The sequence below is a fragment of the Coptis chinensis genome, chromosome 4 (genome assembly GCF_015680905.1).
Source record: "Coptis chinensis isolate HL-2020 chromosome 4, ASM1568090v1, whole genome shotgun sequence".
Taxonomy (NCBI): Eukaryota; Viridiplantae; Streptophyta; class Magnoliopsida; order Ranunculales; family Ranunculaceae; genus Coptis; species Coptis chinensis.
The window spans coordinates 20046288-20117568 of NC_141459.1; the positions used below are offsets into that span (position 1 = coordinate 20046288).

Genomic DNA, 71281 nt, shown 5'->3' on the forward strand with positions numbered 1-71281 from the left:
GTCCATGGAATGACATTCCCATTAAAAGCTTTGATCACTGCATGTGAATCCGCCTCTATTATTATTACGCTATTCTTTCTCTATCTTCTTGTTGTAAACATCTTACTTCTCTTACAATCTCTTGTTCTTTACCTCTTTCTTTCTCTTGGCTTATTTCTTTCCCTTCTCTTAAAATACTCTGTTTTACTAAGTTTTCAAAACAGAGTTGAAACAGGGAATTTGACTTTGATGGAGAAGAGGAATTTGGATTGGAATTTGATGAAGAATATGAAGTGGGGTGTCTAGTGTTTCACATAAATCATCGGAGTTGCCTTTAGAGTGTCTTAGTGTATCAGGACTTGGGGTCGGGGATTGCAGTTTGGGCTGGTTGTGGAGAAGTTGCACTAAGCTCAAAAGGTTGGAATTGAGAAGCTGTGAAGGTATTGGAGATGGTAATTCATTTACATCCTTTATAAAGTGTTTAAAAGCTCTACAAGAATTGGAAATTAGAACTTGTAGGACTATTGTTGATAGAATTTTATTACTATTAGCTGAACATTGCAGTTCTCTTAATTCACTATTACTCTATGATGGTGATAGTAGAGAGGGTCTTCATTAGTTTATTAGTCGAAGCAGATCGAATATTCAAAAACTCGACCTTCGATTGCCTTTAGACCTTGAAAACAATCACTTATTAGCTGTTGCAGAGAATATCAGGGGACTTATAAATCTTAGACTTGTAAGAATTTGACTGATATTACCTAGTGAAGTCTTCTTAGTATCAAGTCTGTTATGAACATCAAGTTTGTTATGAACATCAAGTCTTCTTAGTCTGCCCTTCTGTTCTGAACATCAAGTCTTCTTAGTATCCTTAAGTCTGTCGTGGCGGTGTGCGTCCTACCCTTGGATAGCCAACTGGAAACTTTATTGCCCTTTAAGGCCTCTCTTTTCATGCTGCCCAGTGGAATTCAGTAATTCATGGTCCAGTGGAGTAGTGGACCTATAGACCTCCAGTAATTTGAATCACACTTACTCTCTGACGCTGTGGAAAATGGAGATGGTGCCTGAAAACTTTACATTTCAAACACTGCTTCCACCTTGCGATGAAATAAACAATATAGAAAGCAATCTGATTTCTTTCCGAGCACAATCCTCGAGATTATGTACTGGAAAAATTGTTATACACTTTAAACCTCTATGTAAACTGTTATACACCAGTCATAATTCCCAGTTGAAAATCCTCAAGAGATTATGTACTGGAAAAACTGTTATACACTTTAGACCTCTATGGAAATGAACTGGGAGAAGCCTAATGCTTGATGATTGTTTTTAACACAGGCGCTATTGTATGAAAATGTACCGACTGTAGTTGATTAGCAAGTCCTGGGTCTTGACAAGCTGGCATACACTTGGTTCACAAGTATGAACTCCAAAAAATAGACTTTCTTTTCTCATCTACATGCAAAGGTTAGAGATTTGGGTTATTGGATTACACCCCATTTTTGTGTGTGGTCCTCTTTATCACTTAACCATTAATCTTCCAAGGACTGTTTCTCAAAAAAGAAATAGAAAATTCTCCCCAGTAATTCATGCCTAGTGGAATTCAGTAATTCATGGTCTTGTTGTTAAATATAAGTTGTACAAAATATTTTCCAGAAAATTAGAACTTTAGTAGGTCTCATCTGTTTACAGCTGCTTCCAGTAATGTTTTTCCCTGAAGTCGCTCTTCCATTATATTCCAAGCTTTAATTAGCTACAGGGCCCCAAGCGTAAGCTCACTAAAATTTTGTTTACAACAGAGAACGAAACGAAACTATTATGACGAGTGAGAGTTGGAGCTAGGCAGAGGAGAGTTAGGAGCTATAGTTGCGTCAGTGAAGAGTGAGGAGCTATGGCTTATAGGGAATGGGTAGTGGCGCGGCGCGGAAAGCTTTGGCTTACCTTTGATTCTCCTTCCAGTTCGATGAAATCCGGGCATTGCCGCGGTTTGAGGAGGAAAGGACTTCACCTTCCTTCCCCTCGATTTATAACTTGTAGTCGACTTTTAGGAAATGTTTGAACAAGGATAACAGAGCTAAAAGCTGAGGTCTTGTCGAGCACGAGTGGACGAGCTAGAGTTGGAGCTATGGATAGTGATCGCTATCTTTATATATGCATTCCTTGTAGGGTAGCTACTACTGCCGCGGTAAATAGAACCTTCTGCTGCTAGTGCTAAGTAGTGACTTCCTGCCAACATTAAGTCATGAAAATCATTATGACGAGTGAGAGTTGGAGCTAGGCAGAGGAGAGTTAGGAGCTAAGTAGTGACTTCCTGCCAACATTAAGTCATGAAAATGCATATGCCGCCAACATTAAGTCATGAAAATCATGTGACTAAGCCTCGAAATGTCTCATTCACTCTTTTGTTCTCCAGTCAACACAATGAATGTTGTCAATATAGGCCCTAACAACATGGCAATCACTGTACGCACAAACCCACCACAGTAAGCACCTTTAAATAGTTGGTCCTCTAAAAATTCTTTACTTGTCTGTTAATAGGAATGTGACCTCCCCAAATTGCCTTTGACGTGTGCTGTGATAATTAATTCCTTGACTATTAAAGACATCCAATCACATTAAACCCATATATTGTTTTTTATTCCTAAAGGCGACTAATTCCATGTTTTCGGAAATTAGCAAACTTAATTCACAATGGGCGAAAGCAGCAAAAGTATATAACCACAGGACGGGCAAGACGGGATTTGCTGATATTGGAGAACAATTGGTGAGTACATCGTCTGTCTCAACATTTATACATGTAGGCACTTGTTAATTTGTTTGGGTATGATAAACCTTCAACCAAGAGTTTCGAAGACATGCATCGTATTAACCCTGTAGTTTGCGTGATTATTTTGTAACCATAGAAAAAAGAGTTGAGACCATCCTTTAATGGAAAAAATCGAAGGCCTTCAATATGGAAAAGAGCTTACTCAAAAAAAGAAAAATATATTGAAGTAGCTACGGAAAGAGTGGCTGAAAAGATTGTAAGTTTTCTAATCATTTATTATTATGTTTTAATGTTAAACATGAATGCTTGTTGTGATTTGGATTTGCTAAATCCTTGTTTACTTCAAAACTTAATTGAAGGATGTGCTGACTAAGGAAGTAGAGGAGGGAAAGGTAGTTATTGAAGGAAGTAAAGACATCTTAACTCTAGCATTGGGCACACCCGAAGCATCCCGGTCGCACTCGAAAGCGGTTGGAAAGGGATCACCCCCACCACATATTTCCATGTTAACAAACGTGGCTCAAAGGAACATGTTACAAAGTTGGAATCAACAATTCAAGAACAACGGGACCAAAACTACCGTCTTGGGGAAGGCGTTAGGTTCTTGTTGGATAGAGTCAGAGGTTGGAGGACAAAGATAACTCCTTACCATCTGAAAAAATCTCTTCAAACAAGCAATACGAGTGTCAATATTGATCGGGACGATACACTCATCATCGGCAAACATCAATCTGGTAGACTAGTAAAAATGCTCGACAAGTAAGTTACTCTGTGAATGTTTCTTTTATTTTTTTTTATTGGTAACCTGCCATCTATTTGTGCATCATTCATCGTTGCATCTAGTGTTTGTGCAACAACAGTTTGACCCAACCATTTTATGCATTCCGACCTTCTAACTACAAATTTTATTTTTCTGACTAATAGCTGAAAAAAAATGGGAAGGCAGCCCAACCTCCATCAAAGCCCAAAGCAGATCATGGTAACAAAGCAAATAAGAAAACACAAGAAGGTCAAACACCATTTTCGAGGCCAACATCTGGTCTAGGACAGGCAAGTAGCATTTTACACGTGATATATATAATTTTAATAATGTTGCATGGTTCTAAGATTTATACTTCAATTGTAGGGTCTAGAGTGTAATTGGCTCAATCTGATCGTGTGAACAAGGTAAATAAGAATAAAACACGGGGTCAAACATCATTTCAAGGTCCAACATCTGGTCCAGGAGAGGTAAGTAGTGTTTTACACATTATATATATAATTTTAAAATGGTTCTAAGATTTATACTTCAATTGTAGGGCCTAGAGTGTAATTTGGCTCAATTTGATCATGTGAACAAGGCAAATAAGAAAACACGGGGTCAAACATTTGGTCTAGGGGAGGTAAATTGTAGTTTACACGTAATATGTTATTAAAATATAATGTTGTGTGCTTATTATGATACTTAGACATTTATATAGGAAAAAGAATGTTATTTGGCTGCGGTTGGCCGAACAAATATTGTTGCTGAAGGCTTGGTATACGAGGGAAATAAACGAAAAGAAATTCACGCACTACTACAAAAAAGTCTTATGATAGCATGCGAAAAACACTATGGTTGGTGTACCATAGCGTTTTCCAAAACGCTATTAATGACAGTGCTATGCTTTTATTGATAGCGTTTTCTGAAAAAACGCTATTGAATTAATAGCATTTTTATTTATCGTTATCCCTATTTCAATAGCGTTTTTTTTCTAAAATGTTATACTTATTTTATGACGTTTTAGAGATCTATGCACATTTTCAGATTCCATTTTTAATTGATTTCAAACTTATAAATATTCATTAAAAAGAAATTCAATTGAATCCAGATAGATTTGAACCATCAACCTCTCACTATCATTGAGTGAGCGCTCTTCTCATTTTGAGCTTATAGATCCACCGAAAAGAAAATATTCTCAATGGATTTAAACGAAAAAGATAATCACTACACTATTTACAAGCTTAAATATTACTTATCTATACATTATTATGAAGTGTTGCTACATGTGATTATCAATATCAATCGAGATAACAAAATATAAGTTACATAAGGAACTAGTACACATGACGAAAACTCATCACATGCTGTAAGACGGTCTAGTCAATATGATCTTATATGCAAACGGTAGACTAGTTACATCTCAGAATTTACATAAGAAATAGTAAAAGAATCACTTTTCCAATCACGAGCTCTTTTCCATCAATCTAAAGTAACCATTAAAACTAAACTTGACAACTGATACATTCAACCTTTCTTATGGTTATTATGGTAATTCCACACTAGTAGACATAATAACTCTGCACTAGGAGAACCATATGTACCCATGAAAATATCTAAGTACTAACCACAGTGACTTTTGAGGTTAACTAAGTACAAATTAAAACATTGTATACCTGGGTCCTTGTTAAACACCAAGGCAAAATTTAATTGAGCAACCGACCACTTGAGAGCGCTTATCTTTTGTTAGTGAACCCTTTCAAACTTCCGCACAAATCTCGTACTAAAAGTAGATATCTCACAATATATTCCTCCCTGGAAATAAACATGCACAAGAAAATACTACTCTTGATATTGTTTACTTACAAAAGTCACTTTTAAAGCAACAAGCAGGCACATCATTCCCATAGACCTGGCATGGTCTTCATATTTCTCAGAGTACGGGCACCGTGTGTAGCAAAACGAACACTGCCCATATCAATTAAAGCAAGTTAGATATACAAGAAAGCAGAAGAAGAGAGACAAAGAGATATGTAGGGAAAACTAGGGCATATTTACAACCTTCACATTCCCTGATAAGTTAGCATGACCACCAAACATATGGAAGCCAATAAGCTTCTTTTAGTCTGTCTCTTCAATTAAAATATCTACAATACTAACATAACCTGATATATAACCCTCTGCATAACTCTAACCAACTCAGTTAACCAAACTGTTAAGAATAAGATAAATTAAGACCCCCAGCATAAATATGTTACAGAAGATAGATACAGACCTAGGGAAGGAAACATGCTGACATTTGTTAGTATGGACAACCAAGATGCAATGGTTGTCTCTCAAAAGGTCAATTGCATATTGTATTCAGTTGCTTTGCAGCCTGCACAAAACCTACAATGACCTGCAACTCATCCAATTGCTTCAAGACAAAAAGCAATTGTGTTTAAGACACAAATCAGCAGTGTTCTAAAAAATGGCCTAGGCGGCCGTCTAGGCGGTGCCTAGCCGTACTGATTTTCACCCTAAACGGTTGATAAAACGGTGGACCGATTAATCGGGACTAGGCGGCGGATTAATCGGCCTAGGCGGGCTGGACGGTTTATAAGGTCTAGTTTGTTTTTTGGGCCCAATGTGTTACAAGCCCAATTAAAAAAACAAACAAACAATAGGGCTTAAGGTCTCTCTGGGCTTAAGTTAAAAAAAAGCCCGATAGGGCTTAGAAACAATCGGTCTTCTCTCTTCTTCAGTTCTTCAACAAACAAACAATCATCAACAAACAAACAATCGGTTTCTCTCTTCTTCAACAAACAATCGGTCTCTTTTCAACAAACATCAGCTGCAATTCTCGGTATGTATTTTCTTCTCTCCAATTCTGCTCTCTTTTTTTCTTCTCTTTTTTTTTTCTTCTCTCCAGCAAGGCAGCAACCAAAATAAATTAAGTTGTAATGGGAATTTCATCATTCCATCTTTAAGACTAAACTGAGAGACCGATTATGTATATATGTCATCAAAAAGTTGGAAATCATCAAGTCTTTTTTTGTTGCAGAGAAAATGAGAAATTTTTTAAGACTCTTCTTGGCTGTCAATTCACTAATTCGTTTTGACTGGTCTAATTCGTTTTGACTGAGTCAATTTACTAAGTTTGGTAGGAAAAAAACTGAGTTCGGCTAATATGAAAAACTGAGTTCGGCTAATATGAAAAAAAACTCAGTAAAAATCTTCTTTAGTTTAAGATAGCTGCTCAGCTGCTGTTTGCTAAAAATTGACCTCAGACCCTCAGTCTATGGATCGTGTGAATTGATGGAATGGCTGTAGGCCTATAGTGACGGATAAATGCCATTGATCAATTGATGTCAGCTCGTAGACTTCATTTATTTTATACATACCTATTTGATTCATTTATTTTATACATACCTATTTTATACAGTTCAATGGCGGGAAATACGGGAAATGTGGCTTCTTCCGCGGTGTCCAATGCCACCGTGTCCGATCCCGATAATCTTTTGAAACGGGATTCCAATGATGTTGGTTGGGAGTATGGAAAGTTATTCAAGAAAGATAACCTAGATAAATGGAAGTGTAAGTTGTGTGGAAAAGAGTTCAGTGGAGGTGTTTATAGAATAAAGCTACACATAGCGAACATTAGAGGACAAATAACTCCATGCTCAAAGTCTACTGATGAAGATAAAGCTAAGTGTAAAGCCGCATTGGATGAAGTGAAAAAGAAGAAAAGTAATAAAGAGAAGCAACAACAAGAAATGAGAGAAAAAGTTCACATTAATGATGAAGCAAATGAAGAGGTAGTGTCAAGGAAAAGGCCACACTCTCTCGGGCCTATGGATAAGTTTGCTTCTACTATCAGTCCCGGATCTTCAATTGATGCAAATAAGAAGATGCGACAACAAAATATCAATGATGCACTTTGGAAAGAAAGGACACATGATGTGCATCGATATTTAGCTCGATGGGTGTATGAAAATGGTGTTGCATTTCATGCTACGGATAATGATAGCTTCAGAAGGTTTGTTGAAGCAGTTGGTCAATTTGGTCTGGGATATCAGCCTCCAAGCCAATACCAATTGAGGGAGCCATTGTTGAAAGAAGAATATGAGCAAACTACAGAAACACTCAAGAAGCAAAAGGAGGAGTGGGCTAAGAATGGTTGTTCTGTTATGACCGACGCTTGGACTGATCGGAAAAGAAGAAGCATCATGAACTTATGTGTCAATTGCAAGGAAGGTACGGCTTTTCTTTCTTCATATGAAGCTTCGGATGATGCACACACCGAAGATTTCATCTTTAAATATGTTGACAAGTGTATTGAAAATATTGGGCCACAATGTGTAGTACAAGTTGTGACGGACAATGCCTCAAACAATATGGCTGCGGCAAATTTGATTTTGATAAAGAGACCTCACATATTTTGGAGTTCATGTGCCACTCACACGTTGAACCTTATGCTTGAAGGAATCGGTAAGCTGCCTAGGTTCAAAGGAGTGATTGATAAAGCAAAGGCCTTCACTATATTTATTTATTCACATCATAACACTTTGTCAATGATGAGGGAGAGCTACTGAAGAAAAGAGACATAGTGAGGCCAGGAGTCACTAGATTTGCAACTGCATTCCTAACTTTGCAAAGTTTGATGGACAAAAAGAAAAGTTGAGGAAAATGTTTACTAGTGATGATTGGGAGAAGTCCAAATGGTTCAAGACTGTGAAGGGAAAACGCGCAGTATTCCAATCGTTCTAAGTATGGCATTTTGGAATGGAGTAACACTTTGCTTGAAAGTGTTTGCTCCTTTAGTGAAGGTACCAGCTTTGTTGATGGGGATCGAAAGCCATCAATGCCCTTTTTACATGGTGAATTGTTGCAAGCAAAGGAGGAGATTAAAGAGGCATTCAAGAATGTGGAGGATAACTACAGACCCATTTTTAATATTATTAAGGACAAAGGCGATGGTCGGCTTGATGGTCCGTTACATTTGGCGGCCTACTTTTTAAATCCTTACTTCTTCTTTAAAAATCCAGACATTAAAGATGATCCATTTGTCAATGATGCCTTTTTCACATGTGTTGAGAAGTTCTTCGCCGATGACTTTGATATGCAAGATCGTGTCTCCAATGTCAAGTTGATGAAGTATAAGAAGAAAGAGGGTGGGTTTGGAAGAGCTTTAGCTGCAGCGGGATGTGCCAAGAATGATGCTAATTATGATCCGAGTAAGACTGTAAGAGTGTAAGACTATATGTTATTAGATAAATAGTATTGCCTAGTTATTCATTTGCATTATGTGTTATTAAATTATTAATTAATACTAACTTGTGCTATATATATATTGTGACATTGTGTGTGCTTATCTACTGACTAGTTGGATGGTGGTCTAACTATGACACTCTTACACCCAACTTGCAAAAAATGGCTTCAAAGATACTCTCATTGACTACTAGTTCATCGGGATGCGAGAGAAATTGGAGCACTTTTGAGGGGTATGTAATTGAATCGACTATGACATATATAGTGTGGACGTGTGGTTAACTAATTGGATCACTTAAAAGTGTACTAACATTTTTTCAAACTTCTCTTTTATGTAGATACATACAAAGAAAAGGAATAGACTAGATACAGAGAGATTGAACAATCTAGTCTATGTCCAATTCAATGCTAGGATCATCGACAAGAATAGAAGGCAAAAGGAAAAAGAGGTAGATGTACTACTAGCTAGTGAAGCTAGTACCGCACAAGGATGGATTGTTAATGGTGGGGATGATGATGATGAAGAAATTGCACCCGGTTCGGGAGTTACTTGGGGAATGGTTGGAGAAGCATCCGGAGCTGATGATGTCTTACAGCCTCGAAGAAGTGCTATAAATGTTGAAGTTAGAGAGCTCCATGAAGAGGATTTTGTATCAGATGAGGACACCGAGGATGAAAGAGAACATGACTATGAGTTTGAATCCGATGAAGAGATCGTGTTAGAGAGATATGGAGAGGAAGAGTAGTTAGACAAATAGTGGAATATTTCCACCTTTTTGTTAGAGCACTACTTGCTGCATTTGTTTTGCACTTTTGCTAAGTGTATTTTTGTTAATTTGGTTTGTTACTCTATTTTGCCAAGTTTATTTAACTATTTGAATATTTCAGATGGTAGACTCTATTAGTCTGTACAATTTGAATGAAGTATTCAATTTATGATGTTTGTTAGTTTCAGGTGATAGACTCTATCTATGTATTTCAGGGGAATTTGTGTGTTTTGCGAATATAGACGAGGCATTCATGTCGAATTCAACCGGCAAAAGGAAAATATTGATTTCATTAAAAGTAGTTCACCCCATTGCAATAAATTCATGCAGTTTACCATACAATACAATTACATAAAAAACAATCACTTCAACCAAGAGAAACAGATGAAAGAAAGAAGAAAAACGATGACCCATTTTTCCATTTCGTTTCGCCTTTTCAATTCCAACAACTTTGATATCAAGCTAAGTCTTGAGGTCTTGCCACGTATCAAATAACCTGTTCTATCCAGAGAAAAAAAAAATAATTATACATATATATTTAAAAAATTAATTAATTAATTAATTAATTAAATAAATAAAACCGCCTAGCGCCTAGCCGTCTAGAAGGCCTAGGCTAAGGCCTAAAGCCCCCCCATCTACCGATCCGACTACCTAGCGTTTTTTAGAACATTGCGAATCAGACAATTATCACATATCTCAAAAGTTTAAGAAATACTAGGGGTATTTATGCAGTGATGCACCCGATTATATCAATCAATCCCATGTCCAAAGAGGCAAGGAGATAATGATGTTTCATATTTTGAAGCTACAGAACCCTCACTTTATATAGTATGATGTTCTCATCAAGATCTGTTCAGTGTAAATGGTTCTATCACAACATCAGATAATTATGGGAAAACGCAAGCGCTTTGGGACTTCAATTGAAAGGATATGATATAATAAGGTTAGTGATAAGTACCTGTGACATGAAATGCCTCTGAACAATGTCAATCAGCTATTCTTTAGATGGATTGGGGATGTCATCCACCTAAATGAAAATTCGATACGGTAATTGTTAATGACAGAAAAGATTATGCAAATGAGCACACACAATTACAAAAGGATGTACTCATGTAACTGATTCTCCTGGATTTAAAACAAATAAGGATGTCAAATTTGCAGCCACATGGCTAAACTGGATGAACATACTCACAAGTTTAAAGTGTCGCCAATATCTCCGCAATACTGTTGTTTCTAGTTTGCGGAGATCAACCTTCTGTATAATCATTTAAAGTTTAGAGAATTGAACATTTCAAATGAAAAGATCAAAAAGATGCACTTGAAAGAAAAAAGATATACAAGATTCATTAAATTTAATTTAGCAGCCACATACCATAGCATTTCGAGTTGAAATGGAACTTTTAGACTGTGAATGACAGGAAAGAGACCGATTAATTGTCTTGTGAGCTGACCCAACAGCTTTATGAGGACGATTTCTTGGCCTCTGGGACTTCTGAGTGTCATCAGATGCTGAAAAAAAGTTGCATAAGCCAAGCTTGTACAAATGAAAATAGGAAAGCAGAATTGCAGAAATAAAGGTCACACAATGCATCTATGTTGTGGATGACGACTTTAAGTCTGGATACCAAATGTAAAAAGAACTTCTATATATCTACAAAACAAATTTTATACTCACCCGTATCTAAGACACTCAACTGCATACTCTCACATTCAAGGTCATCATCATCCTCAAGACCAGTTGGAGCTTCAATCACACTAAGGGCATTTCTTTGTAGTTTCACTTCTATACCATTTGTAAGTACCTAGAGTGTAGTGAGGTTAAAATCATAACTAATCTATCACACAATAAAAGGATGTAAGGTAGTCAGCAACTCCAAGTGACGAAATAAGAAAAATTGCATAAGTAGAAACAAGAAATATATAGAACCAATTAATCTCTTACACCAAGACACTTAAAGACACATTTGATTTATATGAAAAACAATCCCTAATAACAGACAATATGAGAACTCACAAATAGCTCCAGCATGCATCTGCATCCCTAATTTCAACTCACTAATACTAGCACAACCCGTTAATACAGTAGCAAAAGCGAACTCATCAGACACAAAAATTTCAACATATTTCATCTTATAAATGTTTGCAAACAAAAAAAATTAAAAACATCATATTGAATTGAAGAAAAAAAAAGTTACCTCAAATCCCAAAGATACCTCATTTAAGCTAAGGCTGCTCCTGTAACTCCCAAATTGAAAACCCCAAAACGAAAAACAATTGGAATTTGTGGTCAAACAAATTAGAAAAGAGATAAATCAGACCCATCTTACCTAGTTCGTCTTCCTCCTTCAAGCTCTCCTCCTCGACCTGGTTCGTCTGACACTAGATTGTTGTGTATTACGATGTGAGGTACCGTCATTTCGGAGAAGAGGTTAGGTTTTACAGTGTGAGATGGGTGGGAATGATAATTGCTAAGTGTTTAACCAAATAATCCCAACTTTTACAAATTTTTTATTTCCTTTTTAATACGGCCGGGTTTGGAGGTGGTGGAAAACGGTGGCGTACGGGTATTCTCAATTTGGAATTAAGGGTGGAATTTGAGCCGAGGGCTCGGAGCTCGGCTCGAGCTTGCTCGTTTACTATATGAGCCGAGCTCGAGCTCAAATAAAAGCTCGTGTAACAAATGAGCTTGATGAAGCTCGGCTCGTTTAGTTCAAATATCATATTTATAGTGTAAAATAACCGAGGGCTCGGAGCTCGGCTCGAGCTCGCTCGTTTACTATATGAGCCGAGCTCGAGCTCAATTTAAAACTTCGTAATAATTAGCCGAGCTTGAGCATGCGTAAAAAATTTCGGCTTGTTTAATTCAATTCCACCCTTATTTGGAATGAGCGAAAATTGGGAAAATAAATAAGTGCCGGGCTGAAAATTTGGATTTTCGTTTGAGTGGGCTTAAACTTGGGCCTACCGACAATAGCATTTGGTCCAAAAACGCAATCAATTATATAGTGTTATGTCAACAAACACTATCTCCAATTATTTCATAGCGTTTTTTTATAAGTGCTACTGAATGAATGCTATCTATTTGCATTTCTGTAGTAGTGACGGTTACCCTTTGGGACTCAATAATGTTCGTGTTGCGGTTGTATCGCTTGTTTCTGAAGAAGCTGGCCGTCTTGCTCTTCCTATACAAGTGAATGAGGAGCTTAGATATGTCGCAGATGCTCTTGGCACACAAGTTCCTTGGCCAAAGGACCATGTCTATTATAAAAGCCGACATTGAGGTAAATAACAAGATTCTTTAATATGAAGTTATATGATTGATTTCTGAATTTGGCTTCTCTTTTAATAATTGGTTGTTCTGAATTTTTAATTTAGGGAAGTAAAAATCAAACTAGTGATAGTCATAATCAAGGTGCAATAGATTCGTTTGTGGGATTCCTCAATATGGCGCTTTCAGGGGACCAAGGTTCGATACATTTTCCAGTAGGAGGAGAATTGTTTGGAGATAATATGGGTAGTTTCATTATGGAGAAAAGCGATATAATGGATGTATGTATCATGGGTTGGTTAGATGCTGCTATTTTGGTGGTATACATGAGGTTAGAATATCTACAAAATTTCATTGTTGGTGCTATCGTAAATCTTAGATATTCATATTTAGTTTTAGTAATTATGATTGCTTTATTTTTCTTTCTCTAGGATTCTTTATGACGAATTTGTGAGTTGTCGTGATGTCGTCGGATTTGTAAACCCTTTATCTTTCACAAGAGCTAATGGGAATGAGAAAACTCAAATTATTGTGGAGAGCTTGCAGAATACAAGTGGAAAAAGAGTTGTTCTTATCCCTTATAATCCAGGGTAAGGATATTGTCTTATATTTTTAATACTATCCATGTTTTATCATTTTCATTGGAATGTATATTATAGTTTTAATGCCTGATTTTTCTTTTTTAACCACACATGCCTCTGATCTTTTTGTAGTGGACATTGGGTTTTGATTGCTATTAATTTATCGCGGATGACTTTTAATTGGTTGGATTCGATGCATAATCTACCATCTAATGATATGGATATCTATTTTAAAAGGTTTGTCATGATTGTGTATGTATATGAAATAATTAGATCATTACGTGCTTATCTTTTACTTGCTAATTAGGTTTTACATTGATCTTATTTTGAAGTGCAGTCATGAAAATAGAAAGACTTGAAGGGAAAGGAAGTAAAAGTCCAGTGAAGTGGGAGAAGATTATGGTAATAAACAAATTCTTATGCATACATACTGTGTGTTTGGAAAAATATATGCTTATGAATATTTTCCATGTTTGTACTTAGGGCCCGTACCAACCTGGTAGTAAAGAGTGTGGGTATTACGTAATGAAGTTTATGAGAGAAATAATGGAAGCTTGTTCAGATAATTCTTTTGAAAATAAGGTATAATTCATCATACACTAGCATTCTCTATTTTGTGTTACTCTTCATTATTTAGTTATTATATACTTTTTTATCTTTGATCGTGCAGATGACAAATCTATCCCTCAAAGATACATACACACAAGAGGAACTTGATGTTGTTCGACTTAAAATTCTTAGATTCATCCAGCATAATGGAGCATTCAAGCCAAGCGTCGAGTCTTAGCTAGGTTTTTACCCTTTCCAATTAAAGTGTGGTGCTTGGTCTCACCATTTTTTTTTTTGATATTTTAGATAGAACAAATAGATTGTTTTTTTTATTGATGCAACAAGTTAGGTCATTATTATTTTGATATAACAAGTAAATTTGGATGTTTCTTTCATTATTGATGACTCAAAAAAGTTCAAAATTCTTTTAGCAATTCAATGTCTTTGTGTTGGATGTGTAAATTTATTTCTTTTGTTTGTGTTGCACTATGAATTGTTTATTTGAGCAATGTGTTTTTAAATCCAGTGTGGATATATATAGTGAAAATGGGCAGGTTGCATGTTGAATGAATATGATTAGAATCAAATAATTAGGGGTTTTTATAAAAAAAAAAAAAAAAAAAAAAAAAAAAAAAAAGACTATAAACCACGGTTTGATAAGAACCGAGGTATAAACAATTTATATAACCCACGGTTTGTAATAACTATACACCACGGTTTGATAAGAACCAAGGTATAATCAGTTTATATAACCTACGGTTTTTATCCAACCGTCTTATATATCATCACTATTTCCCACGGTTTGTAAACATAAGAACAAACTTTTCGGACTATTAACCACGGTTTGTAAACCCTAATACCACTGTTTTACTTAAAACCGTGGTATATAAGAGGTACTTTTCCCCACGGTTTTGTTAGAAGTATTTGTCACGGTGGTTGTTACCACGGTATGAAAACAGTGGCTAAAGGCTTTTTACCACTGTAAATAACAGTGGTATATGAGCTTTTATGTAGTAATGTGATCATCAATGAAAATAACCTCTGATTCTTCTTCTTTCTCGTCTTTGGTACGTGATGTTGTAAGCGGATAAAGAAAACAATAAAGAGACAAGGACAGAATAACAGGTAATAACCAAGGCGCAGATTAGGCTGTCCTTAAGGAAAGATTTTGCCCATTCCAATGGTTGAAGGCAACGATGGCGTCTTCCTCACAGGATTCAATGGTTAACAGCAGCCTGACTTTGCACTAGAACAGACTACCCTCTAGAATTTTAATATAACTCTCTCTGGCGGCTGACAGGAAGAAGAGAAGAAGAATAGGACAAGTAATGGTTTCTGTTTCTCTGTGTAGGGTGGGGAGAAGGTTGTCTGATATACACGCACGAGTTATGTCTCTCACTCTGCGTCTGGACTGGATTCGCTGGTGTACTCGAGTTCTCTCTCTTTCTCAACGTCTGGAATGGATTAGATCCTCTCTATGGACGCACAACAGTGTTTATATAGAGGGATGCAGCCGGTTACCAAATGGGAGAAGGACTCAAAAGTCGGTTTAAGCAGAAACTAACTCGAAGTAGGACACCCACCGAAACTTGCTGCAAAACAAAACAAGTTTAGGCAATTGGTAATCCACTACCCACTAGACAGTAAGCCCATGCCCGACACGACGCGACTCGGGCGGGCGCGCGCTCGTGTGTGGCTTTGGGTGAGTCCTCCCTCCTAACACAAAAGCCTTTATACCCTAAGGGCACGCCCTTATGGTAGAGGAATTCCTCATATACCTCACTTGCTAGTGGTGGTTCACCAATGTGGGACTAAACACAATGCACTAAAGTGGAGAGAACACACATAGTTCATCTCCTCCACTTTGCACACACACACAAGTATTTTGAAATATTCTTGGAGATTCCAACAATCGCCCACTATTTCAAAATACTAATAGTCCCCCACTATTTTGGAATAGGATATTACAAAAGAAAAGGGTTAACAAAATGCCAGAGAGAATCTAAAAAACAATGCATAAGATACTGGTGCTTTTCGGGCTTGAACCAGTCATAGGGTAACATATTTTATAATACGTGAAAGTGGTGGATTAAAAAATCTTTGAACCAACATTCCCTTGTAGTAAAATAGAGCACATGCACCCACATTGTTCTTTCATTATATGTTTGTTCTGCGGTGTTGCACTTTTTGGCCCTTGCGCTGCCTGTGTTCCATGAATGCTCTAGAGTACTTGCCTGAATACTCATAAGAACCGACCCAGTTCTACATTCACATAGGTGGATATCCATCAAGTGTACAGAGCAGTTAAAATACACTATCTCATAAAAATAATGGACTATGGATTCCATTAAGAGTAAAATAACTCATCCTTTCTCATTGCAATTCAAGTTATACAAAGTATACAATAATGCTATCTAGTCATAGGGTGGGACGTCTCAAAGAAAGACAATAGCATACCAGAGCGATGAGGTGACTTGTTTTTTCCTTTGAACCTACTTCATGGGATCTCCAATCACATAGGTGGGGTTGCCGTCGATTAATAGCCCTCTATCTAAGGCAAAAGTCCCATCCCCCTCGACGTTTCAACCACTTGTCTCCTGTTAAGCGGTTTTGTCAGAGGATCGGCCAAATTTAACTCTGACCTCACATAATCTATAGCCACAACTCTAGATTCCAGTAGCTGCTTTATAGACTGTAGTCTCAGACGAATATGCCTGCTTTTCCCATTATACAATTTGCTCTTTGCCTTTGCTATCGCGGCCTGACAGTCACAATGCATAGGTACAGCTCGAGGCGGTTTTGTACCAATAGGAAGATCTGCCAAGAGGTTTCTAAGTTACTCAGCCTCAGCACTTGCTTTATCTAAAGCAATAAGCTCGGACCCCATGGTTGAACGAGCTATCAAGGTCTGCTTAGAAGATTTCCAAGCGACTGCACCTCCACCTAGGGTGAAAATATAACCACTAGTAGACTTGATATCATGAGAATCAGATATCCAGTTTGCATCACAATAACCCTCTATCACAGGTGGAGTTTGTCTAAACCGTATGCCGTAATCCATTGTTCCTCTTAAGTACTTGGCTAGTCTCTCTAACGCACTCCAATGTTTCTGGCTAGGACAATTAGTGTATCTGCTTAACCTGCTAACTGCATAAGCAATGTTAGGTCTAGTGCAATTCATCAAGTACATGAGACTACCAATAATTTGGGCATATCTAGACTGAAGGACACTATGTTGAGCATTTTTCTGAAGTTCACTAGTTGCCTCATAAGATGTCGACACAGGCTTACTATCATAAAAGTTAAACTTCTTCAAAAACTTCTCAACATAATGCTCTTGTGAAAGCGTATAGCCATCACAGTTTCTGATGATTTTGATTCCAAGAATCACATCAGCTTCTCCCAAATCCTTCATTTCAAATTGGGGAGGATAAAAACATCTTGGTGTTTCTCACAACATCAAGGCTAGGACTCTTGATTAACATGTCATCCACATATAGGCGGATAATCACATATGTATTCACATCAAAAGATTTAAAGTAAGTACATTTATCAGCATCATTTATGTGATATCCATTAGATATCATGACATTGTCAAACTTTTCATGCCATTGTTTTGGCGCTTGTTTCAACCCATATAAAGACTTAACTAACTTGCATACCTTTTGCTCATTCCCTAGTACTATCGTACCCTCAGGCTGCATCATATATATTTCTTCATCAAGATCACCATTCAAAAATGCAGTTTTTACATCCATTTGATGAATAAATAAATTATGAATAGCAGCTAGAGCCATTAGAACTCTTATAGAAGAAATCCTAGTTACAGGAGCATAAGTATCAAAATAGTCAATGCCTTTTTTCTGGGAGAATCCCTTGACTACAAGTCTAGCCTTGTATTTCTCAATGGAACCATCTAGTTTCAGTTTATTTTTGAAGATCCACTTGTAACGTATAGGTTTCGCTCTAGGAGGTAGATCAACTATCTCCCGTGTGTGATTAGCTATAATCGAATCTAATTCTGAGTTTATAGCATCCTTCTAGAAGGTGCATCTCGAGAACTAATTGCCTCATTATACGTCACAGGATCATCATCAAGAAGAAACGTGTAAAAGTCATCACCAAAACTGGTGGATTTTCTGTCTCGTTTACTCTTCCGAATTTCTTGTTCAGAAATTTCAGGATCTGTTGATTGTTGTTCACTAGGAGCAACCAACCTCTCAATGCCAATTTTCAAAAGAAACAAATTCTCAAAGAAAACAGCATTTTTACTCTCTATAATAGTGTTAGCATCGACAAGGTTATTGTCAGATTTTACTACTAAAAATCTATATGCAGCACTATTATGAGCATAACCAATGAACATACAATCAACAGTTCTAGGTCCCAATTTTCTCTTTTTAGGTTCGTTCACTAGAACCTTTGCAAGACACCCCCACATTTTGAAGTATTTCAAGTTAGGTACATGACCTTTCCATAATTCATATGGTGTCTTATTCCCTGTTTTCTTGTTAGGTATCTTATTCTGTATATGGCAAGCAGATAGGATTGCTTCCCCCCACAAGTTCAGGGAAGCTCCAGAACTTACAAGAATAACATTCATCATCTCTTTTAGAGTTCTATTTTTCCGTTCGGCTACTCCATTAGACTCAGGAGAGTATGGTGGAGTAGTCTCATGAATAATGTCATTCTTGTCACAAAAGTCTTGGAAGGGGTTAGGCTCATATTCTCCACCCCTGTCAGACCGAAGTCTTTTAATCTTACAATTAAGCTGGTTTTCAACTTCAGCTTTGTACTTGAGAAACATCTCACCTGCCTCATGCTTGTTTCTAAGTAAATATACCATGGTGTACCTAGAGAAGTCATCTATGAATGCAATATAATAAAACTTTCCCCCTCTAGACATGGTACTTATGAATTCACCCAAATCTGTATGAATAAGAGTTAATAATCCAGTTTTATCTCTAGAAACAGTTATGCAGGGTTTCTTTGTGGCTTTAGTCTCAGCACATATCTCATATTTATCATTAGAAAAATCAGAAATATCAGACAATAAACCACATGCTTTCATTCTTTTCATATACTGAACATTCACATGTTCTAGTCTACCATGCCATATATTTAAAGAGTCAAGCAAGTAAGCAGAAGCAAATTCATCTTTATTAATAATAATGTTGTCAAGTACATTCAACATGAAAAGACCACTGTTATTACAATAACCTTTCCCAACAAAACCCTCATTCTTCGTCAGAACGAACTTGTCACTCTCAAAAGTCACCTTGACACCAGCTTTTCCCAGTAAGGACACAGAAATCAGATTCTGACGAATCTCAGGAACATGAAGAACATTACTAAGTGAAAGGGTTTTTCCTAAAGTTAACTTCAGAAGAATCTTGCATGTTCCCTCAACAGGAACAGACCTAGAGTCACCCATATAGACCTTTTCATCTTTCACTAGTATGTAGTCTGAGAAGGCTTCAACATCACTACAGACGTGGCGGGTGGCACCAGAATCTAGTACCCAATTCTTCTTCCCAGTGGCCATGAACAATTGTGACACCACATCAGCAATAATATCATCTCCCTCAACTATATTAGCATTGGGAGGATCATCAGTGTCTTTTTTGTGCCTGCACTGAAAAGCCCTATGTCCAGGTTTACCACAAACATAACAATTTCTATTGCCAGTACTACTCCTTTTAAAAGAAGTGCCTTTGACCTTTGAAATTCTTATTTTTGTTGTACTTCTGCTTTTTAGAGGTTTTGTTAGATTTGTTGGGATTACCTTCAATGATATTGGCTTTAGAATGGAATTCCTTAGACAACACCTCATCCCGAGTCTTGTTCTTTTCCTCTATGTGAATGTGAATGATCACATCCTCAAGGGTCATCTGCTTGCGCTTATGCTTCATACTATTTTTATAGTGTTTCCAAGACTCGGGGAGTTTCTCAATCAAACATCCAGCAACAAAGGTTTCGGGTAAATTAATACCCTAAATTTTCAAATCATTAATCAGCACATGAAAATCATGGATTTGAGACGTTACATCTCTATCCTCTCTCATATGGAACTTTAGAAAATTCCCAATAACATATTTCTGAGTACTAGCATCCTCTATTATGTATTTTTTGTTCAAACTCTCCCATATATCATGTGCATTCTTATTTGAACAATAAATATCAAAAATTTCAGTGGACAAGGTACTCAAAATAGCATGACGACATACCTTATTCTCATTGAGCCAAGCAGCTTGATTTCTTTCGAAATCATTAGAACCCTCCATGGGTGCTGTATTAGTGAGATACTTTGCATAGTTGAGTACATCTAGGGCTATGAACACCCTTTCTCTCCATCACTTGAAGTGTGAACCGTTGAAGGATTCAATCTTTGACACATTGGGTAAGTTGCGAGCATTCAGTAGAGGTGTAGCATCTCGCATAGTCGAAGTAACTTCCATGACTCCAGAATTGGTTTCTTTGATCGGCGTGGTGTCAACAGGTGTAGACATCTTGGTCTTTCCTTAAGATTGTTGTAAGCGGATAAAGAAAACAATAAAGAGACAAAGACAGAATAACAGGTAATAACCAAGGCGCGGATTAGGCTGTCCTTAAGGAAAGATTTCGCCCCTTCCAATGATGCAGAAAGGCAACAGTGACGTCTTCCTCACATGATTCAATGGTTAACAGTAGCTTGACTTTGCACTAGAACAGACTACCCTCTAGAACAGCAATATAACTCTCTCTGGCGGCTGACAGGAAGAAAAGAAGAAGAATAGGACAAGTAATGGTTTCTGTTTCTCTGTGTAGGGTGGGGAGAAGTTGTCTGATATACACGCACGAGTTATGTCTCTCACTCTGTGTCTGGACTGGATTTGTTGGTGTACTCGAGTTCTCTCTCTCGATGTCTCGAATGGATTAGATCCTCTCTATGGACGCACAGCAGTGTTTATATAGAGGGATGCAGCCGGTTACCAGATGGAAGAAGGACTCAAAAGTCGGTTTAAGCAGAAACCAACTCGAAGTAGGACACCCACCGAAACTTGCTGCAAAAGCAAAACAAGTTTATACCCACTAGACAGTAAGCCTAAGCCCGAGCCCGACATGATGCGACTCGGGCGGGTGCGCGTGTGTGTGGCTTTGGGTGAGTCCTCCCTCCTAACACAAAAGCCTTTGTACCCTAAGGGCACGCCCTTATGGTAGAGGAATTCCTCATATACCTCACTTGCTAGTGGTGGTTCACCAATGTGGGACTAAACACAATGTACTAAAGTGGAGAGAACACATATAGTTCATCTCCTCCACTTTGCACACACACACAAGTATTTTGAAATACTCTTGGAGATTCCAACACATGAGACCTTGGGTCTAGGAACTAAGGCACGTATGGTGGTGTCTAGCACTCGAGGCGTAGTTCCAAACTCAGAGACTGCAACCATTTCGTCTTGGGCGGCCCTTCTTGGCTCAACTCTCTTTTTGTTGAAATAGGTTCGTCGAATGTTCAACCATGCTCTATCTTCTGTTTGGCAGGTGTACTTAAGTGCCGAAGTACTAAGGCAGTCCTTAACCTGTAGAATATCTTAATTAGAAGTGACGTTGACGAAAAAATAAATAAACAGCAGAGGTCAAGTGGAATGCTGGCTAAGGAGTAAGGCCCCATGTTTATTTGAATATTTACAGTCGCCCAAACCATGTTTGAAAAAAATAATCTACAGGCTCTTTATCAGGAAATATTGGACACCAAAGTCTCCCCCTGATCAATAGTGCAATCAACTTATCTTGATTTTGTCTTCTGGATAAAATATATGAAACTAATAATGTCTACAATATAAGATTTGAATGCAACTATTTTGGGTCTTTAAAAATTAAGGAAACTAATATATTTCCTGGCGCATTAAGGAACTAACCTCAAAACTCATTGGTAAGAGACTCATGTCAATTAAGGAAACTAATAATAATGGGGTGTTATACCGTAAGTTGAGGTTATCATCCCAACTCCTGCATGCAGAATCTGTTAGGATATATATCAAGTTTCCTATCATATAATTACGTGATAGGAAACTTCCCATAGAATGGTATCAATCCCTTATTCTTCTCCTAGAATTATGGGATTTACTTGTAACAATTAGTCTATATAAACTCATGTAATGGTTACAGTAAATATACAAGAAATAATACTCTTACATGGTATCAGTATAGGTATTGATCCACTCTACAAACCCTAGCCGCCATCTTCTTCGTTCTTTTTCCGCTGCCTACACACCATGTCTACACCTGAAAACGTACTAGTGAGAACGAGTAATGGTTATCAGGAAATATTATCCTTGTTAACCCCTGAACGCCTAGATGGGACGAACTACATTGAGTGGTTCTTAAATGCTCGGAATAAACTTCGAGGCCGGAAGCGCTGGGGATTCATCTCCGGAACTAAAGTCGCTGCTCCAAATCGACACTTCTTCCCTGAATATGAGGTTTGGGAGGACGACAACTGTATGTTTAAATCATGGTTGCTTGATGCCATGACTAAGGATATCAGATCCTTGTTTCTCAGATTATCCACTGCAAAGGAAATCTGGGATACTGCTAAGCTCACCTACTCTGTCAGTCAAGATGCTTCCAAAGCATACCAATTGCATTGTGAGGTATTATCTATTCGTCAAAATAGTGGCACTGTTATTCAATATTTTGGGAAGTTATGCAAATTATGGCAGGAATATGATGCCATTGATGACTGTATTATGGAGTGTCCCACTGATATTGGGCGATATACATCCAAAGTCAATTCCCAACGAGTGTATGCCTTTCTTGCTGGTTTAGACTCTTACTTGGATGGGGTTCGCAGTCGCGTTCTTTCCACAGTCCCTCTCCCAAATCTTCAAACGACTTATGCCATGATATGTGCTGAAGCCAACCGGCATGATGCTATGATGGGCAGTGCACCTGTGGATAGCATTGCTATGACTGCTCGCAGAAATTTATCTCGGCCTGACTTGAAGAAAGGAGGGCGCAAATGTAGCCATTGTAATGGAGATAATCACGTTATTGAAACATGTTTCAAACTCCATGGCTACCCGGACTGGCATCCTAAGGGTAAGAAGGTATCTGGTACAAGTTCTACTTTCAAACATCTTTGTTCCTCCAACCCTTCAACCGAAAGTGAACCTTTCGCGGGTTTGGTGGCATCAACCGGTATGTCCAAATCTGTTCTTAGTTTTTCTACTTGTACTACATCTAGCGATTGGATAATTGACACGGTGCTCTTGATCATATGACATGCAACTCATCTAACTTTAGCCAATTATTTGCTTCTCATTCTAAACATGCCATTACTCATCGCCAATAATGGCCAATTACCAATTGTTGGTATCGGTACAGTTATTTTACCTACTTCATTACCTATCTCTGATGTTCTATATGTTCCTTCTCTTGCATGCAATTTGCTCTCGGTAAATAAATTTATCCAAGCTTATAATTGTGTTGGCTTGTTCTTTCCTACTTACTGCCTTTTTCAGAACTTCCATACCAAGGAGAGGATTGGCAGTGGTAAGCTGCGTGATGGATTGTACTATCTAGAAGGTGATGCTCCACCAGTTAATAAAAGCTTGGCACATGCAGTAAGTTCACAGAAATTGGAAGACAATATAGAGCAAATATGGCTGTGGCATAAGAGATTAGGTCATCCGTCACTTGGTTATCTTCGAAGGCTTTTTCCTTCATTATTTATTGGCTGTAATATTTCGGATATGGTTTGTGAAACTTGTGCTATGTCTAAAAGCCATCGTACTCATTTTCCTTCATCAACAACTAGAAATATAACTCCTTTTTTATTGATACATTCAGATGTGTGGGGGCCATCTCCAGTATCTACCCCCACTGGATTAAAATGGTTTGTTTCATTTGTGGATGATTACACTAGAATGACTTGGGTATATTTGATGAAACATAAAAGTGATGTCTGTATGATATTTCAACGTTTTTATCAAATGATACTCACACAATTTGGTATATATCTGTCAAAGTTGTTCGCACCGATAATGGAGGTGAATTCTTTAAGCAAGAATTGACTGATTTTATGCATTCTAATGGAATCATTCATCATACTTCATGTCCAGAATCTCCTCAACAAAACGGTACTGCAGAACGGAAGAATCACCACCTTCTGGAAATTTCTCGCTCCTTATTGATTGGAGGTAATACTCCAAAATACTTATGGGGGGAAGCCCTTAGTACTGCTGTGTATTTGATGAATAGAACACCATCTAGTGTTCTGTCTTTTAGACGACCTTTAGATGTGCTGGTAGAACACTGTACTCTTCCATCTCATGTTCGTTTGCCTCCACGGATTTTTGGATGCGTAGTTTATGTGCACTTATCCTCCAAACATCGCACTAAACTTGATTCACGAGCTATACGATGTACCTTTGTTGGATATGGAACAACTCAGAAAGGATATAGATGTTACGATCCTATTACTCACAAATTTTATATCTCTATGGATGTTGTATTCCATGAATCCGAATTGTATTACTCCACCAAAGAAACACGCACCGCATCTAAATTTCGAACTTTGATCCCAAACGGTGTTGAGAATACTCTAGAAGGTGTTCCGGAAGTCGATATTGCCGGTATTGAGAGTGGCCCTAGTGGGAGAATACTCCAAAGACAAGATATTGCCGGTGTTGACCATGCTCTTGATCTACCACCGATAGTCCAATCCATCATGCAACTTCATCACCACCGCCCTCTTCGGCATTACGAGGTATCTCTTTCTCCTTCAATGAACATATTTTAAATTCTCACTACACCCTTCCACCACGTACTAATCGAGGTATACCACCTATTCAATATGAACCTGACCCCAAAGCCAAGATCAAATACCCAATAGGTAATCATGTTTCCTCATGCAAACTCTCGAACTCATATGCATCTTATGTGTGTCAATTATCATCTGTCGCTACACTTAGTACATTGCAGGAAGCTTTGACAGATACTCAATGGACAAAGGCTATGGATGAGGAAATGGATGCTCTTAAAAGAAATGGCAATTGGGATCTTGTTGCTTTACCATATGGAAAAAAGACTGTTGGTTGCCGATGGATATTTACCATCAAACACAAAGCAGATGGTACTATTGAAAGATTTAAAGCTCGCTTGGTGGCAAAAGGATATACTCAATCCTATGATGTGGATTATCAAGATACATTTGCACTGTGGCTAAGCTCAATACTGATCGCGAGTTCTCTTATCCTTGGTGTTAATAAAGACCTGGCCTCTTCTACGTTTTGACGTTAAAAATGCTTTCTTACATGGCAATCTTACTGAAGATGTGTACATGGATCCCCCTCCGGGAATTTCGGAATTCGAGAATACTTCATTAGTATGCAAGCTCAAGAAGGCCTTGTATGGACTCAAGCAATCTCCACGGGCATGGTTTGGTCGATTCACACAATCTATGGTCAAGTTTGGGTACAAACAAAGCAATGCTGATCACACGTTGTTCTTGAAGCATAAAAATGGTAAGCTCACTGTGTTGATCATATACGTGGATGACATGATAGTCACAGGTAATGATGCTGATGAAATTTCCTGTCTACAATGTCATTTGACTTCTGAATTTGAGATGAAACAACTTGGAAATCTCAAGTATTTTCTCAAAATTGAGGTTGCCCGCTCTCAGCATGGTATATTTCTATCTCAAAGAAAGTACATCTTAGACCTGTTGACCAAAACAGGGTTTCTCGGGTGCAAACCAGCTAATACACCCATTGAACAGCACCACTCACTTTCCCATTGCTTGAGTGATCCAAGTACAGACAAAGGACGCTACCAAAGACTTGTTGGGAGATTGATTTATTTGTCTCATACTCGACCGATATTGCCTATCGCGGTAAAGTACAAGAAGCCAATTTATGCATGATCCATGCCAGCCACATATGGATCTTTGTAGAGAGCGATTCGAGATACTTAAAGTCGACTCGAGGGCAAAGGTCTATTATTATCTAAACATGGACATTTGAATGTGGATGGATTTACAGATGCCGACAAGGTGTTTTAGTTGATAATCGAAGATCTACCTCTGGCTATCTAACTTTTGTTGGGGGGAACCTTGTGACTTGGAGGAGTAAGAAACAATCGGTAGTCTCGAGATCCAGTAGGTTTTTGAATACCGTGTATGGCATTAGGAGTGTGTGAGTTACTATGGCTGAAAATATTACTAACTGAATTGGGATTTCCTCCTCTACAAGCAATGAATCTCTATTGTGATAACACGTCTGCCATAGAAATTGCTTATAACCCTGTTCAACATGACAGAACCAAGCATGTAGAGATAGACATGCATTTTATAAAAGAGAATTTTGATGCTTGCATAATCAGATTTCCCTTTGTCCGGTCAGCTCAACAACTTGCAGACATTCTGACTAAAGCTGTGGCAACAAATGTGCTTACCGATTCTCTTATCAAGATGGGCATGAATGACATCCATGCACCACCTTGAGGAGGGGTGTTAGGATATATATATCAAGTTTCCTATCATATAATTACGTGATAGGAAACTTCCCATAGAATGGTATCAATCCCTTATTCTTCTCCTAGAATTATGGGATTTACTTGTAACAATTAGTCTATATAAACTCATGTAATGGTTACAGTAAATATACAAGAAATAATACTCTTACAGAATCCACCGTCACCCCCTTGATCATTGTGTCTGTATGGTAGTACTTACGATTATATTTTTCCCTTTACCTTTGCTGGATCTAGAGAGCCCACAGTACAAACTTGTCTACACGCATAAATGTACTCTTATCATGAATGTAGATATATAGTTATGAACTATAGAAGTCTCGTAATCTCGTATTACCATTCCTGTGTTATGAACTATAGAAGTCTCGTAATCTCATATATCGTTATGAACTATAGCAGCCTTCTATGAAACAATTCTCTCTTGTTTCCTCTCATAGTTACTACCATAGTACAAAATATCATGATATGGTAAAATATCGATCTCTGATTTATGGATATATATCGTGGATATATACTCTTCTTTGGAGATATTTGACATTGTTTCACATGCAAATAACATAGATATATCTAAAATATCGACAAATATCATGGATATTGTGGATATTTCTTGATATATCATGATATATAATTTATATTTATTTAAAATATAATGATAAATATTAAATAAAATTGTTAACTATACAAAATATCTCCAAATATCCCAAGATATCGTATATATCGTAAATATCGTTGAAATATCGTCGATATTCACAGTTGAATATATCCTGGAACATATCGTGATATTTATGTATCCTTTTCTGATATATGGATATATATCACAATATATCAGGATATATCGGGATATTTTGTACTATGGTTCCTACAGTTCGTTTGCATTGTACATATTGTACCAAGCATGACATAGATAGTGAAAGTGGGCGTCTGTCATAGATATGTTTTGACAATTTCTTAAAATCATTAACTTGAATTTTGTTTTCTTCGATAAATTAATACCTTAAATTTCTTGCATTTTGCAGATCTTCTTGACAATGGGTGAGAGAGCATGCAATGCAATGGGCTCCAATGCGTAGTTTTTCTAAGGTATGTTGCTTATTCAATCCACGCCATTTTTTTTGTTCTAGTGGAGTATATTTCAGATCCTTAGTCATTAGTATGTATGATAAACTGCTCATGTAAAGAGTGTAGTGATAGGTGCACTGCATTTTGCTAGTTACAATATTAGGTACTTTAATTGCGTTGGTTTTGATATTGGGGTACTCAAAATCTGTTGTGTAGGTCAAATTTGTCTGACCTCATTTTGGAGCGAAACATGATATTACTATCAAGTCATTTTAAGTTTGGATAGAGTTGGTGCTTTGACATACCCCATGCGCTCCCTACGAAATGAAAGGCGAGTATAAGAAAATAAGGTTTTTTTTCCTAAATAAGTTTTTCTTTTCATTCTTCTTCAATTTTGAATCTATATATGTTGAACTCAAATATCAGATAAATGGTGATTAGTTTTATGAAGAGATTTGGGGAATTGGAACATTGGGTATTTATGGGAAGTAGATAAAATTGAGTTAGTGAAGCATCCAATGCTATTTGTTACTATTGTTTTGAAGAACTTTTTGGCTATTGAAGTTTCATTAATTTTGCACCTACTCAACTGTACCTCCACCACATCTATAAAATTAAACTAGCTTTTGAACCCGTCCTACGAACGGGTGTCGTTATATTAAATTATTGTAAAATGAGATATGAAAATTATATTAATCAGTCATTCAAATTTCTTGCACCACTCTCTATAAAAATGAAGCATCAAACCTTGATAAAACTCATCGACTTCTTTTTGTTGTTAGGTTTAATAATAGAAGTTTGATTGAAATTTTGTGAGAATGTCTAATGTGACGAAGATAATATTGAAGCTACTTGAATAGCATGACATTCTTAATCATAATAAAAAAATTATGATAAACACTACTTAAAATAAAAAAACTTTATTTGTCGAGACATTTATTCCCTCTACATATAATACAAACATGTTTTATGGTTATTAGTTCAATGCATTTGCATTAAGTTTATGATTTTCCATTAATTATTCTTTGAGGTTAGTTCAATGTAACACATTGCATTCAGTTTCCAATTTCTCATTAATTATTCTTTAAGGTTAGTTCAATGCAGTTGCATCAAGTTTTCGATTTCCCATTAATTATTATTTGAGGTTAGTTCAGTGCAATTGCATCCACTTTATAATTTCCCATTAGTTATTTATTAAGGTTAATTTAGTACAGTTGCATCTAATTTTTTATGTTTAATTAATTAGTCTTTGAGATTAGTTCAATGCATTTGCATCAATGTTTCAATCTCCCGTTAATTACTCTTTGAGATTAGTTCAATACATCTGCATCCAGTTTCTGATTTTCCGTTATTTATATTTTGAGGTTAGTTGAATGCAGTTGCATCCAATGTCCGATTCCCGTTATTTATTTTTTGAGGTTAGTTCAATGCAATTGCATCCAGTTTCTGATTTCTCATTAATTATTATTTGTGGTTAGTTCAATACATCTGCATCCAATTTTCAATTTCATGTTAATTGTTCTTTGAGGTCAGTTCAATGCATTTGCATCAAGTTTCGATTTCGGTTAATTATTCGTGAGATTAGTTTAATGTATTTGCATCCAGTTTCCGATTTCTCGTTTATTATTTGATAAGATTGCATTTGCATCTAGTTCCCGATTTCCAGTTAATTATTGTTTGAGGTTAGTTCAATGAATTTGCATCCAATTCCCGATTTCCCGTTAATTATTTCTTGAGGTTAGTTCAATGCATTTGTATCCAATTTATTATTTATGCGTTAAGGTTAGTTCGATACAATTACATCCGGTTTCTGATTTCTCGTTAACTATTATTTGAGGTTATTTCAATGCATATTTGCATTTAGTTTCTGATTTCCCGCCAATTATTCTATGAGGTTATTTCAATGCAGTTGCATTTGGTTTTTGATTTTATGTTAATTATTTTTTGAGTTTAGTTCAATGCATTTGCATCCAGTTTCTGGTTTCACATTAATTCTTATTTGAGGTTTGTTTAATGTATTTGCATACCGTTTACGATTTCCCATTAAATATTTTTTAAGGATTTTCATCCATTTTCTAATTTTCCATTAGTTGTTCTCTGGCGTTAGTTTAATGTAATTGCATCCAGTTTTCGATTTCTAGTTAATTACTTTTTTAGTTTAGTTTATTGCATTTGCATAAAATTTTTGATTTCCCGTTAATTACTTTTTGAGCTTAGTTATGTATTTGAATCCAGTTTTCGATTTCCTTTTAATTATCCAATGTGGTGTGTAATACCAACTTCTACTGATCTATCTATAGTGTTATTCCAAACATGACATAAAAAATAAATTATGTTTGATTTACTATGTTGGATCATCAAAGATTATCTAGTTCCCAATTTCCCGTTAATTATTTTTTAAATTATGCATGACTCACTATGTGAAATCTGCAAAGATTATCTACGAACGGGTGTTGTTATATTAATTATTCTAAAAAATATTTACAAATATGCAGAACTATTATATATTAATATTATATTGATCACTCATCCAAATTTCTTATAACGTGAAAACCTCACTCTCTATTAAAAAAAAAACTCACATTTGATAAAACCCTTCAATTTTATTTTGTTGTTTAATAATAGAAGTTTGATTGAAGTTTTGTAAGATTGCCTAATAAGGCGAAGTTTATATATATTGAAGCTACTTGAATAGCAAAAAGTTACCAATCATACGGAAAGAGATAAGATAAACACAATTTTAAATGCAAAACTATACTTATCGAGACATTCTCACAACATATAATCCAACTATGTTTTGAGGTTAGTTCAATGCATTTGCATCCAGTTTCTGATTTTCCGTTATTTATATTTTGAGGTTAGTTCAATGCAATTGAATATAATTTCTGATTCTCGTTATTTTTTTTTCTTAGGTTAGTTCAATGCGGTTGCATCTAGTTTCTGATTTCTCGTTAATTATTACTTGCAGTTAGTTCAATACATTTGCATCCAATTTCCAATTCCCTGTTAATTGTTCTTTGAGGTCAGCTCAATGCATTTGCATCCAGTTTCTGATTTCCAGTTAATTATTTTGTGAGATTAGTTTAATGCATTTGCATACAGTTTTTGATTTCTCGTTTATTATTTGATAAGGTTGCATTTGCATCTAGTTTCCGATTTTCCGTTAATTATTGTTTGATATTAATTCAATGAATTTGCATCCAGTTTCCAATTTCCTGTTAATTATTTCTTGAGGTTAGTTCAATGCATTTGCATCTAGTTTATTTTTTAAGATTAGTTCAAGGTCGCGATTCGCGGCCGATTTCGATTTTCGTTAATTATTCTTTAAGATTAGTTCCACGCATTTGCATCATGTTTCCAATTTATAATTAATTTTTCTTTGAGGTTAGTTCAATGCAGTTTCATTTGCATTGAACTAACATTTTTGTTGCCGAAAGAGCTTTATCGGCAATTGTCGAGTTTACTGATGGCATCTTGTCTATGTAGCCACCTCGGTTAGGTTGATACTAATGAAGTTTGCGCGCTTGACATTCGTTTGCAATCATCTTCGCCAACAAAGTTTTACCACAGCCTGGAGATCCATAGAAAAGCACTCCTATTGAAGGAGACATATATACCACACTTTTCAAACTTCTCAAGATGCTCCACTATTGCACAGTCTTTTTAAGATTGCCACTGGGTTTTTATAAAGAATGATTGACTCAAAATTGATCAAAAATTGCATAAGAAGCTTGGCATCAGGAGTTTGATGTATAAGACGGCACCGGTGGATTCTTAATAATGCAATGTTCAAAGAGTTTTACAAATATTGGAGACTCTGTGAATGCTAAAAAAAGAGAGCCAGGAGAGTACAATTATAATATATATCTAAGGATATCTGCAATATTTATGATATTGACGATATTTGGAGATATATGGGGACATATGGTAATATTTTGTTTAGATAACAATTTTATTTAATATTTTCCATTATATTTCAAATAAATATAAATGATATATCAATAATTCGTGATTTCGACGGAATTCTTGGAATTCTGGCAAATATTTTGGTTTTTGAGAAATTCAGAATTCCGGTTTAAGGGTTGAAAAATATGAAATTTCGAAATGCACTCGGAATATAGCGGAATAAGAGTTGGAATATCAAGAAATATCTACGATATTTGTCAATATTTTATATATATACATGATATTTATCGATATTTTAGATATATCCACGATATTTACATATAGCATAATGGAAAATATTCCCAAAAAAAAAAAAAAAGATATTCCCAAAAAATTGAGTATCGATAAATAGATAAATACATATATCCCAATATTTTATAGTGTGGCGCACACACCATACCCCAAATGTCTAGCCAATCACCATTGAAGTAGTTTTTGTCCCATGTCATTTGTGCTTTGTAAATGTAATTAGTTACTGTTAATATGAAAGAGTTAGGCTACATAATAAGAGCCACCTTTAATATGCTTTGAATCTTTCATTTGCTGATGGAAATCAGATACGTAGCATCTAAACAGCTGCTAAACTTTATGAGTACCTTAGCAATCTGAAACATATTGATCGATCTATCTCTACTCTCTCGTTGTCCTTCCTTTTTGTACATCATTTTCTTAGCTTGACAACATAACGGAAATAGGGGCATAGTCCTTTTCACAAATCACAAATCACAACCCATGAGCCCAACTTTAGGTTCTCTCGCACTACTCTAACGCCCTAACTCAGCAGTTGGGCATTGAAATGTCTATTTGAGCAAGTCCATAAAGGTTGCATTTTCGCCTTTTCCAGGCTCTCAAAGAGGCTCTGATGCCTTAGGCTGAGTCAAATGGTTTGCCACTCTCTATCTCTATCCCTCAAAATAACAGTGTTATAGGGATAGAGAGTAGGTTTGGGTGAGCAATGATTTGAACAATCCTACGCCACTTGAACTGGCGCGGTTTGAAACCCACTTTTTTAAAAAAAAAAAAAAAAAAACCATCCGGCCTACGCCATTTTAAATGGCGCGATATGAAATTGTATTTTGCATTCCACGCCACTTCAAGTGATGCTATTTGGGTTTTTACAAACCACACTATTTCAACTCGCGTGGAATGCACTATCAATTCCTCAATAATACTCTCAATAATACCCAGAGATAGAGGGAAAAAACCACCGCCGATCCCTTTGCTTTTGAGGGAATGAGGTTTAGTAGGAGTAACGGCGGAGCAACAGGGCTACAGCGACACTGCATATTTGCATCCCCCAGATTTGTCTGTCGGCCTGTCTGGGTAAAATTATGTGAATGTTTCAACTGGCTGCTTTAATTTCTTCTTCTTTTGTAGGAGACGTTAGCTTTTGTCTGCTTCTTGATGTCTGCTTCAGTCATCATATTCTTACATTTATCCCTTCACCATCAAAAGGAGCAAAGTTCTTTTGGTTCGTGCAGGCTACATACCAACTAGAAATGGACAAAGTTATCATGTCCTGGGGTAATAGAGTTTTTAATGAGCTCGATCACTAAACATATTTACTTCAACTCACAGACCTTAAACGTAAGGAACTAAGGACTATATATACTTAATCATTGACCACGAGTTGCGTTTGGAATTTTATGTGTCGTTTTGAAATTTATACTTCTACTGTTCTACAGTTCTACTTCACTGTTCAATCATTATAGAGTATGTAATCTTTTAAAGTTGACACTATCAGCTGAAGGCATTTTTTACCAGAGAGGCGGACAGATGTCATCAGGTTCAGAAGAAGAATTACATCCAACATAAGATGAGTGATCTTCAATAGTTCATACTTCATACAGCATCTAATGCTATATATAATTTCTTTCAGGAGCCATCTGATTGCACCGCTTTAAAATACATAGATTGGTGGTTATTGTTGAGTTGGGGGGGTCTCATTTTATTGTCTGATCTCACCTCCCCTGCACATTAGGTAGAATCTCTGTCATAACATAATTTATTACACTTTTTTTTTTGGTAAAGTTATTACATTCAAATCTCCACTTATTAAAGAATCAGCTTAAAACTCTTTTTTGTCAATAATTGTGGACATGTTGTTACACCTCACACATTATCGGCCCAAGATTAACATGGCCGAGGCCGAGACAACTGAATACCAACACAAGGCACTTCCAGTTCCTCATTTCATTTTTCCTCGAGGTAATCAAAGTACAAGCTTAAGTTAGGTGATGATATATTGATATGAATGTTGAAGTGAGCGTGTCTTGTAGTATTTATATGTTCTTTTCTCCTTTGCATTTAAACATTATATACGTAAGAAACATTAGCATGGAGATGTTGGTCAAAGTATAAGTAGTAAGGACACTTCAGTCACTAATAAATTATATTGAATAAGTTTGTAGACAGACAACCGTTTGCTGTCTACAAGACCTCAGCCTGCTGATTGGTAGAATGGCTGTCCGAAAAAACTGTTTTACTGTAAAAAAAAACTGTTAAACTGGTAGAATGATTGTCGGAAAAAACTGTTTTACTGTCCAAAAAAACTGTTAAACTGCCCGAAAATAAATTTGACCAATAGAAATATACTGTTTTGTGACAAGTCTGTGGCACAAATACGGACTCTAAATAATACTATACTGCATTTTCCATGTGGCACAAATACGGACTCTAAATGATATTGTACTGCATTTTCCATGTGGAGTTGATGTAGGCTGTAGGCAGGTAGCAGATGTGGAAGATATATATAATAAGCACGCCAACATTTATTAGAGTTTCAGCTTAAAAGCCTTAAATGCACACCAACTAACAATTAAAGGAGATACCTGTAGAAGCAGAACACAAGAAGAGAAGCGAAAATCAAGTGAAAAAAATTCTAAAAATGGGAGACTTATCCAAGGGAGAGGAAACTCATGAGAGTTATAATCCATGCTATTACCTTGAGTTGGCTGTAAAAGGTTTTCTCAAGTGTTTAGGTCTTTACTCTTTTTCACCCCAAGGAGAAGAGAAGAGAAACGAAACCAGTTCTGAAGATGATCCAACTTCAACTACAGAACAACAAATGAAAAGCAGTGTAAGTAGTCCTCTCTCTCTCTCTGACCAACTATCAAGATATAAGATAGTATTAATTAGTTAAGCTTCTTTGATATGTTGTTTTGAACAGGAGGATAGTAGATCAAGATTTTCATTTAGTGTCCTCACTATCAGAGGAAGACCACCTCCAAGGCCACTTGTAGGCACTGGGAAACCTCCACAGAACAACTCAAGCTCCTCTTGATAGTATAATTTTCCTTTTCTTAAGCATCTGAGAATCCCTATTTAAGTCTTTGTTTATACGTTCTTTATGTGTTTGTTTGGTTTGTTTCCAAGTGTAGGGAGTTCTGAGAAAGATTGTTGGAAGTTGTAACTAGATGTGAGAATTGAAGTAGTTGTGCTTGGGTTGGGTGCACCAGGGCGCATGCAAGTGTGTGGCTTGTAAACTATTTTCATTTTACCTATGTGATGTTCAAATCAAAATACATAAACAGTTTAATCATAATTTGTTAATTAAGTGCAGACCCTCATTGCTTTAAACGCCAACTATCAAACTATGTTGGGCACTTGATATTTCTACTTGCTTACTTGATTTTAGGCTCTATTAGGCATTTTGGCTCATAACATTCGTGAAGATGTGCTAGATGGATGAGATTTGCGATTTCATCCGTTTTATGAACCCAAACGGCTGGGATCTGAAAGTTTCTAGTGTGTTTGAACACACAGTTGCAATAAAATCAGAGTTTAGAGTTTTATAGGTGTGGGCAAAAAATTTGGGTGATAAAACTGATAATACCATAAGTTTGGGGTTTGAACCCGCTAGCATTAAAGAGTTATTTATCTCATTTAAAACAGACTTACCAACTAAAAATAAAATAAAACAGAATTTTATGTGCACAGTGGATTTGGTTTCCAGACTATCAAACTATGTTTCCGAACAGTCAATATCATAGAATGCTATATAGTTTTCCATTTTACACCAACGGACCTTGTTCCTTGAATAATCCATAATGACCAATCAAATTTCTGATTAATAGTTTCTTCAATTTGATTTTTGTAAATATTTCGCTCTGAAAAGTTTGCTCTCGTCATACAAGGAAGCAGAACGTACATTTTGTGGTGACTAGTCACGTCTCAGGTCTGTGTCCTTGTAAAGGGAGTGTCCTCTAAAGTGTAATAAAGGAAAAATTGTTTGGGCTTTACTAAAGCCCGAGCCCAATTCGAATTACTAGAGTATGCAATTTTTTCTGTCGACAGCATAAATTTAGAGTCGAGGTACAGCTGGCTAAATAGATCCGCTAAATTAACGTTAACTGAGCTTCACGTGCATCATGGCACAAAATTCCTTAATAATAAATATAAGCTCACTTCTCCAATCCCACTACTCTCAAAATGGCCATTTTACCCTCACAGTCTCTTCTCCACTTCTCATCCACTTCTCTGAAACTCTCCAACTCATCATCAACTTCAGTCATCAACTTAAACTTGAGTAACAAAAACTACTCCTCACTCAGTTGTTTAAAGTATAATAATAATAAGGAGAAGAGAAGAATGAGTGAAAGGAAGTATTCTAATGATGACGTGGACACTGTCACTGTGGGGGAGAATTTACCTGAAGATTATGGAGATAGGTTTGTGCCGAGAGATCCGAAAGATAAAAGAAGAGCTGGTATACTTCTTCATCCAACTTCTTTACCTGGTCCTTATGGCATTGGTGATCTTGGTGACCAAGCTTTTCGCTTTTTAGACTGGCTTCATCTTTCTGGTTGCTCTGTTTGGCAGGTACTCTACAATTCTTTCATTGCTTTCCCATTTTCATTTTAAATATATATATGTATTTTTTTTTTATGTGTATAGGTTCTACCTCTTGTGCCTCCAGGGAGGAGGGCTAATGAAGAAGGATCGCCGTATTCAGGCCAGGTATACTTGATATGATTACATAATCAGTTCTGATTCAAATGGGTGGGCTGGTGAATGCTTCAGTTTATAATTTCGATTAGCAGTGGTGATTCTTTCTGAAATGGCTTGGTTTATTAATTATTGGAGAGCTATTAGCAACAAGTACAAAAAACCATGAACTAAAGTCCACGTCCCATGATCGATAGTAAAGAGTCGAGTGTACAGCTTTTTTAACTCATTACTCCAATGAGAAAAGGATCCTAATTAGGAAATTGCATGGGTTCACACTTAAAATGCTGCCTCTTGGTTCCACCGTGGATTTCCTTTCAAAGAAAACACTTTTATGACTTCATGTAACTAGATCCTGTGTTATTCTATTTTAGTTATGTTTAAAGTTTGTTTTCAAAAGACCTCTGATGTCAATTTAAAATTTTATTATCGAAGCGACTATGGAACAACTGAATATTTGTGTTCTATTATTCATAAAATTGAAAGTAGCTCTCCATTATTGTGACCTGCAGGATGCTAATTGTGGTAACACACTCTTAATCTCCCTTGAAGAGCTAGTTAAGGATGGCTTACTGATGAAGGAAGAGCTTCCAACACCTCTGTGAGGACTTTCATTTACTCGACAAGTTGACAAAACTGGTCAGCATATTGTGGTTACGATTACTAATTCTATGTTAGGCGTTTTCATTCAATGCAGGGACATGGAGCGTGTGAAGTTCTCAATTGTTGCTGACGTAAAGGATCCTTTAATAGCAAAGGTGAAGAATCCAGAGAAGTATTTATTGTTGAACTTTTAGCGTTAGGTTCTTTGAAATTGATAACATCGTGACAGGGAGTAACTTCATATTTAGATAATCCTAGAACCTTTGGTAGCAATTGAGACTGTCAAAATCCCACACAAGCTTAGGATTTTCAGTGGGAAATGGGTAGTTTCTCAAATGGACTTCCTAATGATATGTCGTGTTTAGGTCACCTTCTTCTGCAATATTCCTTCTTTTCCAATCTTCAATTTTTCCTTCCAACCATTGGATTTTAACTTTTAAGTCCATGTATGGTTGATCCTTTCTACATGAGCAAACATGTTATTAATCCCTTGGTAGGCTGCAGAGAGACTCATACTGAGTGAAGGGGAACTCAAAAGTCAGCTCGAGGATTTTCGTAAAGACCCTGAAATATCAGGTGAATATGCCCGTGCCCTCTCCTTCCCACTCTTGCTTCCTGCGTAGTTGTGTATTATGCTAACTTCAGACCACATCCTGGTTATCTGTCATAGCATAATAACAACATGGGAGATTCGTGTTCAGCTGGGAATCTCTGTTATATCTCACTTTATTTTCTAACTTAATATCTCCCGTTTACTAGGTTGGCTTGAAGATGCAGCTTATTTTGCTGCAATTGACAACATGCTAAATACTTTAAGCTGGAATGAGTGGCCTGAACCTTTGAGAAATCGTCATCTTGCGGCCTTGGAAGAAATCTATATTACTCAAACAGACTTCGTAATTTCTTTGCGACAAACTGAATTTCCTTTTACCCCTCAGTGCCAAAGATTCCTTACCTGAAACTTCCAGATAATCTCCATTTCAGATAAACATATTCATTGCTCAACAGTTTCTATTTCAAAAGCAATGGCAAAAAGTTCGCAACTATGCACAGATGAAGGAAATCAAGATAATGGGAGACATGCCTATCTATGTCGGCTATCATAGTGCAGATGTATGGGCAAATAAAAGTGTATTTTTGCTGGTGGGTGGCGCTACTTTATCAGGTTTGATGATAATTTGAGAGTTCATTCAGGAAACATTCTTACCTTTCGATGCCATCCTTTATTTCATTGGCAGAACAGGAAGGGTCTTCCAACTATTGTTAGTGGTGTACCCCCTGACGCTTTCAGTGAAACTGGTCAACTATGGGGCAGGTTAGCTATCAATGTCACAAAATACCACTTCGGTTAAATACCTTATAATGTGTTCAAATGAAAAGGTAGCATCTATTACTAGTATACTTATACAGTTGTACTCTGATCACTAAGTTGTTTTCCTCATCCTGACAAAATATGATCTAGGATTAGTCAGAATGAACCGAAAAAGAAAAGAAAGAACAAAAGTAAAGTTGCTTATACTCCATCTCAAAAACCGTTAGGATTTTGGACTGTCCAAGAGCATAAGAGAAATGTACAACATGTGTTTTCTGGTGACCTATTTATTGAGTTGGACCTAATGCTTGCTATGCTGTTGGCTTTCTCTCCTGGTTTGTCTTGGCCTGTCTTAGTTCCTTGCGCTTTTCTTATGCACTCTATTGTAATGTGAATTAAACAGCCCTTTATATAATTGGAAAGCAATGGAGGCCAATGGGTTTTCTTGGTGGGTACAGAGGATAAAGCGTGCATATAATCTATATGATGAATTCAGGATAGATCATTTTAGAGGATTTGCTGGATTCTGGGCGGTTCCTTCTGGTGAGAGCATCTTGATGGCTGTAGTTTTATTTATTTATTTTTTTCCTGTCAGATCTGTGGTTATTGGTATTTCTACATTCTATTAATTATTGTCGTCGTAATTGCACCAAATTGCAGAATCAAAGGTTGCTATGTTCGGTCATTGGAAGGTCAGATCTACATGTGGAAGGTGTTACTGTTTCTTCTTTGAAGATATCAATAATCCAGACTAGATTCTTTTTTTCTTGATAGTAGGCTGGACCAAGGAAAGCCGTATTTGATGCCATCTTTCAAGCGGTTGGAAGGATCAATATAATTGCAGAAGACTTGGTATGTCTTGCTGTATTTGATTCCAAGTGCACAGTAATTACCATGTAACTAGTGAATTGACATGTAAATTATGATTTCTAGTCCAACAATTAAAACTATCAAACACAAACAGTATATTTTTAGATTAATAATTATATATAGAAAGAATGATGGGATCATTTGTTGTTGATTTGTTGGAGTGCTTAGTGGAAAAATTGTGGTAATATTAACTTGTTGAGGTTTATCGTTAAGCAGATTTTTGGTTAGAAGAAGCTAGCTAGTTGTGAGGTTTTACTTTTTACTGGATCAGATCACTGTACTACATATCCAAATTGCATTGTCAACAGACACACACAGACACTCTCTCACACACATATTTTATTGAAGCTACATAGAGAAATTATGTATAAGACCTTTTTGATAGAACACAGGTATTTGAGTAACTAGAAAAGGATACTTGCAAGGTGTCAGAGGGGATCCAACAATGAGCTATATGATTGGGCATGTATTCAAGAGTTAACCTACTAATACTTCATTTGTAACTGGGATACACTTGGATTTTAAAGAGGGGTTGTAACTGGGATGAGCAGTACTTCTTGTAGGTCATGTAACTCCTTGCTACATGGCCTATATATTGGATTATTATTACTTAGATCTACTAAAGAATTAGACTTTACCAATAGAAATATGGTATAAATTCCACAAGCTGCTTCCACTGAAATTGATCTTATATTTCTCTTGATCATAATATGACAGGGGGTGATTACTGAGGATGTAGTTCAACTTAGGAAGGGCATTGCGGCACCTGGAATGGCTGTCCTTCAGTTTGGTAGTTATTCTGTGCTTATGACCCTTTTTTTCCGTGTCTTGAAAGAGTTTCCATGAATCAGTAATAATGACTTGAAGTTCTGTGTTGCAACCCTCTTGTGCAGCTTTTGGAGATGGCGGGTATAACATTAATTTGCCTCATAATCATGAGCGTAATCAAGTAGTGTACACTGGAACTCATGATAATGACACGGTGAGGTTTATTCTTATTATGATCTTGCTACCAAATTTCTGTTGATTCCTATCACTAACTAGGGGGGTTGCCGCTAGAGAGGAATAGTCTTGGGTGTAATATTGAACATGCTTAAGATTCTTATGTTATTGGAAAAGTTTAGAAAGGAGGTGAGTGGAATTCCTTTCGAGAACTTGGTAATCTAGTGCCAGCGGGAATTGTTTTCTGCGGTGTTGATTTTATGTCCTCTCATTTAAGGTAAGGTGAGCTATTGAGAGTGTTTTATGTGTCTTTGTGTGGTTCCTCTATTCTTTGTTCTATATGTTGCCTTGCCCTACTTCTGAATGGTTCAATAAATTATCTTCCTTACTGAGAAGAAATGCATGAACCCATTGGCCAAAATGCCCAATGAATTTGAGTTTGGTTATCTACCTTACAAGAAGCCCGCAAATTCTTTATTCACAGAGATAGATGCAGCTCGGTAGAGTATGTATGGTTACTCATTCCTCATTGAATTTTGGTTACTTTAATTCAGTAGGAAATGTTAATTTGTTTTATTGTTACCGCCACTGATTTTTCTTCAAGTCTAAACAAGTGCAATATGTTAAGGTGTGGTTGATGCAGTCTAGACTATTTCTTATGAGAGGTTCATAGAATGTCTGAATGACCTTATCTGTGCTAACCTACCCCAGTAGTGTAATTGAAAATGAATTTCCTCTTTTCTTTTGGTGCTTAAGATATAGTCTAAGGCTAAGTTACATTGACACGGATAGGTGTGTCCGTATCTGACACGGATATGAAGAGTCGGACACAGCGAATTTTCAAAAATCGAGGTATATCACATACAATGTGTCCAATATGTGTCCGACACGGACACGTGTCCGTGGATGCGTATCCGACACGGATTATTTTCAAAATATGGTGTGTCCATGTCACCAATAACTTAGTCATCTTTCTTTCTGATTTATTGGTTGGAGATTTGTGTCAACTATGTAGTTCTAACCTTGTTTACACCATTTCAAGTCTCGTGGTTGGTGGGAAAGCTTGCAGCCTGAACAGAAATCCATTGTGAGTATAGTTCCCATATAAAATAGCAGTCTTTTCTTATTTAGCTATTATTGTTAAGTTTACTATTATTTGTATTATTTATTTATTTGATTTAATGAAGTTTCCATCATATTGATTTTATCCTGATAGGTAATGAAGTATCTCTCATTACTAGATGGGGATGATATATCTTGGAAATTGATTAAGGCGGCGGTATCTTCGGTGGCTCAAACTGCTATTGTTCCTATGCAAGATATCCTTGGATTAGGGAGTTCTGCTAGGATGAACATTCCAGCAACACAGGTAAGACTGTTGATGAAAAAAAGAGCAAGTTTAGCATCCAAATATCTTTATGAAAGATTTCAAAAGAACATACAATTTTTGGCTATGTATATTCTGCTTTGATGGGGACAAGAGGCAAATTTATTATATGTCATAGGTCAACTTGTTTTTCTTTCATCTTCATTTTCTTTGTTCACCATATCAGTAGATAACTGTTCATCCACCAACTCTTTTAGCTTTAGATCGATTCTTCTGGTCAGTATTTATCAAATTCTCAAAGAAGATCTGGATGACTTCAAAGCTAAATGTCTGGTCTACCCTGCTATATAAAGCCTAGTAAATAAGGGGCATTATCGCCAGAATGCATTTGATATTTTGACGCCACACAAATTTTCTCTGTTTGTTGATGTTTATTCCCCTTTGCATGTGGGTGTGTCTGAGCTGAATCCATAGGTAGTGTACGCGTTTGAACTGAATCCAGGTAACGGAAGGTGCCAAAAAAAGTTTACTATTATCTAGTTGTAAGTTATCCAGAATTGAAAATTGATGAATTTGGTAAAATTATATAAGAAATCACAAAATAATTTATATCTTCTGGGATCCTTGCAAGGAGTTCTGCTTTAGTGTTTGTTTTTATTTATTTGCTTACTTGTGTAGTTCTTACACATCTATTCTGAACATTTTATTCTCTACTCTCATAGTGCCTTCTCATTTTTATTCCTTTACAGTCTGGGAATTGGAATTGGAGGATGTCTAGCTCGTTTGGCTTGGATTGCTTGCAACAGGAACTGAAGAAGCTGAGGGATATGCTCTTGATATATGATCGGTTGTGAACAAATAAATCCAAGCTTCCATGTTACTCAATGGAATCTATTTTGAAGTTAAGCTCCGTTATTTGGTATAAGTTGCACTATTAGATGTTTGTAAATTTAAATAAAGATGGATTCAAATACTGCTGTAGAAGCAGAAATAAGTTGAGTGATTGAGTCAAATACTGTTGTAGAAGTACAGCTAGAAATGGAAGATCTTCTGTTAGTTTAATAAAGTTGTGTTTTTTCATCAATTATTCTTCCTTGCTGTTATGGATACATTTCATTCATTTTTTCGGCCATCTGATACTGAAGGATCAAGTTATGGCATTCTATCTTGGGTTTTAATAAATTAACAAGCAGTTGAATTTCAATCAATTAAAAGTTTAACATCCAAATAGTTTAATAGCTTCTGCCAAGGTAAAAGATACAAGGATGTACTTGTGCAAAAGAGATACAGTTTGATACTGATAGGATGTGCTTGTGTGAAAGAGATTAGAAATGGATCCTGAATAATGATTCTGGTATCCACTGATACTTGGTTCAGTTGCCTGAGCAGGAAAGTTTCTCGCTAAAATCAACTAACCAAGCTTAACATTCTAAGTAAAATGTTTGGATAATTCCAACAAAACAAACACACCATTATATTTGTAGATTCATGGTGATGGTCAAACTCAAATGCAACTGACAAACATGTACAAATCTTTTCCTTTTATTAAAATCTCCTCAATTTCACCGACAAAAGAAAGTATTACCATATCGCCTTCAGTAAACAATTTATATCATTTATACTTCATTGCTGGTGTATCCAACCACCAAGATGAGAGGGAAATCAAATGAAATGTAATGAGATTTCAATAAATATGAAATTTCTCTTAATGCAATCGAAGAACCAAACTAGACCGCACTTTCAATCGCTTCAATGCACTCTAATACACTTCCTTTTTTTGACATTGCTGATATTAGTGCTTCATGAGAACTCTTATTATTTTTCAGGAGTGAACCCGAAAACAGAACCTGCATTATTGTAACAACTCTTTTAGTTTCCTACAACAAAGAAAGAAACCTTATCTACTGTTGATTGAGTCAATTTAGCATGATAATTAATTTCAAAACAAGTCAAACTTTCTGATATGATGAACTTACAGCCCATCTAGTGAGATTTTGTTGTTGTTCTTTGCTTATTTGTGGCTTGCTCCTGTTGATAAATCTCTACAAAGACACAAACCCGAAGAATAAATAGAATTGAACAAATGTGTACAACCTCAAAGACTTCTAAGCATTAAATTTAAAGTTACCTGGAGACTGAAAAGATCCGCAGACTGCCCTATCACTTTATCATATTTCAAACCTTCCGCTGCAAGTCCAGCCATTGACACAACAGATAACCTGACAATGGAATTTGTATAGATATTTCGCATATAAACAATGCAAATAGTCGTAACTGGATTGTAATTCCAGTAACTGAAGATGTAAGTTTGGTACCTGTCCAATTCCTTCGCATCAAGTTGTCCACTATATATAAGTTTTTGAAGTTTGTCATTAATCAGGTTGACATGTTCTTTTCCAATATCCAATGTATATCCCAGGATAGGAAGGCCGAGCAAGTATGCCACTGCAAATTTGTAGGAAAAACAACAGCGTAAAGCACCATTGAGTATTTCACAGTGCCGTACTCTAAATAATGTGTCACTGTATCTTTCATGTCAATTAATTGAAAAAGATTCATCTAACATAGCTAAAGAATATTTGGCACACAGGGTTCTAACAGAGCGACTTCAAATATGTTCAATGTCTCAATTTTGGAGTCTGCCAAAGAAAAGTTACCTAAAAAATGAGCGGCTTCATGCCTCGCAATTCTGTCCTGGTAATCAGGAAAAAAGGCAGAAAACCCACCAATGGCTGCCTGAAGAAGCCTACAAGTGAATAAGCCGATTAATTGTAAGCCAAAGGAAGAATATTCATAGTTCTTTGGGTAAAAGAAATGCTTACCCAGGAGAAACACTACCTATAGCCAGAACTACCAGAGAGATGCTCCCGAGCAAGTACGGCACAAAGAACCCCCAATCCTGCAGATCATCTTAACTAATTTAGCACGTGAAGAACAATGGTCATGGTATGCATTAATTCATATCACATCATATATGACACATCATCGTAGCTGAGGGAAAATAATGAGATATACCCCAGGCAGTTGCCCTGCAAATACACCAAGAAATCCTGTTGTGCCCACCACTGTAAAAAGAAAAGCGGCCTGCATGACTGAGATAAAGTCAAATTGTATGGTATCTTTATATCCAAATGCTGTGTTTGCTATTCTCCAATAAAATCAGATCAGGGGAAAAAGAAGAAATTAAGATTCCACAATCCTAAATGCAGCACGCGTTTAATTTCATAGAAAGATCAGAACAGGTCCTCTGATGGAGAACTTAGTACTTTGTTACTTACATCATTCCGTACACTGGGAATAGCAAGGTTCTCCGCATTCTTTATCCCAAGAGTTGTAAGCTCCCTAAGAGATGTCTGCTCAACAAATTTACGACAATTGGAACAATCATTATTAGTTTATTACCAATTCACAACAGAAGTGGACATATAGACCATGTACATATAAACATAATTCATATACTTAGTACACACTTGTTATGGATGACTGACCATCCGGCGTGATACATATGGTTGAGAGCTCACTTTTTAGCCCAACCAATTTCACTTAGCTGATCAAGAGCTTCTTTAACCGCATCACTATCTTTCTGAAACAAACCGAGTTTCTTCAGTAGTCCAAAAATTTTACAACGAAAATAGTAGAGTTTTTCGCGTAAACTTTCATGCCAAGTGTAACTTAAAGTCCAATTTTAATTGAAAGTTAAGTTGATAAAACCTTTAAACACTTCATGAAAGAATAAGCTATATTAGATGAGGGAATTTTCAGTGAGGCACCTTCGAAATGGCGATTTCGAGTGCTTGCAAATCGACACCAGGAGCAGCAGAAGAAGCTCTGACGCGCCATTTCTTGGGTTGAGATTCGAAGGAGGAAACACAAGGCTTTGAGAGAGAGACCAGGGAGGTTGCAGACATTGACATTTGCTCTGTGTGTGTGTGTGCAGTGTGCTTGTAACGGTAACCAATGAAGCAAGATAATGTTTGGCGCGGTACTTTATATGTGTTCGGGTAGTTGGTCTATAACGTGGCTCCCTCCACAAACACAACTCCAATTGCTATTCAAAGTTGTTCCAAACACTACTTGACCACACCCTGTACAATTGCCCTTTGGACGGTGATGTCGTGATGATGGCCTGCTGGTAATTCAGTGATTCTGGCATTCTGCCACTGCCACTATGTCAAAATTCTTCGAAATTTTAGTTTAAGGTACCAGGACAGAAGACGAAACAATATTATACAGCGTACTTGCTACGATATGGTGAAACCATGGTACAAGACTAGAAGTTGTCCTTACAGGGCAAAATATCAGTATCCTTAAAACGGAAAACTTCGCCTAACGTCAGAATACAATGAAGTCGTGAGTTCAAACACAGGTTATCTGAGATTTCAGCAAACATCAGCATCCTGTTGAACCAAAGGTTGCTCACAAGTCACAACACACAGCATATATTGGTAACTGCAATTTGATAATTTTAGACTTTTAACTGCACACTCAGGACATACTATGGCAAAACACCCAAGCTCACAAACAATCTTGTTTATCTGGTATTTTTATCAATAAATTGGTGCAAAAAAAGTCAATGTAGTGTACAACATAATTGACAGGAAAAACGTAAACAAAACTGGAAACTTCAACTTCCTAACAATTCCCAAACGTAACCAAATTCTTTCCTAAGAGACTGCTATTGGCTGCTGCAAATTATTGTTCTTGTTATTCGGGTTTGAGTCTCGCATAAAGTCTTCCATATTGTAAATGACAGTAATATACAGAGAACAGCTAGGGCATCGAGCAATTTCTTCTCCTATCTTGAGTTCTTCTTTGGTGATCTGAAATAGATCCCCACAGGGACATGGATACGTGTAGGCCAGAAGCTCTTCATTCCATTCCATGTCTTCAATCTCTACATCATCGTACGACATCCTTTTTTTTTTCTAGCTCTCCACTAAATGTCTGCCTGAATGAAATGACCAAAGTTGTATTCGAGATGCTTGCTGAAAAGACAAATCAAATCAAACCGATGGAAAATAAAATTAGTGTTTGCATCACAATGATGTATTTTGCTGGTGACTGAATTGGAAAATGTACAATCTTGTCATTGAATATCCACAAAACTAATTAGCACAGTAAAGAGGGTGAGAAAATGGAAAACTGTTAGCACGCAAAGTCTAGTAAAAAACAGCGCAGCAAGATTAAAAAAGACTAAAAAAGACAATTCATTAAAAAAATAGAAAAAAAAATAAAAATAAGCCAATACTCAAATTCCACAACTCTTGAAAAATTTCCTACAATAAACAAATGAGTACTGATATATTTCAATACCATTAACAAACAGAAGCATTTCTATTGTTGGATACTACCATCTCTACGTGTTAACTGTTAAGGTCTTCAAAGTTCGGACATGGAAGCAAGCGGGGAAGTTAAAGCCAAAAGTGAAATCCTTATATGGGGTATTTTCATAGAAACAATATGAGAGGCATACAGAGGGGACAGAGTCATTAAAAACAAGTGAAGGAGTAGTGTTTCATCATAGACGTTAATCATGACGAGTGATTAGAATTATCTCAATGTCAATTATAATTCGACTGATCCTTTGACATTATGCATAAAAATATATAAGCAAGCAGGTATTACTAAGTTAAGAAAGTTTCCTACATATAGAAACCAAGTGACATTTTGCCCCCCCTTTCAAAGTCACAGTAATTACTCAACACTCTGTACTATAATACCTTGACAATCGGAAACTAAAATGACCGTGCTAATCAACTTCAACCATAAAAGAAAGGGAAAAATCGTCTCAAGTTAAAACTGATCATGCGTGAAAAAATAGGCAGTTCATTGGGTCCCCATTCAACAATTTTGTGTTAACTACAAAGGCCTAACTTATCACTAACATGATAACATGCACATAAAAAGATTCACAAACATCAATTGTAAATGGTTAAAGACTTTGATATAGATATGTAGACGTCGACAAATTAAATCAAGTGCGCCCCCAACTCAAAGTCATTGGAACACATAAGGTAGTAAGGTACCATTGAGAAAACTGAAACTAGACTCGATCAGAAGTCCAACATAGTTGATTTTAAGGTTCTAAACATGTAATTCAATAAACTGTTCGCATAGTCACTTTGAATGACGCCCATTCACTCTTTTCAAAAGTGAATATGCAGAACCCGTAATCTAAAAGTATCTTGGGTAACTAAGTTCTGAACGAAAATACAACAGATGAACACAATCCACAATCCAACACAATTTATCTTTACTGAATCAAGACAAAAGTAATTGGGCAACTCTCATTGAATCAATATTGAAACAGAAACAAGAGTCCCAACAAAAGGCTATTATCTTTATCATCTAATATACCATCATACTAATATATATATAAACGAACTAATAAAAGAATTTGATATTGAAGTTGGCTTACCTTGTGAGCTGATGCGGGTTGCGTTGTTATGGAAGTTTAGGGCAACAGAGATGCCGAACAAATCTTTTTATTAGAGAGGAAACACGAGTTTAATTAAAAGTGGACCCGACCCAGCCATCATAATTGACTCAATAGTCCAGCCCTCTTTTAGATTTCAATTAACGTTGCTACTGTGCCGCCATTTTCGGTACCATATCTTACACGACTCCGAATTTGTTCACCACCGGCTAATTTTAACCACTTTTTGCCGATCTACATTCATAGCCAATCATTTAAAAGCCCAAAGTACACTATAAATTATGGGTTTAGCATTTTTTCTTAACTTCTATTATATAGTTTGTGAGGTGATTTGGTTTGTTCTATTAATTTTTTAAGTTCAACGTCCATTTGAAATAAAGACTATAGTGCATACAATCTTAGAGAACAAAAGAATGTTCACCACCATGATGCATACATACCACTGTTTAATTAAACCCAAATTGCTAACAAAAAAAAAAGTTTGGGATGAAGTAAATAAATATCTTCAAGCTTACAAATAAACAAATACCTTCAGATTGATAACAAAAACTCAGATAATTTGTATTTGAACACAATTCAACTCCAGACAAATTCTAAATATTAACTACAGTCTATGCTAACATACCCAACTCGCTAAACAACTATTAACAACAGATAATAATGTAAAACAGAATTAAATGTATACAACAACACAAAGATATATCGTGGTTCGGTTAATGATGCCTACTTCCACAAGAGCTAGTCTTTTATAAAGTGGGAATGAATATTATAATCTCTCATTTCAGTCTCTTACCTTACTAGATCACCCTTATCTCTTTACATGATCGTATCTCTGTAAAGGTTATCTCTCAATTTTGATAGCTTTCAAGATTGGGTTTTCTCTGACTTTTGTACTGCCTCTCGTGTGTTTGGTTTTGCCAAAAACCCAAACATATAGTGCAAAACTCCGCGGTTCATAAAAATAGAATTACGCCAAATTAGGCAAGTGGAAAGGCTCAATTATGCTATCGAGGGCGCAGAGTGCACTCTTGTCTTGGACGATGTTCAGGAGCTTGAGCACAGGGTGCACTCCAGAATTGTTTGTGGAGGGCGCGCTCTGTCTTCTCCACACAAGTTGAAACTGAATTTCTCTCATCTTCTCATGTGAGGGATAACTCCAACAACTTAGACTCCAATGTGACAATATAATATCAAGCTTAAACTTTACCACTGATTCTCCTGAAAAATATTTGCTATGATTTTGCAACTGAAATGAGAGGAAGAATACATTATGACCAAACTAACTGTTTCGACCCCCACCTACGTGGCGAACGTCCATTGGTAGGAATCTCCACTTTATTCGTTTAATCGACAGGGCTAAAGCCCAATTCGCAATATCATGGATCAATGTACAAGCCCATTAACTCGTGTGTCTAAGGTGAACCTTAGCCACATGACTTGCCACGAATGTACGTTGATTTATGTCCAGATTCATTTCTTATCAAAGAGATAATTATTAGTTGAAAGTTATAGTCTATCACAATTACTCAAGCTACAAGATTACTTGAGTTACAAGGACTCTCTACTCTGCCTATATAAATACCAAACTATTTTTCATTCAGAACTACGTTCTTGAGACTTGATCCCACTGATAATTTGGGTACGTAGGCAACCACAAGGTACAGTCTCATCATTCCCCCGATCACCATCATTTTTCTAATTACTTTTCTACGTTCTTCGTCTTTTTTCATCAACACTTAATGTTTTGATCATATTTGGTCGAAACATAATTGGCGTCGTCTGCGGTTCTTATGCAAAACCGACGATCACGTTCTACAAAAGTTATGACGAATACTCGACGAGCCTAAGTTCTCGATGCACTTCGCGGCGATCATCGCGAATAATGCGGTTCAGTCAACTGGCGGTATCGAACTACTCCCTCCTATTCCTTTTCAACATCCGATTGCATACGACCCGCCATTGTTCCACCGATGCGCCAAATTATTCAACACGAAGTTATTGCCTCTGACGATTCTTCGTCATCTGTTGCGGATAATGCCCGGCCATATGTCTCGAGGCATTCTTGTATTGAAAATATTACCGGCTTTGTTTCATCTTTGTCGGGGGCGTCTTAAGCTTATTTCAAAGAAGGAATAGTCGAAGTTTATGCTTGTCGAATATCCACTGCGCAAGTTTTTTTGCAACGTCTACGGATTGAGTCGCATAATGGAAAAGTTACCTTAGCGTTTACAACATTGTCTCTGACACTCATATAATTAAACAGAGACAAACTTTGGTTTCGCTAATGACTGATTTTCTTATTGATGATATTCCTATGTCGAAAGCATTACTCGATGAGGAAAACGTCGATCTCTAATTATCATTACCTCCCGTGGGCGATGACTTGAAATATTTATCGGATATATCAGCTACTTGCTAGATTTACACCGATAGTTCGCGATAATAAGTCGCCTCGGTCTTGTTTGTGTCATCTTGAATTTGAATGAAGACATAATTGAGAGGTCTCTACATTGGGGATTTGACGCGTCAAATAATATGGCCGAGTTCGAAACTGTCATTTGTGGTATACGCACAACTCTTCAGCTGGGGGCGACTAAGTTACGATTAATTATTCTAAGCTAGTCGTTAGCCAATTTGAATGATAATATGCGGCTCACAATGATAGAATGGACGTTTATTTAGATTTCGTTCAACGAATTGCATGAAATTTTACATCTATCATTACCATGCGAAGATCCGCGTTATGATGTAAGGCATCCTGATTCTATCGCATACTTATCCGTGGAAAATCAAGTCGTCACTGTTATGACAACACTGGATTAACCACTTATGATGTAAGATGATTCCAACGAGCTTGACACTGATAATGTCCTGGTATCTACCAACGACGATCATGCAGCTGCCGATGCTCCGGAATTCCTGATGACCAAAAACTCTATCGCTGCGGCACAAGTCTCAATCCTATCATTCGTTGTTTGGGCAGCACGAACGATTTACTAGGCCTCGAAGAAATTCATTCAGGACTATGTGAACACCACTCCCGGGGGCGAAGTCTCGCTCACATAGCAATGACTCAATGGTATTGGTGGCCATACATGCCAAAGGATGTACGTGTTTGTCCGAGAAGTGTGTGCCTTGTCAAAAACATGATATATGATATGGGTCAAACTTCCCGCGATAAAGCGTCATCCAATCCATAAACCTTGGTCATTTGCGAAATGGGGCCTTGACATTGTTGGTTTATTTTCGCCAGCCCCTGGCAGTGTTTGTTTCTTGTTCGTCGCAACAGATTATTTTACTAAGTGAGCGGACAAAATAGACAAGTTGAACGAAAAACCGGACAAAAATTTGTTAGTCTGTTTCTAGTTCAATAGTTTTTTTTCCGTTATTATCTTTGCATTTTTCAAGACTCGGTAATCAATAAAGAAGCAGTTCTTTCACTTCAGTTCCAATGGTATGATTTTGGTTCTAGCGAACCTTATAATCGCTCCGACAAAATCTGACGAAATTACCACGTTTAATTTCCTAAGTTGAACGTTTTTACGCTCGCTTAGTCGTTACTATCGCTACAACAAAATCTGGCGAAATTACCACGTTTAATTTCGTCAGTCTAAGTTGAACGCTTTTACGCTCGCTTAGTTCGTTACTATCGCTACGACAAAAATCGACGGTTACCGCGTTTAGCCGTCGACCTAAGTTGAACGTTGTTCGCTTCGCTTAGTTCGTTACTATCGCTACGACAAAATCTGACAAAGTTACCGCGTTTAGCTTCGTCAGTCTAAGTTGAACGCTGTTACGCTCGCTTAGTTCGTTACTATCACTACGACAAAATCTGACGAAATTACCACGTTTAATTTCGTCAGTCTAAGTTGAACGCTTTTACGCTCGCTTAGTTCGTTACTATCGCTACGACAAAATCTGACGAAATTACCACGTTTAATTTCGTCAGTCTAAGTTGAACTCATTGCGCGCCGCCAATTCGTTACTATTGTTTACGACAAAATCGACGAAATTACCACGTTTAATTTCGCGGTCTAAGTTGAACGATGTTACGCCGCTTTTAGTTCGTTACTATCGCTACACGACAAAATCGACGAAATTATCACGTTTAATTTTCAATCGGTCTAAGTTGAACATTATTTGTTACGCCGCTTTTAGTTCGTTACTATCGCTATGAAAAATCGACGAAATTACCACGTTTAATTTCGTCGGTCTAAGTTGAATTATTTACGCCGCTTTAGTTCGTTACTATCGCTATGACAAAATCTGACGAAATTACCACGTTTAATTTCGTCAGTCTAAGTTGAACGCTTTTACGCTCGCTTAGTCATTACTATCGCTCCGACAAAATCTGACGAAATTACCAAGTTTAATTTCGGCAGTCTAAGTTGAACGCTGTTATGCTCGCTTAGTCGTATTAACGCTACGACAAAATCTGACGAACTTACCACATTTAATTTCGTCAGTCTAAATTGAACGATTTTACGCTCGCTTAGTCGGTTACTCGCGCTATGTCAATATCTGATGAAGTTATCGTTTTCGTTTAAATGGCCGGGCGTCGGAGCATTTTTTCGCTCAATCTAATTTTGCAAGCTTAAAGTTAGCATTGGGGGCGTCTCGTTCTATTTCATTTCAACTACATAAATCTACAACATTGTCAGTTTTCCGCAGGTATGTTATCTGACACAACAACAATATTCAATAACAAACTCATCTTTATTTTTATTTTTCATCAAAAGAAGTTTTAGCTCTATGGTATTACATTCACACAATTACCTAATCAATTGTCTTTGTCAACTGTCTTACGGTTGTTCGATTAAATCTTCATTTTCTTCTTCAAAATTTGCATTCGCTTCGCTTAGCGCTTTCGGTTAACTATTTTCCGCAGTCATTCTTTTTTGTAAGGCACAAACTGTCTTACGGTTGTGCCGTTCTTTCTCAACGAAACTTCTGTCAGCTTCTTTAATTTTTCTACGACATTAATTGACGTCTTTCTATGCTAAACTTTTCTCCGTCGACTCTTTATGAATATAATTTCCTCGTAATACCGTCGTTTCTCCGTGCGGCGAGAATTCGCATTACGTCACCTTTCTTCGCGAAAATTTTCGTCAGCTTCATTATTTTTTCTAAGGCATTGTGCCGATCTTTCTACGAAAAAAATTTCGAGCGAAAATTTTCATCAGCTTCATTATTTTTTTTAAGGCATTGTGCCGATCTTTCTACGAAAAATTTTCCGAGCGAAAATTTTCGTTAGCGTCATTATTTTTTCTAAGGCATTGTGCCGATCTTTTTCCAAAAAAAATTTCCGAGCAAAAATTTTCGTCAGCTTCATTATTTTTTCTAAGGCATTGTGCAAATCTTTCTACGAAAAAATTTTCAAGCGAAAATTTTCGTTAGCTTCATTATTTTTTCTAAGGCATTGTGCCGATCTTTCTACGAAAAATTTTCCGGTTTAAAATTTTTTCAATCATTATTTTTACGTGGCATAGTGCCGATCTTTTCTCCAAAAAAAAAAAAATTTCCGAAAGTGAAAATTTTCGTCAGCATCATTATTTTTTCTAAGGCATTCTGCCGATCTTTCTACGATAAATTTACCAAGTGAAAATTTTTGATAGCTTCATTATTTTTTCTAAGGCATTAAGCCGAACTTTCTGAGCGAAACTTTCCGAGGGCTCATTAATGTAGTTTCTCCGTATGCGGCAAAAATAAGCGTGATTACGTTAACTTTCTAAGTTTAAAACTTTATTCAACTTCTTTATTATTATTTTTTTTACGGCATTGTGATCTTTCCGTTCGAAATTTTTCGTCAATATCTTTTGCTCGTAATTCCGCCGTTTCAACCTGCGACGAAAATACAAATCTTTTCGTTAGTCTTTCAGACTTAACCAAAATTTGAAGTTAACTGGAAAAAAAAAAAAAAAAAAAATATATATATATATATATATATATATATATATATATATATATATATATATATATCTTGACATACATGTTCCATCTTTGTCGATTTTTTTTTTGCCACCGCTTTGTCATATTCTCCAAACTTTTCTCCGTCTTCTTCGACAGCCCAAAATAATTCAAGTACTAGTATTTTCCGTAGTTCTTTAAGTGACCATCACCGTGGCGTTGTGTTCGTTGTATTTGTCACCTTCTTTCCACCTCACCAAGTCTACGATCGTCATCGAGTTTTTTTCTTTTCGATTATCTTTCATCCGTGTAATACGGTCGTTTCTACCAAAAAAAAAAAGGGTCAGATAGCTCAAAAACCGGGTTCACTAAGTCCACAAGGGTGAACCGGGACAGGTCAATGGGACACAGGTACGGTGCCCTTCCTTAGAGGGCGCTTCACCGTATCATGTTTGTTACTTTCACTTTCGAATGCACCGGGCCAAATTAAATAAAAGCGATTATGGTGCCCATCCTTGGCTGTTGATGCACCATATCATGTTTGTTATTTTCAATTTTGAATACGAGCGATTCCATCTTACGCAACCACAGAGTCGTGTTTTTGCAGACAAAAACGGTTCTTTTTCGCATGTTTGCTGCTGTTTCCATGAGGAGCTTGTGTGGACACGCCTCTCACATCTTGCTGATTCCCAAATTCAACAGTTCAAAGGCCATGCATAAAATCAAATAAAAAAAAAAAAAACGACATACCGCGCCAAGTTTGTAACTCTGCTAAGGGAAGTCCCCTGAGCTTTTCTTGGTTGGGTGGGTGGTTTTGAACTTAGGAATCTCGGGAATATGCAACACGCGTTATCTAGTGGAGAGGAGACATTGTGAACCCAGCCCAACGTTGTTCCCTCCACTTGCGTTACGAACCCTTGTGAACAAAGATGAAGAGCGAGAGAGACGTACCTGGTGGTCGACGCGAAGAAGGATCACAGGATTATAACGCAATAGTGTTGGAATCTTGACAACGTTCTGTTTGATGAGAGTCACTGTTTTTCATGGAGTGGGATATGCGGGAGCTGCACCAGCACTTATATAGGGTTTACGATCGGGTTTTCCAGTGCTGATGGGATTCTTCTCCAACTCCAATTTCATCTCTACTCTCAATTCTTATCTCATCCGAAACATTTGAGTCCAATTAGTATTTAACTTCCTTTTATTACTATTATTACTAAACTGCCCCTACGTTTAATTTTCAACGGTATAATCCAAGTATCGTTATTCCGTTGGCACGCATCGTCGAATTCAAATTTCGTATTATTACGTGACGCGTTCGGTATAGTTTTCACCAATCGATTTTTTTTGCAATTTTATTTCTGTGCATATTTTATTTTTTCTGTGCATTTTCGGCCATCTTTTATTTAACTACATTGCGTCCCGTATACGTTAGTTTGACATTATTTCGTTCCCGATAATTCACGAATTTTTTTCGACAGTCAATTTTTCAATTATTTCTTTTCGCACGACACTTCGTTATACATTCCGCTCATTTTTTTTCTCTTCTTTGCCATATGAACTTTGTTCGCATGCCAAAGAGGGGGCGTGTGTTCGACCCCCACCTACGTGGCTTAACGCCCATTGGTAGGAATCTCCACTTTATTCGTTTTAATCGACCGACAGGGCTAAAGCCCAATTCGCAATATCATGGATCAATGTACAAGCCCATTAACTCATGTGTCTAAGGCTGAACCTTAGCCACATGGCTTGCCACGAATGTACGTTGATTTATGTCCAGATTCATTTCTTATCAAAGAGATAATTATCAGTTGAAAGTTATAGTCTATCACAATTACTCAAGCTACAAGATTACTTGAGTTACAAGGACTCTCTACTCTGCCTATATAAATACCAAACTATTTTTCATTCAGAACTACGTTCTTGAGACTTGATCCCACTGATAATTTGGGTACGTAGGCAACCGCAAGGTACAGTCTCATCATTCCCCCGATCACCATCATTTTTCTAATTACTTTTCTACGTTCTTCGTCTTTTTTCATCAACACTTGGTGTTTTGATCATATTTGGTCGAAACACTAACACTATTCATAGAGAGGCTAATCGTTCAAGATATTCAATAACAAAAGTAAGGGATTAGAAATGCTAACCTTCAAACTCATTGTAGTTATTTGCAGGTGTTGAGTTATTATTCCTTTCCGTTACGTTAATTGAATAGTAACATGTTGCTATACAATAACAAATTCCACCAGTACAAACGGACTATGTACCTATATAACGAACTATGGTTGATTCATGCAGGAAGTCAACTCTTGCTTGATCAAATAAAGCAGCCATGAAGAACGAATCCATGACATACTCAAAATGCAATGTCAAAGATTCTCTTCTATGTTGAGTACCTACCTAACAATTTGTGTGCGATTTCTAAATTAACATAGAACACAGAGCTTTTCCTAGAATCGTATGAGTGCTCTAATGTTTCCATCCTATAGGTTGAATTTGGATGTCAACATACTCGTTTAACGAAACCTCTTAATATTTCCATTATAGTCTGAATGAAGAGACACCTGAAAAAACTGTCACTTTAAGAGTTAGCGGGACTGCCTTAGCTTTGTCCCTATGCCACTTTCATCCAAATAGATCCAATGTAGCTTGTACTAACAAATCCTACGGTCAAGTAAGTTCCATCATAGTGTGGTTGGCATTGTCTTATAGAAACAAAGTTGTGCATCCTCAACTCTGTATTTGAACTTGCATACTCTTGATATAATTAAGTGCACATTGACGTCGTCAATCCAATCATTAGCTCCTTGACTTCCTTATGCTACTACCATCTCCTTGCAATACTCAACATTCACAGCAAAATAAATCTTCAAAACATTGTATCAAATTCTAGCTCAAAATCAAAATTGAAATTGAGAAAGCCCCAAAAGAGAAGAAAATCCTTATGAGTATGGCAGGTGGTGATCGAAACAACTACTGTTCGGTACTTCAGTAGGTCCAAGACAAATTCATAAAAATCATATCGCGTCTGTCAGGGCAAAACGTTAACCCGACACTCCCGATGTGATGGTGCTTTCGAAGGCTCGAAAGAGCTGTGGATTGAAATTTTTGAGGAAGTGAGACTGCACCAACGTTCTGGTTGCCTACGTACCCAGTGAAGAATCCGGGATCAAGTCTCTTAAAACGTAGTTCTGGAGGATGCAGAAGCCTCCATATATATAGCAATCCCCTGCCTTGGCGGCCAAGAAAGGGATTCTCAGAGATGATGAATCCTAGTATGATCATTCCCCAAGATTTCATTCTATCCTTGCGCAAGATCTTATCGGATTGCACTAGGATTTTTAGCTTCCGCGGATCGGATTATTGGATCAGAATCATCCGAACGGATTGGATCCATGGATCTGGGCCACTTTCGGATGGGCCCCGACCTGTTCTTAACTTTGATGGATTGAATACCAAAGCGATCCGAAAGTGTTTTTTTGGGCAAACCATCGGGGAGTGCGCCATCGGGCCCATATCCGGTCCATGGTTCGAGTACATTTTAGACTGAAAATGTATGGTACACACAGCGTCGTACAGTGCAATTTCATATACTTACACATCTTCTTCTTCTATCTAACAAAACAGGAAGGAGTGGGAGGACAGATTCCACGTCATAAGGTGAGACGTGGTCAACACACCCCCTAACCATAGACTTCAAAACTCATGGAGGGTGAATTAAAAAGCTTTTATGGGATGAGTTAAACAGTTTTTCTCATCTCACCCACCCCCACACAAAAAAGTCAACATTAGACAAAATTTTTATGGGCTTGGAAACATGAGCATGAGCTAAATTAAAAAAAATATGGTAATAATGGGGGTAGGCATCCAAAAATCAGCCAAAAGTCAACAATTGTGGTTGGGCTTATAAATTGTTGGGCCTTCAAATTTGACATGGTACTGCACAATTGGCTGACCCAATTGATGCTATTGGGCTTATGGATAATAGGCAACTGGGCTGGCCTTGCACCACGATGAGTTGTTTCACCGGCGAAGAAGGCATTATAATGCCGGCCGAAGGTGTGACAAGTTGTTTCGTCTTGCGAAGGTGTGGACCGCCTTATACCGGAAGGTCGCGGATTTAATTGTCGGGGGTAGCGCGGCAGGCGCGTTGAGGTCTCGCGGGCTGTAAGCATGGACATATCCTAGTTGTTTACATGATGCATTGATTCCGGTCTTTATTAGCATGAAATTCGTTGACTTTGTGAAATAAATATATCGTTTTCAGTAAGTTGCGAGAAAAAACCAACCGTACTTTATTTGTTTATTTAAAATTTAAAAATACCGTATATACTATTTTTATATGAAACTTGTTAGAGCATCATCGATATCTCGCTAAAATAAATTGTGACAAATCAGTTTTTTTCGTCGATCAAAATTGCTATAATTATGTTAAGTACCAATGCATTTTCACAAAATTTGAGGTTTCTATTTCGGATGGGAATACTTGTCCCGTTCCAATTTAAATTTTCTTTAAACGGCAAAAGTTGTCCCGTCCCAGTCGAAACAATTTTTTTTTTAAAACGCGCACATTCGAGCTTCCAGTAATCGTTTCCCATACGAACATGCGAGATAAACTCAAGCCCCCTCACTTCAATCACCTAATCAAATATCGTTTTTCTACCAAATCTCAAAATTGGGTTTCTATTCAAGACTTGGTTTCTCAAAACCCGAACTCTTCTATTTATATTAGGGTGAAATTTCAGTGTAAAAACACGATTTCGATTTTTTGGCAAAAAATCAAAACTCGGTATGTATAGGTAATAGCACGGGCGCGCTCATGGCAAAGCCAACTCGAGCGTGAGGCGCGCACAACTTCCAGTAGACATGTTTCGCAAAAAGCAGAAAAAAAAATCTTCTTTTTTTAGGTAAGGGCGCGAGGTGCGCTCAAATCTTTTTTTTTTAGGTAAGGGCGCGGGGCGCTCTCTGGTCAAGGGAAATCTGAGCGCGACCCGCCGGGCGCACTCATGGCAAAGCCAACTCGAGCGTGAGTCGTGCACAACTTCTAGTAGACTTGTTTTGTGGCATCCCGTTTTCAGACTTCTGAGCTTCAGGACCACATTCTTAGGAGTTGTGGTACAGTGCCTTTGGCTGAGATTTTTGATGTTGCTAACAGTGCATTGAGTCTCTGCCTACTCGATTTTGACATCAATTCTCTAGCTATGAATCCTATCATTCCCTCAAAACCACAAAACGTTTTGGCGGAAGCGTTCTACGGTAAGATTGTTGCTGGTCTCGAGAGGGAGTTTGATTTATCTGTTCGTTAAAAGGCAGTCATGAGATGCTTACAGTCGGAACACGCAAAAGATTTTCTACTTGCTATTCCGATGGAGGAACTTGGACAACGTATGTCGCCGGTGGAGTATTGTTCTATTCTCCGATATCGTCTCATGATTCCTTTGTACTCTAACTGTGGTTCATGCCCTGTTTGCAAAAAGAGTAGATTTGATGCTTTTGGGACCATGCAGCACATTGTCGGCATTTTCCAGGTTTCAAATACCGACATGATCATGTTAGAGACATTTTATGTGATGCATTTTGGAGGGCTGGGGTACAAGTGAAGAAAGAAGCTCCTGTTAACTTTCTCACTGATCCGAATGAGGGAAGATCGACTTTTCGGCCTGCAAATGTCTTGATTTATAGTTGGTTTGAGGGAAAACATGCATGTGTTGATGTAACTGGAGTCTCTCCGTTGGTAGGGTTGGAGAATGGTGACTTTGAGGTGAGAAAAGCATCTAAGAGAGCAGCGACAGGGAAGATGGAGAAGCATGAGGAAGCTTGCAGGGCTAACCAGCATTGTTTCATTCCGTTTAGTTTCGACACTTTTAGTTTTTTGGAACAACAGTCTGTTGAGCTTCTCAAGATACTTCAGAAAGTTATGAACAGTAACGTTATGACAGCTGGTTCTAACGAGTTTGTTTTTAGAATGATAAGATTTGTTATTTAGAAAGGACTTGCGGCACATCTTGTTGCACGCTTATCCTAATTATTTGTAAAATTCGTTATCAGTATCAATAAAATTTCCACTTAAAAAAAAAAAAAAAAAAAATCTTTAAAGTGGCGTGGCCTCGTCAAGGCAAATCTGAGCGCGACCTGCCCCTTCACATCTTCAAACGAGCAATACCACATACTTTGGGCCCAAAAAAATCCAGCCGTTTTAATTTGTTATTTTAATTTTTTTATTAAAAAATATTGAAAAAGTTTTGGACGACAAAACTTGACCCGTCCAACATCGTGGGCCCAACGGTACAAAATCGAGCCGTTTTAATTTTTTAATAAAAATAAAAATGAAAACATTCTGGACGACAAACCTTGACCCGTCCAACATCTTGACAGGTAAAGTTGTCCTATGCGAGTGGCTGCTAAATTTCTTAGTATTTTGGTCGAGAATTTAACAATTGCTGAGATGAAAATGGGTGTTTGGCAGCGCGTTGGTGAACGAAATTGCCAAAAAAAATTTTATATGTCATATTATAAATCGTTTTTAGCAGTGCGTTGATGATGCTCTTACTTTATTTATTTCTTTCTCAATTTAGGTTTTTATTATCTTGAATTTGGAAAGAAATTGGCGATGGTGATTTCTCATATCATGATTTAACTTGAGTGAAAGAAATTTTGTGTTGTAGGATGGATTTACTATTCTTGGAGTTATATCTTACAAAAAATTGACTCTTGCGAGTCGTATTGGTCCGTCTTCTTCAATTATCGATTCCAGAAATGAGATTTCGATAAATTGGCCTGAGTTAAATCCATCATGTTTTGATATTTTTTTCACTCGCGATGGAAAATCATTTGTTATAGAAAATAATGCAGAGTTTCAATCTTTAGCGTACTACAGCTTTGCAAAGCGTTTTTCTATAGTTAACATTGATGTCTCTTTGAAACTTGCTAATATATTGTGTTTTTATGGAGTAAGTAAGAGTAGGGTTGTCAATGGGTTTCGATAACTCGATAACCGACCCGAACCAAATAGATAAAAAATGGTTTGGGTTTTGGTAATTTGGTTTGCCCTCTACCGACCCGAAACCGAATCGAGCCAACAAGATATTGGTTTGGTTTTGGGTTTATCCTCCACTGAACCGATATGAATGAACCCGAACCGATAAGATGACATTTTTGGTAATATTTATGATTAATTTTGTATATGTTTATCAATTGTGTGGCTAAAATTAATTGATTTAATTTAAGATTTAATTGATTTTATAGTTTTCGGTTCGGTTTTGGTTTCGGTTTGTAATATATCTTATCGGTTCGGTTCAATTTCGGGTTCTCAATTTTCTTATTGGTTCGGTTCGGTTTCGGGTTCCCAATTTTTTTATCGGTTCGGATTCGGATTTTCCAGAATCCAACCCAAACCGATCCATTGACAGCCCTAGGTGATCGAGAGTAGTACATCTGGTGATAGTTCTTCTAATTCTTATTGTAGCTCTTGTGCTTATGGTAGTGGGACTGATAGTGAAATAATGTCTATTAAAAAATTGAGGAGTAGATTATGAGCTTTTAATCTCAAACATATTGGTCAAACATTTGTTGATGTTAATAATTTCCATTTTAAAGTATTGTAGTACGTATTCTATTGATATGATCATCATCTACTCCCGAGTATGCATGTCTCCAAAACTGAATAAACATTAATGTTTGCTTTTATTGTAGTCTTAACATTCAACTTATTTTCAATAAAGACTTGTAAACGGTGTATCCATCATTTTTTCCTTATGCACAATTCCGTTATGTTGTCTCTAATCAAATCCATAATCTCAACCATTGACTTCAAACTCGACCTATAACTCAACAACCACTTTTCACCAAATTTTGTTTACCCTTCAATTCGATCTCTTCTATCTTTTCTTTGCCTTTTGTTTTTGGGTTTACACTTGTTGAGGTAGTTGTATCCTTACTTTGTTTGAGAAGGCTCATTTTAGATTTAGATTTTCCAACAGCATCGACTTTCTCTTGCAGCATAATTTGAAAGAAAATTAATGATTTAGTAGTTTATTTCAACAAATTTCCACTCCAGCATTCATGTTGCAAGTGTTCATGTTGCAGTGTTTTTTTTTACTGTAACATGGATGTTTTAGTGGAAAACATGCCTCAAAATTCAAACAAACATCACCAATTTAAACCTCAAACAACACTCATGTTGCATTCGACCCAAACACTAATGTTGAAAGTGAGATTTGACAGTGCAACATTCATGTTGTATTAGGATTTAATAATGCAACATCCATGTTGTAGTGGTAAGTGATAGTGCAAATCAACCTTAATATATTCGATGCAACACTCATGTTGTAGTGAATACATTCAACACGTTTTAACTAATTTATTTCAAATTTTTCATAAAATGAAAATCCTAGTATATCAAAATGGTGAAACTATCAATGAAATTCGGGTTCTAACTTTTTTGCTGTCTGGTTGTCCATTTTTCGGAGTAGATTTTGTGTTTGCTTGCACATGATCATTTGAATCATTATTTTTTTCTTCATTATAATTCTTCTTTTTAAAATTTGGGTTTAATTTGGGGGAACTAGGGTTTTATGTTTGCAATCTAATTGTTATTAGCGTATTTCTTTTTGATCTATTTGGCTAATTTTGATTTATGTTTAAGGGACAAACTGTAATATTACAAACAAATGGACCGGTTGGGCTTTTGATAGAATTAGAAAAGTTTGTGTCTCTTTTTCGTAATTAAATTGGAACATTAACATTGGGCTTCAAGCCCATTCTTTGTTTTTATTATCTATTTTTAAACGGTTTCTAAAAATAAAAACCGGAACCATATTTTTTTCTTCAGTTCCGATTAAACGGGTACCATCGACAACATTACTGACGAGTCACTACACCACTTCAAATTTTAGTGAACACACACATGGAGGGATTTAATAAAGTTTGTAGCTTGGTGCTGTCCATCAACAATAAATATATGCACTGTGAAGCCTAACTGATAAAGATGGATTGAAATATTCCAAAGTATAACTTTGTGACTGAGTTATGTGACGTCTTCCCTCGTCTTTCAAAGATTATGTTGCCTTAGGCTGAGTCCAATGGTGTGCTACTCTTCATCTCTATCCCTCAAAAGCATAGTGATATACGGATAGAGAGTGGAGTTGGCGGCAATGGTTTGAACCATCCCACGCCCGGCTTGAACCGGGCGCCGGTTTGAAAGCCACTTTTTCCACGCCACCGACCAAAAAAAAAAATGAAAAAAAAAAACCATTCGACGCCCACTCACTCCCGGTAGAATGAAAACCCAAATTTCGAAAAGACGAAACTGCCCCTGCGCCCTCTTTTAAACAGAACCACTTTCTTCCTCAACCATTTCGCCCCAAAATATTTTAGCGCCACTTCCCCATCACTTCCAATTCAACAACCAACAATTCTTCGGTGGTTTTGCTAGATTTCGTTTTGTATTGCTTTGATTGGAGCCCAACACTCGAACAACTATAAAAACACAGCAACGTCCACAGCAGCCACACTTAAACCTTGTCATGGGCTTGTAAGTTGGTCTTCTTCTTTTCTTTTGTTAATTTTCTTATAAACGAATTCCATATTGTGTTTTTGTTTAGAATTTATATGTTTATAGGGTGTTGTGATCATTGTTGTGACTTGGGGATCGACTTGTGGGTTGCAATACAAGAGATAGTAGGCTTAGATACAGAAGCTGAATTACTCTATTATAACCAAGAATAAGGGAGATGGAAATGATGCTTTTGAATAGGAGTATGAGATGCTTTTGAGGCGTAGAGTAACAGTTATTTATGATTTGGATTGAGCAACTTTTCCACACGTATAAATCTCAAATATTTTCATTATACTTTTGATACACCATGTTTTGTTGTTTGTACTTGCTTTACATCGTTCAAGTGTGTCTTGAAAGCATCATGCCTCACCCCTCGGTGATATTGTCCTGTGGTGCACTTGATGTGACTTTGAAGAAGTATGAAGAACTGCTTCCTTGGATGTCTTAAGAGTTTGATGTAGTTTTGTTTAAAGTTAAGGCTATACTTCTCAGCCACCTTTCTCACTCTTGCACATGAATTCATTGGCATCCGCCACGTGAAGTTACGACTCGCACCCATTATTGTACATGCCCCTACCGAAGTTGTTACCCAAGAAACTTATCATATTTAAAATGAAAATTACTACTTAATGTTAAAAGGTTTGACACTTGAAAGCAAACTTAACATGTTTTATTTTCTTGAAAATTTTAGTGTTGGACACAAGAGTGTTAAAAGGCATGGAATTAGATTGTGTTTTTTTTTTTGCGACTCTTACGGTCCAACGTGAGTGGGTTCTAGAAACCCTCATTTGTTTTTTCTTATAGATATCTTGCATGGAACCTATTAGTATTTGTATTTTTTATCATCCCCTTGTTTCTGTCCATTATTTTCTCGACAACAGGCATATAAATTTCTTCTGAGTACTTAGAATCTAGATTGTCCCTGTTGATTTTGATATGCTTATGGTTATAATTGCATTTTTTTTTAACTATTTATTTATTATTTCCCATTTTACCAAAGGATTGCGTGAATAAGATTTATTTGCTTATGTGTGCTTGTATTCTGCTAGCTTTCTGGTTTTCCTTATTCACATACACGGAAGCTGTAAATCAAGGAGTCCACTGTTTTCACATATTTGTTACCAATTTATCAAGGTTAATTCGAGTTGATCTCCAGTAAAATGTCCGGATTTGGGCGTGTACTTTGGAGTTCAAGGAGTAGAAAAAAGGCCGTGAAACAAATATCTTCTCGTTCAGAGGATACAAATCCTACTATTACATCGGATGATCCCACGACGTATGAACGTGTTGTTCCAAATGAAGAGACACATGTATCTTTCGGTCTTGAAATGGTGGGACAGAGTTCAAAAATTGGTCTCAAAGGGACTTGGACTCCTGTGTTGAAGTGGATCAAATTAATAGACACCGGCCGAATTTAGGGCGATTCATTAATGACATTGGGTTCGATATTTTTGCGCTAATAGATGATGAGCAGGCCGACCATGCTTTAACGAAGCCATTGTGGAGAGATGGTGGGATTCTACCCATACGCTTCACTTACCATGGGGAGCTAGGAATCACGCTACTTGATTTCGCTTATGTTGACCGGTTTTATGATTGAGTTGGGAAGCCACCGGGCTTATGATAAGAGGTTTGAGTCATTTGAGTTGGCTGAAGAATATCTCCCATTGTTGAATGAAAATGACATTCAGTATGGTAGCATCAAGTTGGTTCATTTGGAGCAATATACGTGCTATGCCTATTCCGATGAAAAGGTGGACAGGGATATGTGTTTACGAGCTTTTATGATGTATGCTATTGGTCATATTTTGTGTCCAAAAAGCAATAGCACGGTGCGTTTGGGGTATTTGGCGAGTCTTACTACTATAGACGATATTTGTGGTTATGATTGGGGAGGAGCTGCGTATGCGTACCTAATTCGATCTCTGGACAAAGTATGTCGCTATGGCACTGAACCTGGGACTAAAACTATGTCGGCGATATGGCAAGTGCTTGAGGTAATGAAAATTAATTACATGTTATTTATTAAATTAAGTACTTAGTTATTTTAATTTGTGAGTTAATCTAAATTAATTGTGTTCAGTACTGGTATTACTTTTATTGCCAAAATGGCATGCACGCTCAAGAAAGTACCGAGCCTAACCGGTTTCAACTATAAATAATTGGGGTCCAAGTTTTCGTCCCCGTGCGCTCTCGGGTGAAGGTCGTCATATTTTAGACCTAGCTCGACAACAGAGTTAGAGTTTTCGCAGTCGCTTCTATTATATGGCAGCCATGGAAGGGTTACATAGAACATCATTACGCTCGGAGGGCTAAAGAGTTGGTGACCTCACGATGCATTGTGTTTGGAGCTCATGTACATACATGGTATTTGGGGGAGAGCGTTGTCGGCGCCAAGTGACGGGTGAAACTTCAATTCCTTGTGTTCCACCTTCCCCTGCGGATCTTAGTCTGGCCTCTCCTGCGACACTACAGTGGTGGTCAGAAAATGCTGGTGTTCCTGCTGCTAGTTTGGTCCGACCTGTTAGTAAGGACCAGTACAAAGCTTATTGGGGTCACGTGTCAGTAGGTATGCTTCTTCCCGCCTTGCGTAGAGCTGTAAACGTGGACTACATTGGTCCATCTGGTCTCCAGGATGATGTGCATATCTCACAACTGGTAGATGCGACCTTGTCTTACACACCTTACCCGCAGAGAGAGCGTGAGGTCGATGCACCCGGCACTGCAAGCAACTGGACTATCCCTATCACTTTACAGAATGGGCAAATCATTCATCACTATATTGAACCAGTGGGTCGAGAATCAGTGCCCCAACTTCCTATTTCTAATCATATGTCTCGTGTAAGTAACTTAATTTGTTTGATTGTTTTATTTGTATTTATCACCGCATTTGTTAGTGTTGGTTATGATAAGTAATTGTTATCTTTGAATATATGCAGGTTAAGATGAAGGCAATGTTAGAGGATGTTCTACATGCAAATGCTTCAAAGGATCGTGTTATATCTCATATCTCAAATGGGATGTATAGTACTTGTGTGATGTCATTCGAGCTTTTAACCATTAATCGTTGGTCATAGTAGTCCGGAGGATCAACATACTCATTCCCAAGTATTTGAGACTCATATGACCCCACCGGGAGGTGTATACTATCCTCAGTTTGAGCCTCCACAAACATCTAGGCGCCACTCCAGCTTCCATGGTGACTCCGGCTTTGATGGTGTTAGAAGTACTTTTCAAGGAGATAGTAGTGGCAATGGAGGGTGGTTTTAGCAAGGTACTTTAATAGCTCCCTTGGTGGCTTGATGGTATAACATCCTCAAATTTTTAACCTTAGATTATTTTAGCTATTTTTATAAAAATATATTTTTGTGATGCTTGTACCATTTATTTTATTTCTTTTATTTAGATGATTAATCAGTGTTAGTGTTTTGACATTTGGGCTTAGACTAACTTCGCCCATGTTAAGTAATGGGCTTATGTATGGTGGCCCAAGAGTGAATGTAAATTTTCATTTTTGAGGATGACTTCTCTTCAAGATAGAAAGCTAGATTTCAAGAGTTCGCGGCTACTTCTATAAGTGTGCATCGATGGAGGCAATGGAGAGTTGGGAGCAAAGCATGCACATGGTGCATATGAGCTCTTTGAGAATGAAGGAAACAGCCAATTTTTATCGAGGAACTTGCATCAGTAAGTTTTGTTTGTTGGAATCGGCTAGTGTCTATTCTATTGCTTGAGTACATCAGTTTATTTATGGTCAGTATATATTGTTCATTTAAGAAATTAAGAGCATTAGTAGATCGCAAACATAATGCATTACATTGTCAAATGGTAGGTCTTATACATAATTTCATACATGACATCAACCTATAACTTGCATTAATTTCAGTTTTTCTGATTTACTTAATTATTTCCTGTAAGACCTGGCATCTCTTGTATGTTTTATACGTGTATGTGTTTGCGTAGCCCGAAGTTGTTAATACCAGCCCATTAGTCTTTACATTAATACTAAAGACTAATTTTAGTGCTTGTTTCGCGTGGTAGGGTTGTTCTTTTATTTAACTAGTGTATCCTGATTCTGAGAACCTTCGCGGATGCCCCCGTGGGATTTACATTCAATGCCCATCTTTTTCCCCCCAGAACTTGGGCTCTCGGTTCCTCTGCATCGGAAGTTCACAACGATTGGATAAGGCGGTCGGATGGAAAGCTGGGTTTTCTAGGATTCGTTGGACTTCTGCATGGAGCATCTTCACTAGGTAGGTATCATACTAGTAGGTTACAGATGGCGCGTATCAGACTAGGTAGTTTTAAAAATATATTTCCTTTCAAGTTGTAATAAGTGGAGGACTTATTTATTTTGTTTGTAAGAAATATTTAATTTCCTCGAATGGTGTATATATTTGATATCATGTTGATTATGGGAAAGTATTGAAAATACAAGGAGATTGTTGGGTGTGACAGGATGTAATAATGTAGTTTATGATACATTGCAGGTATGACAGGATTAATATTATGAAAAGTATTGAAAATACAAAGGAGGCTCTATCTCTCTTTTTTTTTTTTTTTTTTTTTTTTTTTTTTTATTTTACACTTTAAATTAATTCAAAAGATAGTTTATAATATGTAACTTCGAACACATAACATTTGAAATACAAAACTTAAAAGTTACATACAACACAACATACAACATTGAAACAATTTTTTCTGGAACTTGGAAATAATAAGACAACAAACAACTTTATTTATTGGTTTTAACTTGGAAATAATAAGACACCAAACAATTTTATTTATTGGTTTGCACGCCATTCCCACAAGTGATTAATTAAGCGTTGTTCTAATTCTCTATGCTCAGTTCGATTGTGCATATGAGCTAAACGTTGCAGGACTCTTATAAATTCAACATTACTAGTGTTTCATTCAAGAACAATATGTAGGACAGCAGCCTCTTCATAATTATAGTCCCTAGTAGGTGGTAAATCTCTAAACTCTTCTGCATGCACATATGTATGTCTTTCTTCTTCCACAATCATGTTATGCATAATTATGCATGCTGACATAATATCATGCAATACATTTCTCCCATAGGCGAACTCGACCCCTAACAATGGCAAATCTTTTTTGAAAAACTCCAACCTTTCGTTTAACATCTTTCCCCCAGAACACTCTTTGCATCGTGTAAAAAAATTGTTCTCTTTCACCTCTAGGTTTTTTAATCGCTTTCACTAGTGTAGACCATTTAGGATATATACCATCCGTCAAATAGTAACCAATGGCGTAGTTTCTACCCATGAGAGTGTAGTTTGCAGGAGGGGTAAGACCAAACATGAGATTATTGAAAAGAGTAGAGCCACAAAACATTAACGCCATTATTAGTACACGGTAGTCGGGTAAAGCGTGCTATATCCATATATGTCGTGAAGAAGAACCGCCTCGAAAGCACGATGGTTGCAGCTCCATGTCATCTAGTGTACTGTCCTGCCCACTCTGTTGGACATGCTTCCCAAGTCCAGTGCATACAATCGAGACTACCAAGCATTCCTGGAAACCCTCTTAGCTCAGCAACGTTAAGCAACCGTGCAATGTCCTCCTGGTTTGGTTCTCTCAAATATTCGGGACCAAATGCCTCCACTATATGTTGGCAGAACAATTTCACATATGAGAGTATGGTTGATTTAGCAATGCGGAAATACTGATCCAGAAAATCAGCTGGGGTTCCGTAAGCTACTGTTTGCAACGCACACAACATTTTTCCCCGAGACGATAATCCGACTTTACCAGCTGCGTCATATTTCTTCTTCCAAACGTCACTATGTTGCTTAAGGCGACTCCTAATCCTCAAGAATAGCTGACTACTCATTCGGTTGCGACTGTTGAAAATGCCTTCATCATATGTGGGATTCGGACCAAAGTAATCAGCCTTTAGACGAGCATTGCCCATGGCTCTATTACGGTTACGATACTTGCATCCTGCAATAGACCCTAGACGGGGCCTTTCAGGTTGAATGGCATTATTATAGATAGCAGCCACTGCAGCAAGATTTGCTTGGATGCCATTAGCTGCGGTATTCAAAAAATCTTGATCTTGTTGGTAGAATTGAAGAAAATGATTTCTTCGATTAATAGCATCATTGTCTTCATTATCAGAAGAGTTGGAAGAATGATGATGAGAAGGACCAGCTCCAGAGGCCATTTTTCTTAAGGTTATACAAGAAAGAGAAAATAATGAACGAAGTAAGAAGGTACATTGGAATGGTATATGCTTATTGTTGTTTATATAGACAAATGAAATCTAAAATTGAGGTCCAAATTTTTCGAGGATAAGATTTTGGAGATTGGAGATTGGAGATTGGAGCGAGTGCCACATTTATTTTCTCAGAGCGAGTTCCACATTTATTTCCTCGGAGCGAGTGCCACATTTATTTTCTCGGAGCGAGTGCCACATTTATTTCCTCGGAGCGAGTGCCACATTTATTTTCTCAGAGCGAGTGCCACATTTATTTCCTCGGAGCGAGTGCCACATTTATTTCCTGACTTGGAGCGAGTGCCACATTTATGATTTTTTAGTTATAAATACGTATCCATTCTCATCATACAATTCACACATTTCTCATTCTGTTTTGAACCAACAAAAAACAAAATCTCATTCTCTCAATTTTATTCTCATTTAGTACTAAGGTTGATTTATAGCAATGGCAGCTTCTAGGAAATCGTCATTTAACCCAATGAAAGACACAATTTTGATTGAAGCATGGTTACAGTTCTCTATTGATCCAATTACTGGGATCAACCAGTCCTATAACATGCTATGGGATAATATTGAGAATCACTACGAGACAGAGAGAATGAAGTTCTGTTATATTCATCGAACCAAGAAAAGCTTGGAAGGTCGTTGGGGAATTATCAACAAAGCTATAACTTTGTTTCGTGGTTGTGTCCATCAAGCTGAATCATTTAACATTTCTGGAGCAAACGATGCACATATTGTAAGTATTGATTGTAAATTCACTAGTATTGTTAAATTTAATTTGTATTTCATTTAGTGTTACAGTTTGTATAATTTTTCTTAACAGATGGCACAAGTAAAACAGATGCATGTCGAAAGGTCAACGGGTCACAAGAATTTCACCATGGATCACGCATGGGAACTATTGAAAGACAACCAGAAATGGGCTCCACATGAAGTCCCACCAACACCTGGCATCTCCATTAACAATATGAATTTCACATCACCCGAGTCAGTAAACATTGGTGTCGAGACTGGGGCAACACCTGATTCTGGTATGCCAAGAAATTCTTCGTCGACAAGGGTACGTGGGCGAGACAAAGCAAAACAAGTAAAAAGAGCTGAATCACAAAATGCACCCAGTCTGAAGAATATTGAAGAATACTCTGGACGAGTGATGGAGGCTATTGAAGACTTGGCGTGACCGCTGGGAAAAAGCCTATGAAGTTTCTTAATCCAGTGAAAAAAAATTCTTCAGGTGGTCAAAATAAAGAGAAGGAGCCAACCCTCGCGAGATTGGAGTGGGAGTATAAAATCATGACCACAAATACTTCAGATATAACACCAGAGGGGAAAATGTATTATAAGGGGATGAAACGTCAAATTAACCTGGACATGCAAACATGTATGTCTGGTGTATCAAGGAACCTAGACTTCACCGAATGCGACGAAGATTCCGATTGAAATTGAATATCTTTTGGAAGTGTTGTGTTTATTTCATGCCATTTTAATTTGTGTGTGTTGTAATAATGGAATGTTTTTATTTTGTTACGCAATTTGTTTTATTTTATGATTGTCAATTAGTTTGGAAAATTTTGTTTTAATTACGCAAAGACATGCCTAAATTAAATTAAATTGAGTAATAGGATACATCCGTAATAAAATAGAAATAGTGGGGCTAACCTAGTAATTCGCTGTTCTCATAATTACGTGGGGACACTTTGCAAACCAC

The 71281-nt window shown here is 37.0% G+C and overlaps 6 protein-coding genes, 4 long non-coding RNA genes and 1 pseudogene across 13 annotated transcripts; 7 read left to right on the forward strand and 4 right to left on the reverse strand.

The window, feature by feature from the left end:
- Nucleotides 1-3890: 3890 nt before the first annotated feature.
- On the forward strand, nt 3891-4297 carry LOC147502446 (uncharacterized). The gene is made up of 3 exons (XR_015221184.1): nt 3891-3976; nt 4045-4128; nt 4207-4297. It is a non-coding gene; the product is annotated as an uncharacterized LOC147502446 (long non-coding RNA).
- Nucleotides 4298-4762: 465 nt separating this feature from the next.
- LOC147502447 (uncharacterized) lies at nt 4763-12244 on the reverse strand. 4 transcript variants are annotated; one of them, XR_015221702.1, is made up of 8 exons: nt 11830-12244; nt 11698-11737; nt 11178-11304; nt 10875-11011; nt 10695-10757; nt 10461-10529; nt 5761-5901; nt 4763-5453 (listed from the first exon to the last, which is right to left on the reverse strand). XR_015221702.1 is itself a non-coding variant. In XM_086607262.1 (7 exons), exons 1-6 carry the CDS (start codon nt 11916-11918, stop codon nt 10497-10499), a joined length of 489 nt encoding a protein of 162 aa, XP_086463388.1. In that variant the 5' UTR covers nt 11919-12244; the 3' UTR covers nt 4769-5453; nt 10461-10496. The 4 variants fall into 4 exon arrangements, 3 of the variants coding, with proteins under 3 accessions (XP_086463388.1, XP_086463387.1, XP_086463386.1); XM_086607262.1 differs by lacking the exon at nt 5761-5901 and having other exon boundaries at nt 4769-5453; XM_086607261.1 differs by lacking the exons at nt 4763-5453; nt 5761-5901 and adding an exon at nt 9775-10003 and having other exon boundaries at nt 11830-12243.
- On the forward strand, nt 7940-9481 carry LOC147502448 (uncharacterized; annotated as a pseudogene).
- A 645-nt stretch (nt 12245-12889) lies between the features above and the next one.
- Nucleotides 12890-13588, forward strand: LOC147502449 (uncharacterized). The gene is made up of 3 exons (XR_015220291.1): nt 12890-13101; nt 13202-13360; nt 13484-13588. It is a non-coding gene; the product is annotated as an uncharacterized LOC147502449 (long non-coding RNA).
- A 61-nt stretch (nt 13589-13649) lies between these two features.
- On the forward strand, nt 13650-14334 carry LOC147502450 (uncharacterized). The gene is made up of 3 exons (XR_015220003.1): nt 13650-13753; nt 13835-13933; nt 14022-14334. It is a non-coding gene; the product is annotated as an uncharacterized LOC147502450 (long non-coding RNA).
- A 7827-nt stretch (nt 14335-22161) lies between these two features.
- LOC147502451 (uncharacterized) lies at nt 22162-23169 on the forward strand. The gene has a single exon (XM_086604534.1). The coding sequence runs from the start codon at nt 22162-22164 to the stop codon at nt 23167-23169; it is 1008 nt and encodes a 335-aa protein (XP_086460660.1).
- A 10976-nt stretch (nt 23170-34145) lies between these two features.
- LOC147502452 (uncharacterized) lies at nt 34146-34978 on the forward strand. The gene is made up of 2 exons (XR_015221704.1): nt 34146-34505; nt 34596-34978. It is a non-coding gene; the product is annotated as an uncharacterized LOC147502452 (long non-coding RNA).
- Nucleotides 34979-35761: 783 nt separating this feature from the next.
- Nucleotides 35762-42511, forward strand: DPE1 (disproportionating enzyme). Its single transcript, XM_086607263.1, has 16 exons — nt 35762-36247; nt 36323-36385; nt 36886-36974; nt 37071-37131; nt 37474-37552; nt 37736-37872; nt 37961-38119; nt 38215-38291; nt 38692-38831; nt 38949-38980; nt 39066-39140; nt 39876-39948; nt 40052-40140; nt 41143-41187; nt 41317-41469; nt 42177-42511. Exons 1-16 carry the CDS (start codon nt 35858-35860, stop codon nt 42279-42281), a joined length of 1767 nt encoding a protein of 588 aa, XP_086463389.1. The 5' UTR covers nt 35762-35857; the 3' UTR covers nt 42282-42511.
- Nucleotides 42512-42951: 440 nt separating this feature from the next.
- Nucleotides 42952-45427, reverse strand: LOC147502454 (uncharacterized). The gene is given in 11 exon segments (XM_086607264.1): nt 42952-43274; nt 43404-43469; nt 43556-43646; nt 43743-43872; nt 44085-44173; nt 44250-44326; nt 44443-44511; nt 44706-44780; nt 44916-44947; nt 44950-45010; nt 45198-45427. Coding segments are annotated over 11 exon segments (954 nt in total). The 5' UTR covers nt 45342-45427; the 3' UTR covers nt 42952-43154.
- A 515-nt stretch (nt 45428-45942) lies between these two features.
- On the reverse strand, nt 45943-47987 carry LOC147502455 (diphthamide biosynthesis protein 3-like). Its single transcript, XM_086607265.1, has 2 exons — nt 47846-47987; nt 45943-46412 (listed from the first exon to the last, which is right to left on the reverse strand). The coding sequence occupies exon 2, from the start codon at nt 46338-46340 to the stop codon at nt 46092-46094; it is 249 nt and encodes an 82-aa protein (XP_086463391.1). The 5' UTR covers nt 46341-46412; nt 47846-47987; the 3' UTR covers nt 45943-46091.
- Nucleotides 47988-68784: 20797 nt separating this feature from the next.
- Nucleotides 68785-69516, reverse strand: LOC147502456 (uncharacterized). The gene has a single exon (XM_086604535.1). The coding sequence runs from the start codon at nt 69514-69516 to the stop codon at nt 68785-68787; it is 732 nt and encodes a 243-aa protein (XP_086460661.1).
- Between the last annotated feature and the right edge of the window lie 1765 nt (nt 69517-71281).

Bases quoted from the DNA above. Each gene is read 5' to 3' on its own strand.
- LOC147502447 (XM_086607262.1), bottom strand. From the start codon at position 11,918: ATGACGGTACCTCACATCGTAATACACAACAATCTAGTGTCAGACGAA. The intron at 11,738-11,829 runs GTAAGATGGGTC...TGGGAGTTACAG, and splicing joins GAAGGAGGAAGACGAACTAG to GAGCAGCCTTAGCTTAAATG. The intron at 11,305-11,697 runs GTAACTTTTTTT...ACTACACTCTAG, and splicing joins AGGTATCTTTGGGATTTGAG to GTACTTACAAATGGTATAGA.
- LOC147502451 (XM_086604534.1), top strand. From the start codon at position 22,162: ATGTCTACACCTGAAAACGTACTAGTGAGAACGAGTAATGGTTATCAG.
- DPE1 (XM_086607263.1), top strand. From the start codon at position 35,858: ATGGCCATTTTACCCTCACAGTCTCTTCTCCACTTCTCATCCACTTCT. The intron at 36,975-37,070 runs GTGAGGACTTTC...CATTCAATGCAG, and splicing joins GAAGAGCTTCCAACACCTCT to GGACATGGAGCGTGTGAAGT. The intron at 37,132-37,473 runs GTGAAGAATCCA...ATCCCTTGGTAG, and splicing joins AGGATCCTTTAATAGCAAAG to GCTGCAGAGAGACTCATACT.
- LOC147502455 (XM_086607265.1), bottom strand. From the start codon at position 46,340: ATGTCGTACGATGATGTAGAGATTGAAGACATGGAATGGAATGAAGAG.
- LOC147502456 (XM_086604535.1), bottom strand. From the start codon at position 69,516: ATGGCCTCTGGAGCTGGTCCTTCTCATCATCATTCTTCCAACTCTTCT.